The 72,089-nt window shown below is 42.8% G+C and overlaps 1 protein-coding gene across 1 annotated transcript; it reads left to right on the forward strand.

Moving 5' to 3' along the window:
* The first annotated feature begins 30,385 nt into the window (after positions 1-30,385).
* LOC147863397 (cytochrome P450 71AU50-like) lies at positions 30,386-32,254 on the forward strand. The gene is made up of 3 exons (XM_087320636.1): positions 30,386-30,859; positions 30,958-31,473; positions 31,565-32,254. The coding sequence occupies exons 1-3, from the start codon at positions 30,416-30,418 to the stop codon at positions 32,198-32,200; spliced, it is 1,596 nt and encodes a 531-aa protein (XP_087176762.1). The 5' UTR covers positions 30,386-30,415; the 3' UTR covers positions 32,201-32,254.
* The last annotated feature ends 39,835 nt before the right edge of the window (positions 32,255-72,089 follow it).

The raw sequence follows: 72,089 nt of genomic DNA on the forward strand, positions 1-72,089 counted from the left end.
AATGTGGCCCATGATTTCTTTGGCGAATGGGTCTGACACGGTTGCCGTGGCAATCTCGTTGAGCAAAGAATCATCATGTAACATGCAGGTGGCGAACATCTGAAGTTGATCGGGCCGCAACAAACAATGGGATTGTTTTGAATATGCATCATCAACTAGGCGCAATGCAAAATCAGGTCGTCGAGAGAGGGCATCATCTTTCCCATGTTGAACTCCAGGTCGAAACTAGATCTCAAAGTCGCAGTCGGCAAGAAAAGATGACCATCAGGCTTGCCTCCAATTCAATGTATGACTGGTGGTGAAGTAAATTAGATTTTTATGGTCGGTCAGCACTTGGATGCGATGTTGGGCCCCAGCCAAATAGGGTCGCCATTCGGTGAAGGCAGATATGATTGCTGCCAACTCCTTGTTGTAGACTGGATAATTGATTTCCGGGGTGGTAAACTTCCAAGAGTAGAAGGCAACAGGACGTAGTGTGCCCTCGTCGTTTGGTTGGGATAGGACAGTTCCAATGGCAAAGTCAGAGGCATCGGTTTTGACTTGGAAGGGCCTTGTGGGGTCAGGGTGAACCAACCTTGAGGGCATCAAAACCACGTTGCACCACAGAGGTCCAACGAAATGGAGTATGTTTTCTTGTAAGGATGATTAGAGGTTGTACTAAAGATGAAAAACGATTGATAAATCGTCAATAGAAATTTGCAAAACCAAGAAATGATTGTACCTCTTTCAACTGAGTAGGGACAGGCCAATCGGTGATTGCCGCTACCTTGCGTGTATCCATTGTGATCCCGGAGGGTGAAATCATGTAGCCGAGGAATTCGACAGAGGCCCGATCGAATTCACATTTCTCACTTTTGGCGTAAAGTCCATGTTCTAGAAGTTTGGATAGGACCAATCAAACGTGTTGGGTGAGCTCCTCAATGTTGGAAGGAAAAACTAAAATGTCGTCAAGGTAGATCACCACGAAGTGATCGAGATACTCCCGAAATATATTGTTCATCATGTGCTGAAAGACCGTAGGGGTATTGGTGAGACCAAAAGGCATCACCTTGTACTCGAAATGTCCATAGCATGTTCGAAAGGTCATTTTCCACTCGTCTCCTGGCTTACGATTACATAGTGTAATTTTGTTGAGACCCCGATAATCCACACATAGGCATAATGAGCCGTCCTTCTTGAAAAATAAGATTGGGGCTCCATCTGGTGATTTGGAGGGTTGAATGAAGCCCTTGGCGAGGTTTTCATCCAGATATGTGAGAAGGGCCTCAAGTTAGGGTTTAGATAGCCCATAGATGGGCCCAAATGGTGGGTGTGCGCCATCTTGGAGTTCGATTGGGCAATCATAGGGGCGATGTGATAGTAAGTATCGTTATACTTTTATTTAAATTGTTTATCTTGGCTTGCCCTAACCAAATTGATAATTGCATAAACCTCCTCGTTCCAAAATAATTGGAGACAGTAATGAAGGTATTCCAAGCTTGTTCATTACACATTTGGAACGAGAAAAGTATGAAAAAAGAATGACAAAACGAAAGGAGTTGGAAGTGCCTAAAGGTTCAGAGACAGTGAAAAGTTTCCTACACAGATCTGACCCTTTCTGACAACTACATTAAACACTGTTCAACGAGGAAGTGGGTAATATGCTAAACATATTACCCAAGAGGCACTATACTTTACTGATTGCTAACATTCCATATGGATTCCAGATCATGGGATCAATGTACGATAATGTGCCATACAAATATCCCCCATGTAAAGAAAATGGTGAAAGACATCGCCGAGTTGACCCTTGCACCTTTATGGAGACTCATAATATTCCATAGCATGGGCCAATTATTGCCTGTCACAACAGCTTTAAAGTCAAGATGTCACGCAACAGAACATATGCATTGGTAAGCAACAAGGTATTTTGATTTACTATTATAAATGTTGTTTTAATATGTTGCAAACTGTATTCTTAAAACAATCGTATGATGTTAATAGGCTTAAAACTAATATCACACATACTCTGGGTGATCGAGTGGTTAGTGGGGTTGAACATCTTTGTGTGGGGTGGTACGATGTAATTACGAAGAAGAAGGCTTGGGCACATGTCAATGAAAGAAATGTTGTAAACTACATCATGTGCCTAGTGGTAACAAAGAAGTTATGTCATGTATCTAGCGATATGAGCCTGGTGAACCAATATTAAACACCACAAAAACTAATGAACCGCCTAATCGAGCTGTTTTCAAACCCAAATGATTGGGTTTTAGATTTGTTTTTTGGCACATCAACTTAGATTAACGTATAGTCAATTCTTCAGTATGATGTCACATGTGCAATTTCATTCTACTGTCAAGTAGTACTACAACATGTGCCTTAAAGATGTTCAGGAACTCTGTTGCATTAGAGAAGAACCCTGCGCAGGTTAATTTCATCAAAATGAGGATCCAAGGTATCTAGCACTATCTTGATCAAGACTAAGAAGTTGGGGAAAACCATATCAATGAAACTGAGATGTTTCAAATGACTTCTAGAGAACCTATGGAACCTGTAGATGAAGAAGCAGGGGATCTTGTTGAATTAGAATACGTGTTAAAGTCTGAACATACTAACGATTCAACTGAGCGTACCAACGAACTAGCCAATGAGGACAATCCTGATGAAAGAGCTAATCTTGAAGAGGTAGCTTATGTGTTGGATTGAATGCATATGGCTTATTGTAAAATTTGAAAAATATGAATTGTTAACTTTTGACGTAATATATAAGTTGATCTTATTTATAATTTTTGTGTAACACACAATGAACTTAGAGATTAAATATAATTTGTATGTGTACATGTTGTCTAAAGTCTCCTTTATCGTATGGGGTATATGGGAGATAAAATTATAGTCTATCATTTACTCGTATGATTAGAATGATATTGTAGACTAGTTTATTATTGACGGTGTTATGTATCACATGTCAATGGAATTTTTCTCTCCACATAGTAGTATCTCTTAATTGCAAGGTTCACAATTTGCTTTAAGATATATTATATATAAATATACGCACATAATTAGAAGAAATCACTTATTTAATGGGTTATGCTTTTTCGAATATGCACAATGTGTTACTATTATACTTGCGTTGACGACTATACCCTTGTCAAATATTTGGACAAAAACATGGTAGATAGAATGTTTGTTGAATAATTTTGTTGTCGTGATATTAGTTAGTTCTATTTTTCGCTATGTTTTCATAAACCACATACGCATGCATCGTGCATTTTTTAAATTCTGCTTAAATAAGGCATGTTTTAACATCTCTCTAAGATATGAAAATAAAAGAATGTGACATATTACCTGTTTCAAATGACCCGGTGTTAACTATGTCTGTCCCTAAAGTAGCACCTCACTCACCTTGTCAACCAAGGTTCAATGGAAAGTGACTAACATGAAACTTCCATTTCACCATCTCATATAAACTCAGCAAGCAATTAACATGTAGTTTCAATGTCACAATCTAGTGCATATAGGTGAATACTCCGCTCTTTGTAATCTAGGAATTACTAAATATGTATTTACTATTTGTAGATTGAGAGAAAAAGAAAACGTCTTGAAAATGTGTTCAAATGTGGTTAAGAAATTAAAAAGAAGTTCTTGCAACAACAATATGGTGGAGGTTACCCATTTGCCTAAAAGTTATTGCCATAGCCTACACAGAAGGACAAGATAAACTTTCTAGCACACTAATACACAAAAGTCTTGGCCGGCTCTCTTGGAAGTCTTGCACCAATCCCTTCGCTCTAGAATCACAATTGGGAGGTGAGGAAGAAGTGGCCGAACAATTGTAATTCTTGTAGTAAAACTATAGACAACAAAGAAAAAGAAACAAAACAGAGACAACTCACAGAATCATTTAGTGGCATATCCAAAAAATTGATTTGGCCTTTTACACTATGTATCATACACAATCATGATTTGACTACTTTCGATATTCCATGGAAAACCATGTACTAACGTCTACATTAACTATAATTGTATTGTTGCCCTCTGAGTTATCCATACACATCTAAGTTGGTGTCACACCTCAAGGTACTAAACCTAACCCCCAAGAATTTAGTTGGATTATGGTCTTGTTGTAGCCTCTTATCAACTTATTTTCTTGGAGCTTTTCGTATGTTATTCTATGGTTTTATCTTGACTCGGATTGTACCCAAGTCTCTTGTGAGGTTTGTCATCCATGGTAGGCTCATATGTTGTAAATCCACTTGTGGGAGAATCCCTTTCATACATGATGTGTTTCAATATGCACGATGAAATGCATGTCATAAAAACTTAACTTTGCAAAACACCTTTTTTGCTGGCATAGATAGGAAGAGAAAACAATATACTAGTAACTACATAGAAAGTGAGAAAATTCAATGAAGAAGAAACTATGTTTCATAAATGGATTAAAGGCAATGGATACGAAGGAAAATTGCTCCTAAATGAATAAAAAGAGAGAGATAGTGATTTTCTTGAAAATGAACTTTACCAACACATATATTGTAGCTCATTGCACACGTAAAGAGCCGCACGCAACCTATAAAAGAGCAGGTAGGTAACATCCAAAAGAGCAGTTTACCTAACTGGATTCGTCTTCCAAAAGTATAAGGGTTCAACTGAAGCTCAAAGAAAATGTCAAGTGGACTTTAAGAAATGGTGGCGAGGGCTTCACTTATTTTCAGATATGCCATACCTTCTTTTTTATTGCATAGCTTGTAGATTGTGCTCCATTCATTTCTTATATGATATCATATGTTTGATCAGATGTTGATATCAGCTTTTTTATTACAATAGAGCTGAGATGAAATGTCTCCTTCTGTTTTCTATATGTACATTTCTCAAGTAATATACTAAGGCGTATATATCTTGGGGAAAAAAAATCCAAGATTGTGGAATATACATAGTGTACGAGGTGTAATTTTATGGTGGACATTGCCAAGAGATTGAGTTCTTCCCCGTCATCATTGATCATGCCTTCAGGTCTCTTGGCTTCACCACTCGGTGACCATAATTTGTTTCTTTCAATCAGAACATCTCTCATCTACTTCTTTGACAAACCAAAATTGGATCCGTCAAACTTGCGAATCTCAAGGTGGTGTTTTCTACTAATAGAGTGATTTCTTTAGGCACTAAAGGAACCACCACGTGAGGTATTCGAAACCTCAAACATTTTGAAGCCATTATATGGTAATGAGACTTAGTGAATTGCAGCCTTAAGCACCTAAGAATAGTTGGGATGCTTCTTGCTAGTTGATTTCAAGCACAACTTTCACCATGAGCAAAAATGATGTCTACACAACTATCAGCATGGGCCGAAAAAGGAACTCTGTATGTTCCTAGAGTAACACTTCACTCATATGTTAGCCAAGGATCATTGGAAAGTGACTAACACGAAACTTCCATTTCACAATCTCACATTAAGTCAATAACCATGTAACATGTAGTCTCTATGTCACAATCTAGTGCACATAGCCGAATACTCCTCTTTTTGTAATCTAGGAATCAGTAAATATGTATTTACTATTTGTAGATTGAGAGAAAAAAAAACTCTTGAAAATGTGTTGAAATGTGGCTGAGAAGTTAAAAATAAGTTCTTCCAACAACAAGAATGTGGTGGAGGTCACCTCACTTGCATAAAAGTTATTGCAACATCCTACACATAGAAGGAAAAGATACAATTTCTACCACCTTGATACACAGAAGTCTTGCACCAACCTCTGCCACCATTGTGGGGTGTTGAGGAGGAAGTGACCGAGCAGTTGTTATTCTTGCAATACAACAATAGACAACTGAGAACAAGAAACAAAACGGACATGACTCACAAAATCTTTTAGCGGGATACCCAAAAAACCGATTTGACCTTTCACATTGTATCATACACAATTATTGGAAATATAATATGATCAAAATCACGTATTATGAGCCTTCTCGGCTTAATTATAAAAGAAGATAATTTAATGCCAGAAGGGTAATAATTATGTAATATTGTTTCTTAGTGTAGTGGTTTCCAAAAACATGTCAAAAGTGGATTCCCATGTCTCTCTATGGAGAGTTTTTTGTGCAACTCTATCTCATGAGTTGACTACTTTGGACATTCCATTGAAAACCATGTACTAAGTTGGTTGTATTGTAGCCCTCTAGGTTGTGCATACACATCTAAGTTTGGCGCACATCTCAAGGTACTAAACGTAACCCGCAACTATTTAGTTGGATTATGGTCTTATTGTAGGCTCTTCTCATCTTATTTTCTTCTCTTACAGTAAGTTATTCTATGGTTTTATCGTGTCTCTTGCGAGGTTTGTCATCCATGATAGGTTTATATGTTGTAAATCCACTTGTGGGAGAATCCCTTTCATGCATGATTTGTTTATAAGCAAAACCTATTTTTTGTTGGCAGAAATAGTAAGAGAAAACAATATACATAATACTACATGAAAAGACACAAAGTCAAAGTAGAAGAAGAAATTATGTTCATAAATAGATCAAAGTAAATGGATAAGGAAAACTATTCCTAAATGAATGGAACAGAGAGAGATAATGATGGCAATATTCGAAATGAAGTTTGCCGATATATCAAGAGCCACACGCAACTTATAAAAGAGCAGGTATGAAGATAATCTATGTATCAATAGCCAGAGAGAGAGAGAGGGGAATGGAAGAGTGGTGGTCATTATGGGCACTCCTATTTCTGGGCATCCTGGGATGGGTGCTCGTATTGCAGTATGTCCACCAAACCAGCCGTCTAAACAGCATATGGAAGATGAAGAGGAGGAGCAGTCCTGAGCTCCTCCTTATACCTCCTCCTCTTCCATCACCTCCAGGGCGCTTACCTCTCCTAGGACATCTACACCACTTACTTTTGTCCGGAAAACCTCTACACCTATGGCTGCATCACCTGTCCACACAATATGGCCCCATCCTCTCCTTCCAAATGGGTTCTATCCCCTTCCTCCTAGTCTCGTCTCCCGACATGGCCCGCCTCGTCTTGCATACCCATGACCTTACATTCGCTTCGTGCCCCTATTCCAATTATGACACAATCCCCAATATCTCAGAAATAGAAAAACGATCTCCATCTCTTATTTTGGATCAACCTGTGTAAATTGTGCAAACACTGACTATCTAGGTGTCAAATAACACCGTGATAAGACTTACCAAAATTGAGAAATGTAACCCCAAATCTGACAAGCAATCAGACATTGTATATAAATCGATGAGTACTATCTTCCATTTGAACAATGCAAAAAAACCAATTACCCGTTGCTAATCCACGACGCTTTAGAGCTAATCCCAAAGACAATCCTCTAATCAAAACTCTCCAAATTAAGACCTTAGATGATCAAATTTGTAAGATTTGCCACCACCCATGATCAAATTTGTGTATTCTCTATTCTTCTTTAGCCTTAGATGATAATCATCCAAGAGACTAAACAAAGCAATGACACAAAAGATTAGTAGTCACTTGTAGCAACGACGCTTGACCCTTTAAACACCAATCAATCCACGGTTGTTCTCCTATTTGTAGAGGTAAGGGACCTTGCATCAATGGAATATTTTGTAGTTGTTGCCAAATAAACCGATAATTAGGTGGAATGCGTAATAATTATCACGCTTCAACAAACTCAAAAATTCTTTGAGATAAAGCCTCAACTATATCTCCCACCTCTTTGACCCCCAAACGATTAAATTGAGAGCGCAATCTCTCCTTTCCTAGCCAACATAATAATCGAGAAGACACAATCAACTCTTTTTGCAAAGAATTACAATGCACTCTACTAGATGATGGTTTAGGGTGATGCACAAGATGTACAAAGAGTCAAGGGTGATGAGCGAGGGTGGAATGTTATAATGTTGTTGATGCGTACGTGTAAATGTGTCTAAGTGTAATCGTGAGTGTGAGTACATACGTACGTGTGTGCATGTAGACAAATACGAAGAGGTGTGAGTGAGTGTTAGTGTGAATGGCTAAGGGGGCTTGCACCCTTGTGTATCTACCCTTTTGTAACTCTTTTACCCCTTATGGGGAATGAATGAAAATAAGGAATAGTTCTCTCTCAATCTTTCTCTTTTGTCATCTCTCTCTCTCTCTCTCTCTGTCTTCCTTCTCTCTCACGTTGAACCCCTTTGGGAGGGGGGTGGAGCCATTCTAGGCACCGCCCCCCACCCCACAATGCTTTTGAACATCTTCACCATCTCCATCCCCATAGCTACCCTATTATCATCATAATCGTTATCCCTAACCCTAAACCATTAAGAGGTTTCCACACACATAAGAAGAGTGCTTCTTGCCATGCGGTAACCAAGTGTTGAACACATGTAGAACCCGGAATCCTAAGTGAAATACATCCATTTAGTAATTGTCACCATGAAGCCTTAATCGTTGTCCTCCCATGTGTTAAACCCTTGTTCTCAATGAAATATTGAACAATAGATATACATGGTTGTGGGTTTGAACACATGTCTTGTAATAATGAAAATCTACGAGTCATCATATGTTTAGATAGCCTCAATATTCTAGTTCCCCCCAAGCGCTTAGGGGTTGCCAGATGATTCCACGCAACCCAAGTGATTCACATCTTATCCCTAGTCTTCCACAACAAATATTGAAGAGGTTGCAAAATAGAATGCAAAGCCTTCTTTGTCCATGGCAACAATGGCAAGTAATATAATATCATGGGTTCCATAATACATTGTACAACCTTCAAACGTACATGAAATGACCAATATTGTGCCATCAAATACATGAACTTATTCCTCAACTTGCTAGACATCCACTCAATCAATTGACCATTTGTAACATTCATTCCTAATGCATGTCCCAAGTGTCAAAAAATAGAGTCTTTCTTCACCACAAATACTTGCCATCCTAAACATTCCAAATCCTTTTCAATACATGATATGAGACTAGACTTCCTCCAATTAATATGTAATCCGGAAGCCAATGCAAATTGGTTCCATACAAGCATCCCCTTCTCAAGATTTGCTCACGAGGCTTGTAGAAACATGAAAGAATCATCAACCAAAGCTTGTGCTACAAGTTGCCCTCCAGACGGAAGGTTTAGACCCACAATGTCACCATTTGTTGCAAACCTTGATAACATCACTAACAAGGGATGAGTAACAACAACAAACAACAATGGACTAAGAGGGCATCCTTCATGAATGAATCTTGTGTGAAGGAAATATCTAATATAACTCCCCCATTAAGGATTACCGAGACACCGCATCTTGTCCTAATAAAAATATGAGGTGAGACATGAGGTCCAAAGCACATTGTATGCATTAAACTAGAAACAAAGGAACAATGAACATGATCATAAGCTTTCTCCATATCTAATTGCACAATAATCAATTCTTGATGATTGTTTTGAGCATAATCCATGGCCATTTGAACATTCAACACATTATGCAATATATTCCTCCCTGCAACAAAACCATATTGGGCAGGATGTATCAACTTTGGAAAATACTTTTGTAATCTATTTGCCAAGACCTTTGTATCAACTCCACCATCAAAGAAATAAGTCTCCATTAATGAAATGATTTGGGAGATGTCACCTTTGGAACTATTTTGATTAGACGAACCTTCCAAGCTTGAGGCATATGACGAGAATCCCAAGAATGTTGAAACATCAAAGTTAAGGACCCCTTAAAAATGTTGGAATATCGCTTAAAAAATTCATTTGTTAAGCCATCCCAACCAGGGCTCTTAACACTCAGAGGATGCCTTAAAACTATGTCCACGTCATCCTCAGTGAAATCCGCATCCAATTCATGGCTAATGAGGTCATGTAGAATGAATGTTCAATTCGGAGACGCCGAACCAACAAAAGCCCCAGTGGAAGAGGCGCAAACACCGCGACAACAAGGGTGTTGAGAAAGGCCGCAAGAGCAGACAAGCCGATAGGAAGAGTCGAGGTGCGCGGAATTGAACGGGTTGAGGAGCGCGAGCGAGGCGTGAAGCCAGGACAAGCTGGAATGAAAATCCAAAAGAGAAGGCGGAACCTCAAGTTGAGCTTGAGGGGGAGTGTTGAGATACAAGCTCAACATTGGGTGCATAAACTGGTGCGTAAACTGGGTGAGCAACGAGAGGCCGTAGCGGTGCTCAAACCGGGAGGCCATTGGATAGATATTCCGTGGAGGAATATATTCTTGGGACTTAGTGTAAGGGCTCATTGATGAGCATTGAAGTACGACGTGTCAGTACTTCTGTCAGTTTGTATGGACTTGTATAAAAGTGCTCTCTAAGCACATCCTATGTATAGAGTTTTTTAGAGTATTATTTTGGAATAGAGTTTTTTGTGTTCTGCTCTCTCTGTCTCTCCCGCGTACGTTGTGTTGATTAAGCTTTCCATTAGACTAGCACTTGATGACATGTAGATGTGGTAAGCTCAACTTGTGCAGAAAAAACTCTACTCACTGGACTCGATGAAATGGAACTAGGACTATGAACTAGCTCTATAGATCTAGGACAGTCCAACCAAATGGCTCCTATTTTGCCTGGACTTACTCGTTTAACACATCCTCTAATTGACTCAAGACATCGAATCTATTCTCATGTCATGGACTATTAGGCTTACTTATGTTATTAGAAGTAACAATGGAACTCGAATTAGGGATGTCATGTGCACTTACTTGGTATAATTGACGTCTAGCCTTATGTGGACAATTCACGACTATATGTCCTGGACTGCCACAATATAGGCAAAGGCGGTGTGCTCGACATTGTTGTTTCTTAGCATTTGATAAAGGCCCTCGACTTTGTGTTGACTCTATTTCCATCAGAGTTGGGCCATCTGTTGTAATGGATCTGGACACTTGTGGAGGCGTTGTGACTATAGAAGCATATGTTTGTTCTTGTTGGCGGCGTAATATTTGTGGGCGCTCAGAACTTCGCTCAAATAGGTGATTATCACATTGCACGACTCGACTAATGGCCTCATTAAGAGACTTCGAGTCTTCGTGGAAAGTAAGAAGAAGATCTTTGACATTATTACGCAAACCTTGACAGAATTGATCCATTAAGTCCACCTCATCCCAAGGATATCGCATGCCAAAAGATGAAAATCTGTTGCATAAGCTTACGTGAGACGATCTCTTTGTCGAAGACTTTGAATCTTGTTTATCACCGTCCTAGTGTTGTTGGTGTCTCCAAAACTAGCTTGAAAATCCTTAACAAATGCCTCAACATCCTTAAGCAACGGTGATTTCTTCTCTCGAAGTGGTGCAAACCATGCTAATGTCATACCACATAGCAATGCAATGTTCCCACTAATCCCACATGGGTAGCATCAGTTGGATACCGATTAGGATGTAACTGAATAACCAAACAGACTTGATTCAAAAGCCTCGAAATAAAGACCTCCTACCATCAAACTTGGTAGGGAGGCTAATCTTTGATTCTCGAGGGGAGTTTTGAGCCCCAACCGCTTGTTCTTGTAATGACAATATAGTAGCCTCGAGTTGGTGAACCCGTTGTCGTGCCTTTCGATGCCCGATCATTGCGCTCGGACACCGTCATCATGTTGTTAGCCTCTTGCTGATTCTCCATCTCCTTGCGACCCGTTTTCATGCCGGGTTCACCAAATGTGTCATGCCTTTCGGCGCTGGATAGTTGTGTGAGTCGGTGGGAATCGCTGGGATTTTCAACTAGGAGGAGGAAGAATTTGAAATGAGTCTAATTATGAATATATTGCAAGAAAGAGAGATAGGCAACTCGTGAATTCCACGAGTATAATATATTAATCAATACTTAGAAAAGGATATGAATTTAGATTGAAAGACATTAATAGATAGAAAACATCATGAATGCCCACGAATATAATATATTAATCAACCCTTATGAAGGAAAATCAAGCCCCTTACAATTCGCCCACGACCCCTATATAGTGATGGGAGAGACCAAGTATATAGTAATCCATGCTTTTCTTAACTATAGACCTCATGCTTTTTTCCTTCTAATAACAATGTTGATGCACGTGAGATACATGCATGAATTGCTTTTTCGATCATTCGTTTTCTTTTGATTAAAGTTTTATGCACTCTACGTGTAAAAGTAGCTTTTCCTAAAAATTATACATAAAATAATCTTTGTATGTGGGATATCTACTTGTCTAACACTCATGATGTGTTAGTATAATGGTAAAGCTATAGCTCATTAACATGGAGGTATAGGGTTTGAATCCTACCGTATGCATGTAACATACATTTTAATATTTTCTTCGGTTTCTTCATATTTATCCAATTAGTTATTGTATACGTTTTTCAGGTACTGTACAAATTACACTACGACACCATTGTGGTAACTCTTCATATTGTTCAGCTTTCTCGGTACTCATTTTTTGTAGGTCTACAAGTAGCCTTTGATTTTCATGCTCTAATGCCACAAATTTATTTGTGAGCATGTCGAGCTCAGAAAGAACACGCATACATTCTTGTTTGCTTAGGACTCCATAACTTACGAGGGAGGAGAAGAAGAAGAGAACTTGTTGAAGAGGGAGAAATGAAAACTTGGTTCAAACTGTCAAGACAGAGAGAGAGAGAGAGAGAGAGAATCGAAAACAAAATATTGTAGTGCACTTGTCATGATATAGCATGGTATGGCATTAAAAGGATTCAAACCCATTACCTAGTGTCACATGGGTTGAAGCCTACCATTCAGCTATACATTATAATACAAAAAATATTGGTTTCATTTATTATTTCACTATAGAAAATTGGTGTATATTCCAAATTTCTTTAGAACATTCTAGAAACTTCAGGTGTATGAAAAGAGGCACAAGGCATTATTTCGAATCAATTCGGTTCAACGCCAGTCTTAAGCCTCCTAGCTATTCTTGTACTTACCTCATATAATATATCACATGTTATCATCTCTCTCTCCCTCTCATTAGTCTTACACATTCCCTTCCTCTTAGTACTAATCCTTAGTACTTTCCTTCCCTAGTGCTAATTCGGAACATCAGTTCTAGATGCCAAGGACAAGATCAGAGCCCACCTACACCTCAGTTGTAGCAAAACCTTTTCGAAGGGAGTCATATAATGCGTCTCTAACAAATTCTCCTACAAATATAAACCAAATAGTTGCTAGTACTAATTGTACTAAACCCGACTCTATTTCAGTACGAATATCTAATAGTACTAATAGTACTAATAGCCCAAGTCTATTGAACAAATTTAATGTCCTTAGTAAGTTAGAAGAAGAGTTAAACAACTAGGCCCAGCCAAAATAGGAGTCGTTTGGTTGGACAGTCATAGATTGGTGCAGCCCATTAGTGGTTCCATTCTCTATAAGCAAGTTAGCAATAAGTTCTTAGCTGAAGTAACAGTTAGTACTAAAAGTACCACTCTAGTACATATCTTAGCACTCTTAGATTGTGGAGCTAATTCTTGCTTCTGTCATGAACACATGACCATTATGGCGTCACCTGGACTTGAACCTCGAACCTTGCAATTCATACTTGAAAACCTCAACCATTAAGATAGCTTATTGTTATATGAAACAATAAAAGCTACTTCTTATATTACATTGATTACTGTAAAAACTCTAGATTATTCTAGAATGTTCTAGAATGTCCTAGAGCATTCTAGGTCTAGAACATTCTAGAACATTCTAGAAATCTCTAAGCTATTCTATAGGAACCTATAAATAAGCGCATACATGTATTCTCAAATCAATTCGAATCAACACCAGTCTTTAGCTCTCATTACATATCTTGTATCCATTCTCTTTCTTTCTCTATCTTATACATCCATTCTTCTCTATCCTTCTTCCATCACTCTATCTTTTATCCTTGGTTCTGACAGTTTCATGGATAGGAATTTTGCGCAAGCTCATCAGATATCCCTAAGAAAACTTCCCTGCCCAACATCTGTAGTAGTCATTGATGATCGTCCCATTGCTTTTGGAAATATCATAGAAGAGTCAGAGCCAATAAGTATTGTCTTAGATAAATTGGCTGGTGTGGAATCGTTTAATATAATTAGTAGCTCAAAACATCCCATTGTTTTGGGGTTACAATGAGGAGATACGAAGATGGGGAAGTTGAGGAGATACGAAGATCGAGAAGTTGATGACAATGAGTAAAAATATCTATTCCATGTTTGGTGTTGATCTCCTTGATGTTAACAAGGGAGATCAACCCTTTTTATACATGTAGTGATGCATGATAAGCATGCTCATGCCAAGTCTTACATACTATAATATCAAGCATACTAATTCTTGCATGCCAAGTCTTACATACTATAATATCAAGCATACTAATTCTTGCATGCCAAGTCTTAGATACTCAGTCTTACATATTGGGTCTTACATACCAAGTCTTACATACTAGGTCTTACATACCACTCTTTATACAAAGGTTTGAAGTCTAAAGTTTTTCTAGGAGAAATATATATACAAGGGCCTAAAGTGCACATTCGATTCCATGGTCATGACATTATCCTCCCCTTACGTGCAGACTTCAAGAAGGTGTGGGTTTGTGAGGATATCAGAGATGAAAATCATGAACCACTTCTGAGGCATTTAGTAAATTTCTAGCAGGCTCCCATGTAGCCTCAGAGATGGGATATCCTTTCCACAATACCAGATACTGGAGCTTTCATCGGCTCTTGCACGAGTCCAGAATGGTCTCGACTTCATACTCCTCCCCAGTCGCCAAAGCCACAGGGGGAGGTGGCTCGATGCTTCTTCCTGGAATTGAGGATGGATGATGGAGCTCAAGAAGTGATGCTTGGAAGACATTGTGAATTCGGTAGTGTGATGGAAGAGCAAGACGGAAAGCCACACTGTTGACTTTATCAATGATGTAGAATGGCCCAAACTTTTTGTAAACAAGTTTGTGGCATGGGCAAGTTGTCGGAATATGCCGACGTAATAGCCATACCATGTCACCGACTTTAAAATCAGGTGCAACCTGTCGATGTTGATCAACCTTCTCTTTGTGTCATTCTTGAGCAATTGAGAGTTCTAGGGATAGGTCATGATGCACATCTTTCATCAGACGAGCTCGTTCTTCAGCAAATGGATTCACAGAAACAACAGGGATAACTATACTAAAGCGTGGGTGGAATCCATAATTTGCGAAGAAGAGTGTTACACTAGTTGATGTGTGGAGAGTATTGTTGTAGGCGAACACAACCATTGGAAGAAATTTGATCCAATCATCTTGTTGATAACTTATCATACATCGGAGATATTGCTCTAAGATCTTATTTACTCGTTTCGTTTGGCCGTCTATCTCAGGATGGAAGGCTGTCGAAAATTTTGTGGAAGTTCCAACAGTCTGGATGAGGCGCTTCCAGAAATGAGACATAAATTGGGGACCACGATCAAAGATAATGTCATCCGGTAAACCATGAACGTGCACAATATTTGTTAACAATAGATATGTTGTTTCCATCCCTGAAATTGCTTTAGAACATCGTATAAAATGTGCCATCTTTGTGAATCTATCCACTACGACTAATACTGAATTGAATCCCTCAATGTCGGAAAGCTCGGTAATAAAATCCGTCGAGATGGAGGCCCATGGCCTACTTGGAATTGGCAAAGGTTGAAGTAGACCCTAGGGACGATGATGTACTACTTTGGCGCGGGCACATGTATCACATGTTTTCACAAATTGTTTAACAAGTTTCCAAGGTTGTGGCCACCAATAAATTCTAGAGATTAACTCCAAAGTTTTTGCAACACCAAAATGTCCAACTAGGGAGTCATCATGACATTCCTACATGATACGGATACGACAAGGACCATCTGAGACATACATTAAGTTGTTCCGAAAAAGAAAACCATCTCGAAACATAAATTGTTCTTGACTATTCCGTACCTCCTTTATGGTTGATCTGTTGACTCGATTATCCATAATTTCTTTTGCAAATTTGTCGGTGTTAGTATCTGTGGCTACTGCATTGAGTAATGATTTCTCTGCACCAATAGAAGCCGCAAAGACTTGAATCTGATGTGGTTGTAGGAGACAACGTGATTGTTGATTGTAGGTGTGATCTCTTGGTCGAATTTTGAACTCCAAACGTCGAGATAGGGCATCGTCTTTACCATGTTGGCCAATGGGACGAAAAACAATTTGAAAGTCATAGTCAGCCAACAAGGTCGACCATTGCGCTTGCCTCCGGTTCAAAATGCAAGTAGTGGTGAAGTAGATGAGGTTCTTGTGATCGGTCACCACTTGGACACGGTGTTGGGCACCTGCTAAGTAAGGACGCCATTCTTCAAAGGCTGCAATAATGGCAGAGAGTTCTCTGTCATAATTTGGGTAGTTGATCTCAGGAGGTGTGAACTTCCGAGAAAAAAAGGCAACAGGATGAAGAATCCCATTGTTATCTGATCGAGAGAGAATGGCACAGATGGCGAAGTCAGAGCCATCAATTTCGATCGTAAATGGTTTGGTCAGATCTGGGTGTAGAAGTACCGGAGCCGAGGTAAAAGCTCTTTTTAGTGTCTCAAATGCTAGTTGGGTTGTGGGAGTCCAACGAAAAGGGAAATCCTTTCGAGTGAGTGCTATAGGTGGTTGCGCCAATGTAGAGAATCCTTGAATGAATCGACGATAGAAGTTGGCAAAACCCAAAAATGATTGCACATACTTGACCCTGGTGGGGACATCCCACTGTTGAACCGTTTCGACTTTCTTCTCACCCATAGTGATACCATAAGATGAAATGACATACCCGATGAATTCAACTGAGGTTCGATCAAACTCACACTTTTCGGGTTTCGCATAAAGTCCATGTTCCCGAAGTTTGGTCAAGATAAGTCGAACGTGCTTGGTGTGCTCTATGTAGTCCTGTGAGAAGATAAGTATGTCGTTGAGATAGATGACCACAAATTGGTCCAGAAATTCTCGGAAGATGCATTTGTTGGGATTACGGTCCCTTCTGATGGGATGGTCGGATGTCGGATGATGAAGACCCCGGTTACGGAGCCGGATGATGAAGACCCCGGTTACGGAGCCGGATGCTGAAGAACCCGGTTACGGAGCCGGATGACGAAGACCCCGGTTACGGAGCCGGATGCTGAAGACCCCGGTTACGGAGCCGGATGACGGATGTACCCGGAGAGAGATCCGGATGCGGGGACATATTTGTGAATATGTTTGCTAAGAGCCCTTGAGGCTATATTTGTAAATAGCCCGAAAGTCATATGTGTATAAATATGACTTAGGGCAAACAATTTATGTTGTTGCTCATTTTTCTGTTTTCACTTAGAGGGAGTGAAGAGAGCAGCCAGAGAGAGAGGGAGAGAGAGAGAGACGAAGAGGTCGTTGCCTCTGTGTATTGCCGCCGCCTGTGGCGAAGACAGTGAGCACAAGGTTGTTGCCTTGTAGCTTCACCATTGTACATCCCTGTTCATAGTGATCGTTGGAGTCTGAGAACTCCCGTGGTTTTTTCCCATTTAGGGTTTTTCCACGTAAAATACTCTGTGTACTCTCTCTTTCTATTGTCTCGTGCATTCTGTATTTCCTGTTTTCCAAGTGTTGATCCTATTCCTCGGTTGTGGCCGAGCACTGTGTTTTTCATCAAGTGGTATCAGAGCGACGGTAACACAGAAAATGGAAGGCGGCGGTGGTGGGCCTCCGGGCATGATGGTGTTGAACTCACAGAACACTACGCCGACTGGAAGATAAAGATGGAAGACCTTCTCATCGTCCGAGACCTGTACGAACCGATCGACAATGCCGAGATACCCAAGGGGGTAATAGAGTCGGAATGGAAGCTCCTGAACCGGAAAGCCGTAGCGACGATCCGGCAATATGTCGATGTAAGCGTTCTACAACATGTGGCGAATGACACCAACGCATATGAGATGTGGAAGAAGCTGTCGGGCCTCTACGAGAGGAAGAATGCGTTGAACCGGACCTCCCTGAAGAGGAAGATAGTGAACCTCAAGTACCGGGACGGCGAAAGTATGGTGGAACACGTAAGCACGTTCATGGGATTCGTGAACCAGCTTGCGGCGATCAAGTTCCCGTTGGAGGATGCAATGCAAGCCATCATCCTGATGTGTACATTGCCGGAAAGCTGGGAGAACTTGGTGGTGACTCTCAGCACCTCCTGCACGGAAGATAACTTGTCCCTACAAACGGTAAAGACAAGTATTTTGAACGAAGAAGCGCGTCGGAGAGATAAAGAACCGGCCTCCGACTCGAAGGCGCTGCTTACCGAATCGGAACGGGGAAGACAATGGAACCGGAGTCCGCAAAGACGGGAGAAGTCGGGGACCCGGTCGCAGTCAAGAGGAAGACCCACATGCTTCCACTGTGGGAAGCCGGGGCACTTCCGGAAGAATTGTCGGCATTACCGAAAAGACAACGGAGCCGACGACACCGATTCGAAGAAGTCACCGGAGAGAAACGGTGCATACTGGGGAGCCACGGACCGGAGAGGTCCGGATCGGCGAGGGCAGGACCGGAAAGGAACGACGGCACTCGCGGCAAGTGAGGAAGAAATCATGCTCATCACCGAAGAAGGTGAACTAAACATTGCCGGCGATGAGACGACCTGGGTGGTCGATTCCGGAGCGTCGTTCCACCTGACCCCGGAAAGAAGATACTTCTCATCCTACACAGCCGGTGAGCATGGCTGTGTTCGGATGGGAAATGAAGGTACGTGCCGGATTGCCGGCATAGGAGACGTGTGGTTGACAACCTCGACCGGATGCAAAATGCTGCTGAAGGATGTTCGACACGTTCCGGAGGTTCGATTGAACCTGATTTCGGCCGGGAGGCTAGACGATGAAGGCTACGCGGGTAGCATCCGGAACGGTGTCATGAAGTTCAGCAAAGGGAGCCTGATAGTGGCTCGGGCCCGGAAGATCAACACACTGTACCTGATGAATTCCCGGCTATGTCCGGAGGAGCTGAACGTGGCAGCTGACACTGCCGGTGAGCTGTGGCACAAAAGACTGTGCCACATGAGTGAGAAGGGGATGAAGAGGCTTGCAGAAGACAACCTTATTCTAGTGAAGCATGTGCACCTGGAGAAGTGCACCGATTGCCTGGCCGGTAAGCAGAACCGAACCTCCTTCCACTCAAGGCCACCGACGAGACGTAGCGCACCATTGGAGTTGGTGCATACTGATGTGTGTCAGGTAGAAACGAAGTCACATGGCGGAGCCCAGTACTTCGTAACATTCATTGATGATCACAGCCGGAAGCTGTGGTCGGCACCGTTGAAGACAAAGGACCAAGTGTTGTGCGTCTTCAAAGAACTCCACGCGAGAGTTGAAAGGGAATCCGGCAAGCAGCTGAAAGCGATACGAGCGGATAACGGAGGGGAATACCGGGGGCAGTTCCAGGAGTACTGTCGCTCGAAGGGAATCCGGCTCGAGTTTACTGTGCCGAAGACGCCGGAACTGAATGGGCTGGCCGAGAGGATGAACCGGACCATAATGGAGAGGGTCCGGAGTATGCTGGCGCATGCGAAATTACCCAAGGGGTTTTGGGCTGAGGCAATGTCGACGGCGACATACGTGATAAACAGATCACCCTCAGTACCTTTGGACGGAGACACGCCGCAGAAAGTGTGGACCGGTAAGGAAGTGTCCTACCGGCATCTGAAGGTGTTCGGGTGTCTCGCATACGTGCATGTGGCAAAGGACCGGAGAGGAAAGCTAGATCCAAAGACCCGGCCATGCATATTCCTCGGTTACGGCGATGACGAGTTCGGCTACCGAGTATGGGACCCGGTCGACAAGAAGATATTCCGGAGTCGTGATATCATCTTCATGGAGAACAAGACACTCGCCGACTGGGAGTCGGAGAAGAAGATGAAGAGCCCCAAGTCGACCGGTGAGGATCAACCCTACGAGGAGCAGTCCCGACCGGCAAGGGACCGGTTAGCACTCGAGCATCCGGCCGAAGACGGTGAAGAAACAGAACTGGCCGAAGAAGATGAAAATAATACCGGAACCGGCCCCGATCCCGAAATGGATTCGGATGAAGAGGAAACGGAGCAGCCGGTTACCGAAGCTCCGGAACGGAGATACCCTCTAAGAGAGAGAAGGGCCCCCCGGAGATTTCCGGAACCAGAGCACGTGCTGCTAACCGACGAGGGGGAGCCGGAGAGCTTTGAAGAAGCAAAGCATGACACCCAGAGCCGCAGGTGGTTGAGTGCCATGCAGGACGAGATGGATTCCCTGCATGAGAACCACACATATGAACTTGTGGAGTTGCCGAAAGGAAAGCGGGCACTTCGAAACAAGTGGGTGTTCAAGCTGAAACCGGGAGATGCCGGAAACCCCCCGAGATACAAAGCCAGGATCGTGGTGAAGGGGTTTCAGCAAAAGAAGCGCGTCGACTTCGACGAGATATTTGCCCCGGTAGTGAAGATGACCTCCATCCGGACGGTGCTGAGCATAGCGGCAAGCATGGACCTCGAGGTAGAACAGATGGACGTGAAGACGGCATTCCTTCACGGGGACCTCGAAGAAGAGATCTACATGCAGCAACCAGAAGGATTCGAGAAGAAAGGGAAGGAGCACCTGGTATGCCGGTTGAAGAAGAGCCTTTACGGATTGAAGCAGGCTCCCCGGCAATGGTACCGAAAGTTCGACTCCTTCATGACAGACGAAGGGTACCACAAAACGCAGTCCGATCACTGTGTGTTTGTGAAGAAGTTCGAAGGAGGAGACTTTCTAATACTCCTCCTGTACGTGGACGACATGTTGATCGTCGGACGAGACCAGGTCAAAATACGGATGCTGGAGAAGGCTCTTCACCGAACCTTCTCAATGAAGGACTTGGGTCCGGCGAGACAAATACTAGGGATGCACATCATCCGGGACCGGAGCAAGAAGCAGTTGTGGCTGTCACAGGAGAAGTACGTGACAAAGGTGCTTAAACGGTTCAACATGTCGGAAGCAAGACCGGTCGGATCGACCCTCCCGGCAAACTGCAAGTTGTCCAGCAAGCAAAGCCCCAAGACAAAGGCTGAGAAGGAGGACATGATGAAAGTACCATATGCCTCTGCCGTCGGAGGCTTGATGTACGCAATGGTGTGTACAAGACCGGACATAGGATATGCAGTTGGAGTGGTGAGCTGGTACATGAGCAAACCCGGCAAAGAGCACTGGAACGCGGTCAAGTGGATACTCCGATACCTGAAGGGCACGGCAAACGTGTGCCTCCGATTCGGCTCCGGTAAGCCCGAACTCGACGGCTTTACCGATTCGGATATGTCGGCTGATGCAGATACCAGCCGGTCCACATCAGGGTATGTGATGACGTATGCAGGGGGAGCTGTTTCGTGGCAGTCGAGGCTGCAGAAGACGGTTGCGTTGTCAACCACGGAGGCGGAGTACATGGCGGCTGTTGAAGCCGGCAAGGAAATGATATGGATGAAGGACTTCATTAGAGAGCTCGGTATCCGGCAGGAGGAGTACCGACTCTACTGTGACAGTCAGAGTGCAATCCACCTTGCGAAGAACGCGGCCTATCACTCTCGGACGAAGCACATCCAGCGAAGATATCACTGGATCCGGGAAAGGATAGAAGACAAGGAGTTCATGCTGACGAAGATCCACACGGACGAGAACGGGTCGGATATGCTGACCAAGGTGCTCACACCCGACAAGCTGGAAGCGTGCCGGAAGAGGATCGGATTGGAGAGACATCCCATGCCGAAGTGAAGGGGGAGTTTGTTGGGATTACGGTCCCTTCTGATGGGATGGTCGGATGTCGGATGATGAAGACCCCGGTTACGGAGCCGGATGATGAAGACCCCGGTTACGGAGCCGGATGCTGAAGACCCCGGTTACGGAGCCAGATGACGAAGACCCCGGTTACGGAGCCGGATGACGAAGACCCCGGTTACGGAGCCGGATGACGGATGTACCCGGAGAGAGATCCGGATGCGGGGACATATTTGTGAATATGTTTGCTAAGAGCCCTTGAGGCTATATTTGTAAATAGCCCGAAAGTCATATGTGTATAAATATGACTTAGGGCAAACAATTTATGTTGTTGCTCATTTTTCTGTTTTCACTTAGAGGGAGTGAAGAGAGCAGCCAGAGAGAGAGGGAGAGAGAGAGAGACGAAGAGGTCGTTGCCTCTGTGTATTGCCGCCGCCTGTGGCGAAGACAGTGAGCACAAGGTTGTTGCCTTGTAGCTTCACCATTGTACATCCCTGTTCATAGTGATCGTTGGAGTCTGAGAACTCCCGTGGTTTTTTCCCATTTAGGGTTTTTCCACGTAAAATACTCTGTGTACTCTCTCTTTCTATTGTCTCGTGCATTCTGTATTTCCTGTTTTCCAAGTGTTGATCCTATTCCTCGGTTGTGGCCGAGCACTGTGTTTTTCATCAAGTGGTATCAGAGCGACGGTAACACAGAAAATGGAAGGCGGCGGTGGTGGGCCTCCGGGCATGATGGCGGTAGTGGATAGCGGTTTCGAACCGTTACTCAATTGAGCCCGCAATAGTCGATACATAGGCGCAACATTCCATCTTTCTTTTTGACAAATAGAATACGAGACCCAACTCGAGATTTTGAGTGGCGAATGAATCCATTTGCGAGATTCTCTTCAATTTATATTTTGAGGGTCTTGAGTTCAGGTTCACATAACCTATAGATAGGGCCAAATGGAGGACAAGCACCATCTTTCAAGTCAACTAGACAATCATATGGGCGATGTCCGGGCAGACGATCAACATTTTTCTTCTCAAGTACATCAGAGAAATCATTGTATTTTGATGGAAAAGAGCTAGTACATAGGGTAGTATTTGGAGTGGACATGACCGCCATGTCCTTAGAATTAGAAATGGATGCAATCAACATTGTATCGCTTACCTGAGCAAGAGTTAGAACTGTTTTCAAGGAAGATACGGGACTAACTATCGATGTTGTTTCTATTGGAGCAACTGCTGACATGGTTCTCATTGAACAGGAAATGGGAGCGACCGATAACCTGGTCCTCACCGGAGCAGAAATGGGGTTGCCCCCGAAATATGGGTGGGAGCGACTATTGACGCAGTCCTCACTGGAGCAGAAACTGGAATCGGAGCAACCATTGATGTGGTTCTCACTAGAGCCAAAACGCGAGTTGTCCCCACAAGCCATTGTACTTGGAGCTTGCAATTCCACATTCCACTAGATGTCGTGAAGTGAAAGACGAAAAGAGATGTATTATCGGACCTTGCTACGAAAAAGCTAAGATGTATGCAAATGAAGTGGAGAACCATTTGTTAAATTTTTCTCTAAGCAACGATGTTAAAGAAAATTGGCAACATTTGAAGGACATAATCCTTAAGGTTGGATATCAATGCTTTAAGAGACATGTGGGTGGGCATAAGGTGTGTAGTTTTCCATGTAATTCTTGGTTCGACGATGAATGTAAGATGTATCTCAAATGGTTTAAGTCCATAGAAGAGGGCAGTTAAAAGATTGTTGCATGGCACATATACAAGAAAGTAGTGAGGAGAAAGAAAAGAAGATATTTCCAAATGCAAGAGATGAAAAAGAAAAACTTGTTTAAGCTCAAACCAAAATTAGCATGGGGACAACTCAAGGGTAAGAAAGAAGATGTGAAAGGTCACTTTACAAATGAAGAGATGCTAGACTATGTACAAAGGTTATATATGCATGAAGGTGTGGCTCCTATGGTTGAGAAAATTGAAACTCCATGCACTACATGTATCGATATTGATGATATCAATAAGGGACTAAAGAAGATGGCAAGTGGGAAAGCAGCAGATTCAACCTACGTCTAAAGTGAGGTTTTAAAATGGACAATGCCACACACTCGTCATTGGATAATGACAATTTTAGAGCAAGTTAAAACACAAGGATTTCCAAATGATTGGCTTATGAATTGGATTAAACCAATATTTAAAGGCGGAGATAAGAATCAAGTAGCAAATTATCATACAATAATGGTGAGGTCAACTATTGCTAAATTATATAGTACTATTATGGAGCAAAAGATAAGCACATGGAGATTACAAGCAAAAGAGCACTTGGGCAAGTTGGATTTAGACCAAAACACTCCACCGTGGATCATTTGGTCACATTAAGAGTAATCATGGAAGAGAGTCGACTTCAAGGAAAAACACTTTATTGTTGTTTTGTTGATTTCAAGAAAGCTTTTGATACCGTACCACGAAGTGAGCTTTGGAATAGAACGGTAGATATTGACATGCCATTAGAGTACCGAGTTGTGGTTGCACGCTGTCTTGTGGCACATGACAGATGTGCCAAACGTCATGATGTGCACGTCACAAGCGTGGACAAGCACCGGGTCTCTATCCGCTAGTGGTTATGGAGGATTGATGATTGGATCGTTCAAGATAACGGAAACGCGGAAGAACTAGTGCAAGCGAGAAGTATTAATGATAGATATGGACGAGAATCCCAACTCCCGGTTTGAACTTTTCACTTCAAAGTTGAGATACAAGACACATTGCCAAGGAGATAACTAGGATTTATTATCTACCTTAAAATTATCCTTCCCAAACACACTCACAACACCAACATTATCGTTATACATATCCCAAACCATCATAGCATTTTCTAGATTATCCTCAATATTATCAACCTTAATCCCATCCTTCCCACACATGCTCACAACATCAACATCATCATTATACACATCCCAGATAACATTTCCTAGATTTTCCTTGCTTATACCCATGTGATCATTATTTAACCCCACATCCACATGGACATATTTTTGCAGAACATCCTCATCATCACAAGTACCTATTCTATTTTCATAATGGATATCCTCATGAATGTCACCATTTGATCTAGTGAAACTCTTATAAAATCTATCACAAAAAAAACCAAGGCAACCTAAAACACATGATTCCTCTTCGTCACTCTCACTCTCATTACCCTTACCATAACCATATCCACAGAAAGTGCACAGCTTTCTATCATCATAACCCTCATTCTTCTCATGGCACTCACTCTCCCCATCAATAATGCATTCTCCCTTACTATCATCAAGCCCTAAATCGTGTGTTTCATTTCTATTATCACCGTCATCACATTTAAACGTAAAGTTTTCGTCTTTTTCTAACTCCTTCTCTTGTTTGTGGCTCTTATTAAACCTATCATACTTGTCATCAAAATTTAAACCATGAGAGTTTCGATCCCAACCTTTCTCACCATCATGGCTTCCGTCGAGTGCTTTTTCATTAGCACAACCATGAAGAGCTCAACATTGATTTCTCCTCTTGTGTTTATAGTAATCTTTGTCACGATCATAACTTTGTAGATCTCGAGCACTCTTTGTGAGTTTGTAATTATCTTTGTCTTTGTCATAATCGTGTAGATCTTGATCTTTCTCTTCAAGCCCACGTTCTTGGTCTGATGTCTCTTCACGATTGCATCCCCGAGTATCTTGGTCTTTCCCCTTGAGACCACGTTCTTCATCACATGTCTCTTCACGACTGCATCCTTGAGTATCTTGGTCTTTCCCCTCGAATGTATGTTCTTCGTTCCATGTCTCTTCGTGATCACATCCTTGTTCAGTGCATATCTCTCTTCTCTTGCGTTTGCAATGATTTTCATGATGACAATCATAATCTCTCCCTTCAAGATCGTGTTCTTTGTCACATGTTTCTCCTTTGTCGAGTTTGCAATGATCCTCGTAACGACCATAGTCATGTCGATCTCGATCTCTCTCTTCGAAACCTTCTTTTTCATGGAATGCCTCTTCACGATCACTGTGAACATATCCATGTCTCTTGTCAAGCCCATATTCTTCGTCGTGTCTCTCTTCACAACCACATCCTTGAATATCTTGATCTTTTCTTACAAGCCCATATTCTTCATTGAATGTCTCTTCATGATAGTAATCACAAATATCTCGATCATCTTCATCTTCATCATTGTTGAGAAGCCTATGAAAAGGTTGAGGTCCGAATCTAGAAGTCATAATTGCTTCATACCAATCCGTAAATTCTAGATATAATCTTTCGGCTTGCCTTGCCAACTTGAGATAATCCTCGCTCTATCCTTATCATCCTGCAACATCATTTCAATGGCCTTCCTTATAAATGGAAGCATTATCAGTCTCAGCCCACCTTCTCTTCTTATAGACTCTTCTAAGTCATAAGCATCCAAGACCGCATCCATCATTCGTGATGCCTCCATTACCACCTTGTATTTTCACGTTAGGTTCACCAAATAGATGTCGTGTGGCGCATGACACACGTGCCAAACGTCATGATGTGCGCATCACAAGCGCGGACAAGCACCGGGCCTTTATCCGCTAGTGGTTATGGAGAATTGATGATGGGATCGTTCAAGATACTGGAACCGCGGAAGGAGTAGCGCAAGCAACGAAACGGCGAATGGACTAGCGCAATCGAGAAGTATTAAAGATAGATATGGACGAGAATCCCAACTCCCAGTTTGAACTTTTAACTTCAAAGTTGAGATACAAGACACATTGTCAAGGAGATAACTAGGATTTAATAGTTATTATTGATTGCATACATTCCTTCCCCTTTCTTTCTCTTTCTCTCGTTCTTATATAGATGCCCCCATGCATATGTGGATGTGAGGGTGTAGTACATACATACAATGCTTTGATCGCCATTTGGCACTCATGCATCACATGTGATGCATGATGACCATGTACCTTATCTAACCTCTCATGTACAAACAATTTTGTGTGAAATGTACAATGAAGAAAATAAGTTTTAAAGGAAATAACGTAGTCTAATGGTATGTCAATTACCTCTTATCTTAGAGGTGTAAGGTTCAAACCCTTACTTGTACCTCAATGTATGCATTAGGCTTATTATATATATTTGTGTAATGAACACCTAAACACACATTACATGTGCACATTCATGTCTTTAACATACACATCTAAACATCACTCCTTTCATACGTGTGCATATTGCATCTTCTTGATTTCCCTCGTTCCACGCGATTTTCACACTGTTGCCGAAAATCTTCACGACAACGCCTATATGAACAAGTTAAATGCCAACTAAAATTGGATAATGGATTCTCAAAGAGCTTTTTAAGTAATATGGGGGTCAAGCAAGGATGTCCACTATCACTCACACTCTTTGGCTTATGTATTGATAAATTAGAAAACTTGTGAATAAGGTTGTAAGAGAAGGATGGAATGACCCCAATTTGATTGCAACATGTTATCTTATTGCTTTTATATGCAGATGATGTGGTACTCTTCTCATATGATGTTGATAGTATGCAACATTTACTTGGGGTATTAGAAGAATTCTGCCATAGTAGTGGACTACCAGTGAATGTGGAGAAAACAAAAATGATGGTAGTGCAAAGCATCCAACCTCATCATTACCCTATGCTCACATATAAAGGTGAACATATAGAATTTGATAAAAGCTTTAAATATCTTAGTATTGATGTACCCGCCACAAAAAAATGGAGTGCATGCTTTGATTCTAGACTCCAAGCCGGTTGGAAATCATATTACCTTTTGGAAAACCAATGCAACCAAAGTGATACTTGTGGATGGAAAGTAAAATTAATGTTGTTCAATGCCATGGTAACTCAAGTATTGCTTTATGGAGTAGAAGTATGGGGTGGCACCATCTCTCTTAATGCATGGAACAAGATTGAGAAAATTCAAAAGATGTTTTTAAGGAGGCAATTAAGAGTTAAATGCACTACCTCTTACCAGGTTATGCTCTTGGAAACGGGTGTTCGACCCATAGAACTATTGGCACTCCAAAGAGTATATAAATACATTACAAAAGTCAAGAATATGCCGAATCATTAATTACCACATCTTTCTTGGAATGTTGGATGTAAGCGACAAAAGAATCATAAAAGTAATATTCTCTCATCTGGTTGGGTTGTTGACATAAAGAAATGGTTTAGAAAATGGGGTGTGGATGATCTTTTAGAGCTTTCAGGCAATGCTATGCAATATGTAATGATTGAGGAAAGGTTGGTGGAATCATTAAGGATGAACTGGGAGGATGCTAAGAGGACAAAGCTAGAATACTACATTGCAAATGTCAACCCTGAATGTTGGTCTCAATATAAAGCAAGAATGTCTATTGATCGAATCCAACCTTATCTCATTACCAATATGAGTAGCAATGTGCGTAGAGCCCTTACACTACTTCACACTTGATCTCACAAGTTAGGTATTGAAGTTGCATCATGGTATCAAAATGTAACGAATTTGAAGACATGTAAAGTATGTAATGAAGGCATGGTAGAGGATGAATGTCACTTGCTCTTCACATGCTCGACATATAGTGCAATTAGTTCAAGATATGTTGACATACTAAGAGGGAGTGATAACTTAAGATCCATACTTATGACACCACCTAGAAGGTTGAGCTCATATGTGTATGCTTTATTAACACATAGAGACTTTGTGCTTCAACATATAAATACCCCTTCTTAGGAAGGAGACATATATCAAGAACACATGTATATTCTGGTTCCATAGGTCAAAATTGGCCTCTTTATGGACGATAAAAATTCTAATTCTAATTCTAATTCTCTTGTCTATGCTCTCTCTCTCTCTCTCTCTCTCTCTCTCTCTTTCCATTTCTTAGTTCCTACATGGTATCAAAGCGGTGAAGGAGTCCAACCCCACCAAGATTTTTGTCGCGGTGTTAATAATGAGTGTGTGAATTAAAGAAATGTGGTGGAAAATTCCGCCCAGGTATTGTCTCGCACTTATCACATGGAAAAATTGAATGGTAAAAACTATCAACCATGGTGTATGACCATGGAAATTATATTAGAACAATATAACTTGTAAAATATCGTCGATGGAACGCAGGAGTTCAAAGACGATAATATAATCTATCTATCTATCTCTTTCCATTTCTTAATTCCTACAATAAAGGAGTTGCTAGGTTACTTTTTCACTTTATTTTCATTTAATAGATTATATCTTATGTCATTGTGGATATCAGGGAATTCTAGCTTTTGTAGTATTTCAAAGGAAAGAATCCTAATTGCCCTATGTCTAAAGTGACTAAATGCTATTATGGAATTCACCAAGAAAGGAGTGGCGCGTATCTCTTTATTTATAACTACATGAATTAATTGTTTGAAGACACAAGTTTCCTACATTTAAAGGTTATAAATTTATTTCGCAATAGCCTATCCACCACAAAAATTATGAGTAGGAGGATGGAGATAAGAGAAATTTATCTTCTTTGGAGATCAAGATTATCATTATCTATTAAACATTTATGCATTGGTATTTATGTAAATTTAATTAAACATAATTTAATTAAATATGGTTCGACTTACCTGACACAATTTTTTGTATTTCTTGATCAAGAGAGCATACAAAGATAGATTGAGAGACTAGACCATCCTTTTACATAACTAATTGATAAAGAATGGAAAATAAGCAAAAGTTTTTGGTGGCAACTAATAGGATGTTTCTGGGGAGAATCAAAATCCTATTTTCATGAGGTAAAGAATGACGGTTTTGTGATAAGGATACGAAGAATATCCTCAAGTATTTCATAAATCCACCGTTGAACGAGTCAAAGAGAGAAAATATGCTAGAGTTCTACAATCATCTCTCTCTATGGAGTGTCTATGTGCAACACTATCATCTGATTTGCCTAGTTTCTATATTCTATAGAAAACCATGCACTAGCTTCTACACGAGATATTGTATTGTCATCATGTAGGTTTTTCATACTCATACATTGGTCTCACACCTCAAGGTAGTAAACCTAAGCCCCAATGATTTAGTTGGGCCATGGTTTCATTCTAGCCTCTTCTCATTTATTTTTTCTATTATGCTATGTTATTCTATTGTTTCATCTAGTCTGGGATTGTAGTTAAATCTCTTCCAAAGACCCTATAGGGATTTGTACACAATAATCTCATTTGTAAAATTTTATAACTAATGGAAGGAGTGTCTTTTGGGAAAAGAAAACTCTTCCAAAGGCTTGTTGTCCATGATACGTTTATATGTTGTAAATCCACTTGTGGGTGAACCTACTCCATACATGATTTATTTATATATGCACAATTCATGTAATCAAAATGTAAGTTTGCAAAACACATTGTTTGTTGGGACCGACCTATATACATATATTATATATACATAGAGAGAGAGAGAGAGAGAGAGAGATATGACATACGTTTCTGTAGTTTAGCACGTGAAAAAAATTTCGAACAATAATATGAAGACACATAGAGAGAGAGAGAGAGAGAGAGAGAGAGAGAGAGATGACACACGTTTTATAGTTTAGCACATGAAAAAAAAATCGAACAATAATATGGAGACATATAGAGAGAGAGAGATGCCAGTCGTGTTTGTTTTCATTCAATGTGAAGACATAATGTACGTCACTCCACATATAAAGAGCCACACACAACCTATAAAAGAGCATGCATGAATGATGAAACGACCATAACCAAAGAGAGAGAGAGAGAGAGATAGAGAGAGAGGGGGGGATGGAAGAGTGGTGGTCATTATGGGCACTCCTATTTCTGGGCATCCTGGGATGGGTGCTCATATTGCAGTATGTCCACCAAACCAGCCTTCTAAGCAGCATATGGAAGATGAAGAGGAGGACCAGTCCTGAGCTCCTCCATATACCTCCTCTTCCATCACCTCCAGGGCGCTTACCTCTCCTAGGACATCTACACCACTTACTTTTGTCCGGAAAACATCTACACCTATGGCTCCATCACCTGTCCACACAATATGGCCCCATCCTCTCCCTCCAATTGGGCTCTATCCCCTTCCTCCTAGTCTCGTCTCCCGACATGGCCCGCCTCGTCTTGCATACCCATGACCTTACATTCGCCTCACGCCCCTATTCTTCGACATCGGCCCGATTTACCTACAACTGCAGTAGCCTTGCCCACACGCCATATGGCCCGTATTGGCGCAAGGTAAACGTAAAAAATTCACATTAGTATAAGATCTTGATCTCTTTTTTAGATACTCACTACACAGAAAATTGGACAATTTGTTTCCAATCTCATTGCAGGTTAAGGAGTTGTACATGACTAAGCTTTTCAATATGCAAAGATTGCAATACTTCAAGGCGAATAGAAGTGAGGAGATGGTGGGTCTTATTCGGTCCGTGTGGCTGGATGTCGCGAATGCTCAAAACATGCGCACAAAGTTACAAGTGTGGGCCTGCAACCTAATCACGAGAATGACAATAGGGAAGAACCTCAATGACATTTCTATGATCACAAAAGTGCATGGCTCAGTGCTTCTCGAGGCTATTTGCGAATCAATGGTCCTCATAGGCAGCCCTAATTTGAGTGAGTTTCTGCCGTTTTTAAGGTTTTTAGACATACAACATCTCGAACGACGGACCAATGAATCATTTGAAAAGATCGACACCATATTTCAAAGAGTAATTGACGATCGTCGAGATTCTTCCACGAATATCAGCCATCATAGTTCTCAAAATGATTTTCTCGACACTCTACTGTCCTATGAAGGAGATAAGGAGATTAGTTCGGAAGATGATATAATCAAAGCCATATTATGGGTAACTAACTATGTATATGGATTTCCTTTATTTCTTGTGTTTTCGTCATTTCAATTCATGGAATTCTGATGGTAATATATCTAAATGGTAGGACATGTTTGCCGGAGGAATGGAAACATCCAGTGTAGTTGTGGAGTGGGGATTAGCGGAACTAATGCGACACAAAGAAGTAACAAGGAGATTACAAGACGAGCTGGATCGTGTCATTGGAAAGGATAGGCTGATGAGTGAAGAAGACATATCCAATCTTCCATACCTCCAAGCAACTGTGAAGGAGATAATGAGGGTGCATCCTGTAGGACCATTGTTAATCCCCCATGAATCAACACAGGCATGTGAAGTTGCTGGATTCTATGTGCCAGAGAAGACCAGATTACTTGTGAACATTTGGTCTCTCTCAATGGACCCCAGCTCTTGGGAGGAGCCGCAGGAGTTTCGGCCCCAACGATTTCTGAATTCGGACATAGATGTGAAAGGTCACCATTTCCAACTGTTGCCATTTGGGGCGGGCCGGCGAGCCTGCCCTGCCATGAATCTTGGCCTCCTCAATGTCCACCTCATCTTAGGTTCCTTGGTTCATTCCTTCGAATGGACATTACCCGTGGGAATCCAAGAAGTAGATATCAGCGAAGAATTTGGCTTGTCACTCCATAAATCTAATCCTTTGGTTTTGGTGGCATCACCAAGGTTATCTAAGGATGCATATGTATCCCCAACAAATCTTTAGACGCCATGTCTATGTATATGTATCAAAATGTGTTCTAGTTAGAGGACTTAGATTCGAGGGTGTAGACGAAAGTGAAACTACCGAACAACATGTTATTGTGAAGCTTTATTACAATTCTTGTGTCTCTAGTAAATCGTCACACATACAATGTTAGATTACAACTTACAAGGTACTTCTAAAGAAGATAATCCACGCCTAGGAGGGTGCTTCTCTTTGTTTCGAATTATTGTCTAGTTAATAAAAAATGGTATAGCTTTAGCACACTACTACATAAAGTACTTGAAAAGTAATGTTGTAGTTTTATCAAATAACGTGTAAGTGATTCTAAACATTGCAAAACTTGCGCGATGATAAGTTTAAAAGCCTTGATCATATGACAACATATACCACATGCATATCCTAATTTGAAGCTCTTCTTGTGTAGTATTTTCCATCTTGGACTCATTGAAATAATTGCTTTATAATCTCCTTTTTTGGATCTCTCTGTACCTTGATATTGAGAAGACTTTTCAACTCTTGATGTAGGTGTATGCGAAATTATCCATCAATCATCATGCCACCTTGTTATAAGAATGAACACAAAAGTGCACATTGCTAAATTAACCTATATAATACATCTCATATGACCTTGTCGTTATCAGTAGGAGAAGAAAAAGTGTACATGTGGTGTTAGTCTTTGGAGAGATATAAGGAGTAGCTAATGTGGTTCCATTGATGCTTCATTCAAAGTTAGTAGGTTGAATTATCTAGATCTCTTTCGGGTACGCATATCCAATACAACCAAGCTTCTTACAAAAGGCAAAGAGAGCTTGTGCTTTGATGAGCTAATCTTCCTTCTCTTACAAAAATCAAAATCTCTAGCAAATTGGAACCTTCTTAATAGTGGTGATCAAGCTTTTATTACCTCTTCCAAGTCGAAAAGGTCCACGAGGAGAAAAAACAAAAAACATTCTACCTAAGGGAAATGATGCATCAACCACCCATGATGAGAAGAACAAGAAAAGGTACAATTATTGTCATAAACAAGGACATGACATTAGTTAATATTGAAAGAGAAAAGCTAATGGAGAGCTCGGTCTTAGTGTCACCACCACCACTTGTAAGAAGAAAGAAGCACACATTGCTCAACATGAAAAGACCTTCCCCGTATACATGATGTATAACACGTTCGCGTTCACAAGTGGAAGGATCGCGCATAAATGGAAGGATAAGGGAAATTTTAGGGCTTTTTCAATGATTTTACAAAACACATTGATACCAGTATCATACATGTTCAAACATACTATGAAAAAGGTTAAAAATCCACTATTTTCGTGATTTAGAAGTAACTAAAAAAAGACGAATTTCAAAAAGATACATTCTCAATTTATATCACAAACTTTACAACCAATGTTATTTTATAAGAAACGATTTTTTAGAAATCATAAGAATTCAAAACACATACTTTTATATTACTCGATTTGTTACAAGCGGAATGTAGTTACACTTAATAGCCAAATATACATTCATGATCACTCCTTTACGGAGAATCACTACTATAACTAATATACAATGACGATTCCTCCTCATCATCCTCGGATGTACCAATCAGTGCATTATCTTTGTCATGAACCAAATGGTTTGACTCTAGATTATATGTAGCAGATCTCGTTTGCCTTTGACTCGAGCCACCTTGTAGACCTGGTAATTTTTCTTTTATTATATCTATTGTTGACTTCCTTAATCATCCGGCTTTTGTAAGTGTGAAGTCGTACACGATGATATCCACATCAGAGTTATCAAGGGTCGAGGTGTTACGAATGTTTCGCTTCCTCTTCCTACCTCCCCTTCTTGTTGGGCATTCAATCATCTCCAATGTATACTTACCTGTAAAAGCATTTGCACTTCTAGTGTTGTACCAATGAACATTTATAGACTTGATCGTGTTTTCTATTTCATGCATTAGCACTTCTAGAATTTTACCAACCCAAAATTGGTGGCCATGTGAGTTCGCATCAGCCGGCGTTGCAATCAACATCCCCGCGGTGAGCTCTTGCAAATTGCCTTCCCATCTAGCTTCGGCTGCTTTGGTCATCCTTGGTCCCACATAAATGTCTCTTTGTTGTGGATGGACTAAGTTGTCATTAATCGCATTTACTAGTTGCTCCGGAGTTCTATTTACGTGATCATGTTGCAGTGACCATGTGAATGGCGTTTCCAAATTCCAATTATCAACAGATACACAATTGTCTATAATTTCTTTCTGATCACTATAAAATACATCCCACCATGACGTGTCTTGTTGTGCGGCATATTTCTTGGCGGCCTCAATATGCTTTCTTTTTTCTTCTAAGGCTTGGAGCCATGACCGTTTTTGTTCTGATACCAAGTCGCTCTGCAACTGTCTTTTCTTCTCAATTGGCATTTGCTTAGCTCCATGGACAATTGTACTTGGCATACAAAGTAATAACTGGCAACCACCTTCAGGTTCCCATGTTGTAGAAGATGAATATTGTTTAGCATACAAAAGTGTAGAACCACTTATTCCATTTTTCTTTATCATAAAAATGTGATTGAAACTTATATTGTTTAACTGAGCAAGGACTTTAACATTCCCACCACCCCCATCTAATATATATCTCTTAAAGTCATATACCTCCTTCAAGTGTAACACTTCTGGGCGTGGTGTATATGCATCACAAATGACATCAAATAGTTTAGGTAAAGTGAAAGCATCATGCCGAGACAACTGTCTAGAGAATGTGCTAAACATCTGATCTATATGGTCATGTGTGTGGCCAACCAAAAGGAAATTGACTTTCACTTTCCTAAACAATTCTAGGTTGACCAACATACTTAGATAGCCAAATACAGTTGAATTTTTTTTCTCTCTAGCAGTATTGTCCAATTGAATATATAGAACAGGGGGGAAAGGTTGGCCCCAAGACATCAAAACTCGGTGAATCACTGTAACTGTTAGGTTAGGGTCATTGTGAACATTGGGGTAAGTAATGAAGACGTGAGGTCAAACAGACCTATTATAAGCCAAGCATCCCACCAAGTGCATTTGAACAAGGCACTCATCATTGACATCTTTGGGGAGCCTCTGCATATGCGGCAAGCATGTCTTCTTCTGTTCCATGCCATCTATCATTAAGCACATGTATTGTTCGGGCCTCTTCAAACACTTCTCTCTATGATGCATCGCCTTCTTTCGTGGGCCTCTGATGTCACCAAGCTAAATCTAGCCAGACGAATTCTTCGTGGGATTCTTCTAATATGCATAGGGCTCCCAGATTTCTCTTCCTGCATAGAGGTTGGTGTAACCTTTTACAATCTAATTCTCTGTTGTGACCATCGCCAATGTTATTCAATGTTTCCTGGGCACTACCTTCATTCTCTGTATCTTTATTAATATCGTATTCTTCAATAGAGAACTCTTCACATGTGTCATTATTTACATTCCCTGTAGATGAGCTCAGACAATATTCTTCGATAGAATATGGTGAGTCGGTCGACAGACAATATTCTTCAATCGAATATGGTGACTCTGTTGACAAACAATACTCTTCAGTAGAAAACGACGAGTCTGATGACAAACAATATTCTTCAATCGAGAACAGTGAATCTTCACTCATGGCTTAAGGTCTAGATAAGGCTCTGTAAGTTATGTGCTTAGGGTAAGGAAAAAAACTAATAAGCTCCTCTCTAAACATAAACTTCTCTCTAAACAAAAGCCAAATCAATAGAATGTCTATATTATGTAATATTCTATTAATACAATACATAAAAAATTTATTTTTAATAAAGTAATTGTACTTAAAATATCAATTATTATATAAACTACATCTATATGAAGTTAAATCAAGTATAATATAAATCTAATCATTAACAAGCCATGAATATGTTGGATTAATGTTAAAATCATTGGCTAATTAATGGCACCCATTTTGATATAGAACCTCTCACTCATTGGTTCTTTAATGCTCACCATTTTAAATATTAGACTTATCAATCATTGGTTAATTCATGCCAACATCTTTAATACACAGCATTTGAGAGTCATAAAAATTGTTGCTTTTAGTAATCAATCATTGGTACATTCATGAACCTCTATCATTGTCTCCTTCATAACCTTTGAAGTCATTGCAGGTTGTTATGACTATAAAAGATTGATCAATATGTTAGTTTGACTTTGTAATTATTAATGCAATCATAAGTTACTATAGTTAATGTGACTGTGGTTACCAACTAACTATCCTCAAACTTACCAACCTTGGTTAAGGTGACTATGGTTACTTTAACCAATGTGGTCAATCCCTATAAATAGGAAGACCTCGTCATATTTCACTCACAAGAGCGTACAGAGCGTACAAAGCACACAGAACGTACAGAGCACACAGAGCACACAAAGCACACAAAGCACAAAGCACCAAAGCGCGATCTCCGCCTCCACTGCCACATGATCAACCATGTCTTCAAAGAGAATCGAGCGCGAGGACTCCAGGTAGGCCTCTGATACGGCATATCGAGTTCATAATTTGTTTTTGCTTTTTAAACAGGAACTCGATATGGCGTATCGAGTTCATGTTTGATTATCTAATTACGCACAGGAACTCGATACGCCGTATCGAGTTCTGTAGAAAGTAGCGTGTGGAAGCAAGTATGAAGACAGAACAGAGGAAGGAAACTCGGGTTCAATGGAGAGCTTAGGCTTACACGGTATACGCGGGAGAGACAGAGAGAGAAACACAACAAATACTATATTCAATAATAGTGCTCAGTCTGTACATAAGACGTGCTCAGTGAACACTTTTATACAAGTCCTGGAAGGACTGACCGAAGTACTGACAGTACTTCAATGCTCATTAAGAGCTCCTACACTAACTCCCAAATATATTCCTCACGGAATATCTTTCCTAACGACCTCCCGGTTTACGCACTCGGCCTAACTGATCGGTCCCAGCCGATCCAGTCCTCGACTTCTTTAGCCGATCTGGCCGATGTTGAGCTTGTCTCTCAACACTCCCCCTCAAGCTCAACTTGAGGCTCTTCGGGATCTTCACAGCACCGGTTCCTCCTGGCTTCTCGCCTCGCTCGCGCTCCTCGACCTGTTCGACTCCGCGCGCTTTGACCCTTCCGGTTGGCTTGTCTCCTCATGTGGCCCTCATCAGCTCTTCTGTTGTTGCGGTGTTGACGCTTCTTCTGCTGCCTTTTCTTCCGCTTGGGCCTCGGTTGATTCAGCCTGTCTGAATCAAACATCTGAACCGACTCGACTACCTCCGATCGGTTTTCGCTCTCGTCCGAGTTGGCTGTCTCCAACTCGTCTTCGGTTTTCTCGCCCTCAATGGCGTCATCTCCCCTATCCGTGGTTGGCTTCGACTCTCTCCTTCGGCTGCTCCCCTTCTGTCCTCTTCCGAACTTTTCCGCGGGTCCGCCCTCGGCTTCTTCAACCGATCCGAAGTCGCCCTCGGCTTCTTCAGCCGATCCGTCTTCAACCGAGTCAACAAACGAGTCAACCGACTCGGTGTCATGGTCACCGCTCCTTTCCTGCTGCCTTGCTTGGTCGTTCGGGACTGTTCTCCCCCTCAAGTTCGGCACGTCAAGGTGACGCAACCCGAGCGCACCCGAGAATTGCCGCAACTTGTCCAGACCAAGAGGCTTGGTGAAGATGTCGGCAGATTGCCGATCCATCGGAACGTACTGAAGTTCGACTTCACCGGAAAGGACACGCTCACGGACGAAGTGGTAGTGCACCTCAATGTGCTTGGTTCATGCATGGAAAACGGGGTTTTTCGCAAGTTGGATGTTGCTGAGGTTGTCGCAGTAGATCGTCGTCGGATCTGACACCTCCTCTTGCAAGTCCTTAAGTAGTCGCTTCAACCATATGGCTTCGCATGTCGCGACAGCCGCTCCTCGGTACTCAGCTTCGGTGCTTGACAGTGCAACTGTCCGCTGCTTCTTACTGCTCCACGCGATCGCGGCACTCCCGAGGGAGAACGCGTATCCAGATGTGGATCGGCGATCTGCGGCATTGCCAGCCCAATCAGCATCGGTGTAGCCGACTAATTGCGCGGCTGCACCGGTCCAATATAGCAGTCCTCGGTCCTTAGTGCCACTTACGTACCGCAGTATGCGTTGCGCACACTGAAGGTGCTCCTCGGTAGGTCGCGCCATGAACTGACTGATCACCCCAACCGGATAACTGAGGTCGGGTCGGGTGATGGTCAAGTATATGAGGCTTCGGACAATTTGTCAGAATCTCGTCGGGTCGCATACCTTTCCCGTATCGGGACGAAGCTTGATGGTTCTGTCCAGAGGAGTCAGACGGACTTACAGTCGGCCTTCCCGAATTTGAAGAGCATACTCAGCACGTAATGACGTTGGCTGATCAATATGCCTTCGGGGGTATAGATCACTTCGATCCCGAGGAAGTAATGAAGGTCCCCCAGATCCTTCATGTCGAACGATGCCGCAAGCTGGAGCTTCACGCGGTCGATTTCACCTAGGTCGGCGCCGGTGATGACCAAGTCATCAACATACAGTAAAATACTAACCGGTCCGAGTCGACCTTTCCGGATGAACAGGGAAGAGTCCGATTTTGACGTGACGAAGCCCAACCGACGCAGTTGTTGCGTGATCTTCGCGTTCCAGGCACAAGGGGCTTGCTTCAGTCCGTAAAGGGACTTCTTCAGTTGGCATACTGCCGAGGACTGAAATCCGGGGGGCTGTACCATGTACACCTGTTCCTCAAGGTCACCTTGCAGGAACGCATTCTTTACATCCATCTGATGTAAATGCCACCCCTTCGCCGCAGCTACTGCGAGCAAAACACGGACGGTCGTCATTTTCGCGACCGGCGCAAACGTCTCATCGTAGTCGATGCCGTGCTTCTGCGCGTAGCCCTTTGCCACTAGCCGAGCCTTGTACCGGTTGACCGAGCCATCGGTGTTGTACTTGACTTTGTACACCCATCTACACCCGATCGGCTTCACACCCTTCGGTGCGTCAACCAGGTCCCAGGTATCGTTCTCCGCCAATGCGTGCATCGCTTCCTCCATCGCGGCACGCCAATTTGCGTCTTCCGTCGCGTCTGCGTAGATCTCCGGCTCACGCACTTCCGCTACACGGGTGATGTATGCATAATGATGCGCCATGTACTCGTTGTATCCGAACCGCACAACTGGGTTCTTTTGGCGGGTAGATCGGCGTAATCTCACATTAGCTGATGTCGAGGCTTTAAAGACCCGTCACCGATTTCCTCGGAGTCGGACTCACGTCGGTTTGACTCGTTCCTTTCCGTGCCGGAATCCGACACCTTCTCTTCCCTTTCTCTTTGCGCGTAAGCCGTCTCCTCGGCTTCCTACGCGGGGAATGCACGGCCGAGTCTCCACTACTCGCCAGCTCTTCATCGGACTGGTCGTACCGACTCAGTCATCCAATCGGTCCACTTAACCGGAGTGAAATCGGAGTTTCTTCGCGGGTCTCGATTTCGGGCTCATCCAGAGGCATCTCGGCCTCGCTGACCTCATCGTCAGGTCTCGTATTGGAGTCGGGGTTCCGAGGCGAGGGCAGGTACCAGGACGCGGACTCGTCAAACACAACGTCGCGGCTGACACGCGCTTGTTTGGTGCGAGGGTTATAGCACTTATAACCCTTCTGCTCGTCCGAGTAACCGACCAAGATGCACTTCTCGGCCTTTGCATCCAGCTTCCTCCTTTTCTCCTTCGGTACATGCATGTACGCAATGCTACCGAACACCCTCAAGTGTCGCAAGTTCGGCTTCGTTCCGAAATATAGCTCATGCGCCGACACTTTGTCTCCAATCCGGTTCTGGATGTATACCGTGGTCCTTACCGCCTCGGCCCAGTAGAACTTGGGCAAGCTCTTCTCCTCCAGCATTGCCCGTGCCGCTTCCACAATCGACCGATTCTTCCTCTCGGCCACACCGTTCTGCTCTGGCGTGTATCTACAACTGAATTCGCATCGAATTCCCATTTGTTGTAGATAACCGTTGAATTGACCGGAAAAGTATTCTTTCCCGCCATCCGACCGCAAGCACTTGATCTTTCGTCCCGTTTCGGCTTCCACGAACCCTTTGAGGTCCCGGCACACGTGGATCTACCTCTCAATGAGGTAGATCCACGTGTGCCGCGTGTGGTCGTCGATGAAGGAGACGAAATATCGGCTCCCGCCAAGACTAACGTTTTGTGCCGGCCCCCATACATCGGAGTGTATAAGGTCGAGCTTGTTCCGGCTCCGGTTTCGCTCGTTGGGGAAGGGAAGTCGGTGTTGCTTCCCGAGCTGGCAAGCTTCACAAATTTGTGCCTTTTGGCCACTAAATTTGGGCAAACCGAACAATACTTGTTTCGTTTGCAGATCTTGAAGCCGTTGGTGGTTGACGTGGCCTATCCGCTTGTGCCACAAGTCGATGTCCGACTCGGTCTTTTGTCCCTTCACGAACATTGCGGTGCCGCCGTCAGTGGAGTCGAGGATGAACATCCTCCCGTCTGTACGCCCTTGCGCAATCACATGGCCTTCTTCCTCAATGAAGCACCCGAGGTGTGTAAACCGAACCTCCATCCCTTCGTCGACGATTTGTCCGACCGAGACCAAGTTCTTCGTGATTGTCGGAACGTGCAGCACGTTCTTGAGTTTCCCTTTCTTCCCGACATGTCTAAGGGGAACTTCTCCGACATTCGCGATCGGATGCGGAGTGTCGTCTCCTATTGCGACTACTCCCGATTGTATCGGTTTTTCCAGGTACGAGAACCACTCCTTATGGCTCGTCATATGGTTTGACGCGCCGGAGTCTACGTACCACACCTCGTCCGATCTCGGGGTGCTCTGTTTCATTGAGTTTGCTTCGTGTCTCGTCACGAAGACAGACCCTTCTCCGGCTCTCCCGGAGTCTTCGGCGTAGTGCGATCACTGCCGATTTCCCTTGTCGGTATGTCTGGAGCCGTTCCCGGAACCAGTTCTCTTCGAATCGGCGCGCTTCTTCCAGCACTCACTTTCCCTATGGCCTTTCTTGCCACAGTACCAACACTCCGCGATGGACTTCCCTTGCGGTTCTCATCGCTTCGACTCCCCCTGTTTCCGGAGGGTCCGGAGTTGCTGTTGGCATCACTTCGGTGCCTTCATTCTTGATCTCGTCGGCCGCCTCCATTGCGTGCTAACTCGCCTCGTCCGCCATGACCACGGGGCCTTTCTCCCTCCGTGTACAACATTCTGCTGTCGGTGTGCATGCTTATAGACGCACCCGGGTGGTTCTCCTCTACCAGGAGCATCGACTGTAAGTCGAAAAAGGACGGCGTATTCTCCCGGGTACCCACGTGTTGGGAAACAGGTCCCTCCGGTTGGGAAACCGTATGAGGAGGACCCGGCTACGGAGAGCCGGATGGTGCAGGCCCGGTATGAACCGGATGAGGAGTACCCGGCTACGGAGAGCCGGATGGTGCAGGCCCGGTATGAACCGGATGAGGAGTACCCGGCTACGGAGAGCCGAATGGTGCAGGCCTGGTATGAACCGGATGAGGAGTACCCGGCTACGGAGAACCGGATGAAGAGACATATTTGTAAATATGTTTCTGAGAGCCCATCGAGGCTACATTTGTAAATAGCCGAAAAGTCATATTAGTATAAATATGACTTAGGGCAAACTTTTAGTTGTTGTTGTCATTCTTCCTTGTTGGTGCAAGAAGAAACGAGAGTGCGTAACGTTGTACAGATAGAGAGAGAGAGAAAGAGGTCGTTGCCTCTATTGTAACCGCTGCTTGTGGCGAAGAGCGTGAGTCCGAGGTCGTTGCCCCTGTGAACTCACTCTCTTGTACATTCATACATAGTGACAGTTTGCAGCCTGTGGGCTGCCGTGGTTTTTCCCCTAGTTTGGGGTTTTCCACGTAAACCTCCTGTGTACCATTTCTCTTCTCTGTGTCGCGTTTCATTACCTGTTTTCTGTGTATGAAAAGAATCTCGGTTGTGGCCGAGTCTTGCGCATAAGGAACGTCAAGTTCCTGTCAAGTGGTATCAGAGCAAAATCGACACAGAAAATGGACGAATCATTTGGCGGCATGTTCAAGCTCACCGGCTCCAACTATTCAGTATGGAAGTCGAAGATGAGGGACATGCTCGTTGTTAAAGACCCCTGGCTGCCGGTTCAGTTCGGGGACAAGAGACCGGACAAAATCGACGCCGCGATATGGGAGGTGATGCACATGAAGAGAACGGCGTACATACGGTGCTTCATCGACATGAGCCTGTACAACAACTTCAATGAAGAAAGCAAGGCTCATGAGCTCTGGGAGAAGATCGGCATAATGTTTCAAAACAAAAATGTTGTTAATCAGGTTTCGGTATTCCGGAAGCTAGTAAGACTCCGGTACCAAGATGGCTCCAGCATGGCGGAGCATATGAATGCCTTCCAGGGGCTGATAGACCAGGCAACGTCATTGGAAGTACCTCTTGCCGATGAGGTACTAGCGCTACTCCTGCTCGGTTCCCTCCCGGATAGCTGGGAGACGTTGGTTGTCACTTTGGGCAACGCCGGGCCGGAAGGAAAACGGTTATCCCTAGCAAGAGTAAAGTCGAGCTTGCTAGATGAGGAGCCGCGTCGGAAGGATAAAGATACGAGCTCCGACTCCAAAGCGCTCCTTACCGAATCGGAACGCGGAAGACATAGAAACCGTAGTCCCCAGAACCGGGAGAAGTCGGGGACACGGTCAAAGTCAAGGGGGAGTCCCACTTGCTTCTATTGCGGCAAGCCGGGTCACTTCCAAAAGAACTGTCGGCATTTCCGTAAAGACAAGGAAACCGACGGTACCGATTCAAAGCAAACCCCGGACCGGAACGGTAAAGACCAAAACGGTAAAGACCGGAGGGGGCCAGACCGGAAGGGAACGACGGCAATCGCGGCAAGCGAAGAAGAGTTGATGCTCATCACCAAGGAGAGTGAGATAAACCTTGCCGGCGACGAGATGACCTGGGTGGTAGACCCCAGAGCGTCATTCCACCTTACCCCGGACCGGAAATGCTTCTCATCCTACTCAGTCGGTGACCACGGCTGTGTCCGGATGGGGAATGAAGGTACATGCCGAATTGTCGGCATAGGAGACGTGTGGCTGTCAACACCAACCGGATGCAAGTTGCTGCTGAAGGATGTCCGACACGTTCCGGAAGTTCGTCTGAACCTGATATCGGCCGGTCGGCTAGATGATGAAGGCTACACGGGTAGCATCCGGAACGGTGTCATGAAGTTCAGCAAAGGGAGCCTGATTGTGGCTCGGGCCCGGAAGGTAAACACGTTGTACCTGATGAATGCCCGGTTATGTCTTGAAGAAGTGAACGTGGCATCCGACACTGCTGGTGAGCTGTGGCACAAGAGGCTGTGTGATATGAGCGAGAAGGGGATGAAGAGGCTTGCAAACGACAACCTCATTCCAGTGAAGAACGTGCACTTAGAGAAGTGCACTGATTGTCTGGCCGGTAAGCAGAACCGAACCTCCTTCCGACCAAGGTCACTGATGAGACGTAATGCACCACTGGAGTTGGTGCATACGGATGTGTGTCAAGTAGACACGGAGTCACATGCCGGAGTGCAGTACTTCGTGACGTTCATAGATGACCACACCCGGATGCTGTGGGCCACACCGCTGAAGACGAAGGATCAGGTGTTATCCGTCTTCAAAGAGCTCCACGCGAGAGTGGAAAGAGAAACCGGCCGGAAGCTGAAGGCGGTTCGAGCAGATAACGGAGGAGAATACCGGGGGTAGTTCGAGGAGTACTGCCGCTCGAAGGGAATCCGGCTCGAATTTACCGTGCCGAAGACGCTGGAACTAAACGGACTGGCCGAGAGGATGAACCGGACCATAATGGAGAGGGTCCGGAGTATGCTAGCGCATGCAAAACTACCCAAGAAGTTTTGGGCTGAGGCACTGTCGATGGCGACATACGTGATAAATAGATCACCCTCAGTACCCTTGGACGGAGACACGCCATAGAGAGTATGGACCGGTAAGGAAGTGTCCTACCGGCATCTGAGGGTGTTCGGGTGTCTCGGGTACGTGCATGTAGCTAAGGACCCGAGAGGAAAGCTAGATCCAAAGACCCGGCCATGCATATTCCTCGGTTACGGTGACGATGAGTTCGGCTACCGAGTGTGGGACCTGGTCGACAAGAAGGTATTCCGGAGTCGAGATATTATCTTCATGGAGGACAAGACGCTCGCCGACTGGGAGTCGGAGAAGAAGATAATGAACTCCGAGTCGACCGGTAAGGATAGACTCTACGATGAGCAAAGCCAACTGGCAAGAGACCGGTTAGCACTCGAGGAACCAGCTGGTTACGGTGAGGATACCGAACCGACAGAAGAAGAGGTAGAGGAAGCTGAGAACGGAACCGGCCTAGACCCCGAATCGGATTCGGATGAAGAGCAAATAGAGGAGCCGGCTACCGAAGCCCAAAGACGGAGATATCCTCTAAAAGAGAGAAGGGCCCCCTGGAGATTTCTGGATGCAGAGCATGTTCTGCTGACCGATGAGGGGGAGCCAAAAAGCTTTGAAGAAGCGAAGGAAGACACCCACAACCGAAAATGGTTAAGGGCCATGCAAGACGAGATGGATTCCCTGCATGAGAACCATACGTATGAATTGGTGGAGTTGCCGAAAGGAAAGCGGGCACTCCGAAACAAGCGGGTGTACAAGTTGAAACCAGGAGATGCCGGCAACCCCCCGAGATACAAAGCTAGGATCGTGGTGAAGGGGTTCCAGCAGAAGAAGGGCGTGGACTTCGACGAGATATTTGCCCCGGTAGTAAAGATGACCTCCATCCGGACGGTGCTGAGTATAGCAGCAAGCATGAACCTTGAGGTAGAGGAGCTGGACGTGAAGACGGCATTCCGTCACGGCGACCTCGAAGAGGAGATCTACATGTAGCAACTGGAAGGATTTGTGGAGAAAGGGAAGGAGCACCTGGTATGCCGGTTGAAGAAGAGCCTGTACGGATTGAACCAGGCTCCCCGACAATGGTACCGGAAGTTCGACTCCTTCATGACCGATCAAGGGTACCACAAGACGCTGGCCGATCACTGCGTGTTTGTGAAGAGGTTCGAAGGAGATGACTTCTTGATACTCCTTCTGTACGTGGATGACATGTTGATCGTCGGACGTGACCAAGTCAAAATACGGATGCTGAAGAAGGCCCTCAACCGAACCTTCTCAATGAAAGACTTGGGTCCGGCAAGACAGATGCTGGGGATGCACATCATCCGTAACCGAAAAGCGAAGCAATTATGGCTGTCACAGGAGAAGTATGTGACAAAGGTGCTTCACCGGTTCAACATGTCAGATGCAAAACCGGTCGGATCGACACTTCCGGCAAACTGCAAGCTATCTGGTAAGCAAAGCCCGAAGACGAAAGCAGAGAAGGCGGATATGACGAAGATCCCATATGTCTCTGCTGTCGGGAGCTTGATGTACGCAATGGTTTGTACCCGACCGGATATTGGATACGCAGTTGGAGTGGTGAGCCGGTTCATGAGTAATCCCGGCAAGGAGCACTGGAACGTAATCAAATGGATACTTCAGTATTTGAAGGGCACTTCAAATATGTGTCTCCGATTCGGCTCCGGAAAACCTCAACTGGACGGTTTCACCGACTCGGACATGTCGGCTGATGTGGATACCAGCCGGTCTACATCCGGATATGTGATGACATATGCAGGGGGAGCTGTTTCGTGGCAGTCGAGGCTGCAGAAGACGGTTGCATTGTCAACCACAGAGGCAGAGTACATGGCAGCTATGGAAGCCGGCAAGGAAATATTATGGATGAAGGACTTCATCGGAGAGCTCGGTATCCGGCAAGAGGAATACCGACTCTATTGCGACAGTCAAAGTGCCATCCACCTTGCTAAGAATGCAGCCTACCATTCTCGGACGTAGCATATCCAACGAAGATATCACTGGATCCAGGAAAGAGTAGATGACCAGGAGTTCGCACTGACGAAGATCCACACGGCCGAGAACGGGTCAGATATGCTGACCAAAGTGCTGACACCCGACAAGCTGGACGCATGCTGGAAGCGGATCGGACTGGTAAGACACCCCATGCCGGAGTGAAGGGGGAGTTTGTTGGGAAACAGGTCCCTCCGGATGGGAAGGAAGAAGTACAGTGCCAATGAACAAACCGTATGAGGAGGCCTGGTATGAACCAGATGAGGAGTACCCGGCTACGGAGAGCCGGATGGTGCAGGCCCGGTATGAACCAGATGAGGAGTACCCGACTACGGAGAACCGGATGGTACAGACCCAGTGAGAACCGGATGAAGAGACATATTTGTAAATATGTTTCTGAGAGCCCATCGAGGGTACATTTGTAAATAGCCGAAAAGTCATATGAGTATAAATATGACTTAGGGAAAACTTTTAGTTGTTGTTGTCATTCTTCCTTGTTGGTGCAAGAAGAAACGAGAGTGCGTAACGTTGTACAGATAGAGAGAGAGAGAGAAAGAGGTCGTTGCCTCTGTTGTAACCGCCGCCTGTGGCGAAGAGCGTGAGTCCGAGGTCGTTGCCTCTGTGAACTCACTCTCTTGTACATTCATACATAGTGACAGTTTGCAGCCTGTGGGCTACCGTGGTTTTTCCCCTAGTTTGGGGTTTTCCACGTAAACCTCCTGTGTACCATTTCTTTTCTCTGTGTCGCGTTTCATTACTTGTTTTCTGTGTATGAAAAGAATCTCGGTTGTGGCCGAGTCTTGCGCATAAGGAACGTCAAGTTCCCGTCAACGGCCATTCGGAACGCTCCGAACTTCGACGCCAAACCTCTGAGACAGATCTGGACCATCTCGCTCTCCTCGATGTTCACCTCTATGGAGGCGAGGGAGTCGCAGATATCCTTGATCTTCGAGGTATAGTCTGCCACCAACAAGTCGCGTTGTCGTAGGTTGCTCAACTCCTGTCGGAGCTGAAGCTTCCTGGCTGTGGTGCTCGCTGCGAAAATCTTCTTCAGATTTTCCGATGCACCCTTCGGCGTCTTTGCATCCCGAACATAGCTCAATAGTTGTTCGCCCACACACGACGCGAAGCAGTATAGTACCCTGCTCGCCGATTGCTCCCACGACGGGAAGTCTCTGTGTGTCGATTCGGGTGCCGCGTCATTAGCTCCTTCGACATAACTCTAGTAGCCATGCCCGAGCAGGTACTGGTGCATCTTGTAGGACCAAGACGCGTAGTTGGTTCTGTCGAGCTTCTCTGTTGGAAGCGAGCTCGCCATGCCTCTATCCATCGTTCTGCTTGTTCTTCTTCGTCAAGCTGTGTTGGCTGCAGAGAGGTTCTCAACCCTCGCGCTCTGATACCATGTAGAAAGTAGTGTGCGGAAGCAAGTATGAAGACAGAACAGAGGAAGGAAACTTAGGTTCAATGGAGAGCTTAGGCTTACACGGTATACGCGGGAGAGACAGAGAGAGAAACACAAAAAATACTATATTCAATAATAGTGCTCAGTCTGTACATAAGACGTGCTCAGTGAACACTTTTATACAAGTCCTGCAAGGACTGACCGAAGTACTGACAGTACTTCAATGCTCATTAAGAGCTCCTACACTAACTCCCAAATATATTCCTCACGGAATATCTTTCCTAACGACCTCCCGGTTTACGCACTCGGCCTAACCGATCGGTCCCAGCCGATCCAGTCCTCGGATTCTTCAGCCGATCTGGTCGATGTTGAGCTTGTCTCTCAACAAGTTCCCGTTTAAAGTTTAGGATTTAAACAGGAACTCGATACGCCGTATCGAGTTCCTGTATAAAAGAAGGCTCTGAGAGAGAAAAATTGTGTTTTTGGGGTAACAATTAATTATTGTGTGGAAAAGATATCAAATTGTCTGTCAAAATTAGTCTTTTTTATGTTGACTTGCCTTACTTTAAAAAAAAAAACATGCCCTAATTATAGGTGTTTTATGACCTACTTTAGCTGAAAATAGTAGAAAATGATCCACAAATTGCCTTTACGATAGCAAATTCTCCTCAATATAGGTTTGGAATCTATATAAGTCATACCTACTCTTTAAAAGAATATATAACCCTGTTTACTTATTACGATATATATTTTCTAGTTTGAATAGCCCTGCCTAGAATAGATTTTTGAATATAAGACTACCATGTACTCTGAATGCATGATTGATATTTTCACTTCACCACTAATCGCTGCTAGTGAGAACTGTTCTTCATCTTAATATTTATATTTTAATATACAACCTTAATCTACGTGACCACCTAACTTATGTTTTTGCATATACTTTCTTAAATAGGTCGTTTGAGAACTTGTCGGACCAACCCGTGAAGAAAATAAAGCTTCACATACAGGGTTCTCCAATCGAAGCCCATACCAAGGTAGATCCTGAGACCATGAAGAGAGGAAAAAAGCTTCTCTTCAATGAAGAGACAAAATCTCAGCCACATATTGATGTTAGCCAAAAGAAACTTGTCGCCCGCTACTGGAGGTGAAGACCTTCCTGACCGTGATCTAACGGACAAGGAATGGTGTATGCAATATGTCGACTCAAAGAAAAAAGTCATATTGTATACAACAAAGAAGAAGGGGGAGGGGCAACTTGGAAAGGAAACACCATTTATGTATGGCCGTATTCTACGATTTGACTACGAAGATGCAGATTCGGCCAACATACTGGTAATGATAGAGTGCTCCAAGGGGGTACGTAAAGTGTTCCTTTCAGAAGACCTTTTAGTAAAGGAATCTTGTGGGCTAGAAGCGTTCAAAAAAGATCTTGAAAGGTCACAAAACCTTATTGTTACCTTGAGGCCTTATATACAAGGCCATGTAACTCTAAGAGATGAAGTGCCCTCCCCATTGAAGGCCACAAAAAGGGTATCCAAAGTCCAGTCAAGACCACCAAAGAAGAAGACAACCAAAATGTCGGACACCGATTCAACAAGTGAAAACGAAGAGGAGGATAATAAGGGGACGCCAGGAGCTGAGCTGGCATCGGGTGTTTTGTCATCCGAGCAGAATAAGATAAGGAGAGAGTTAATGCAACGGAAACTAGTCAGGAAAGGGCAAGTGTTTAATTTGCCTATAACACACATCCATCGGCCCCCTATTGATGAAAAAACAGGTCGACGACCACTTGAGATTAGAGAGCCACACCGCATGCATGTTCAAAATCTCAAGAAAAAAATGAAAATTAATCCTCATGCCACTATGGTGCCTTTTATTGTTATGGTAGATCCTGAAGAATGTGAAACCATTGAAGATTTTGATATTAGAAAGCATGATCAATATAATTATTTTGTCATTGGTGGATCCCATTCAGCAGAGGCACGTCGGCAACTTGTGAGAGAACATCCAACGACTTTCTTCTTCAAGTATGCCGAGTGCAAAATTTATGTTGGCCTCACAACCGAAGAGGCTAAGCTGTTGGCATGGGACCATAATAATGATAATGACTATAGGCAGAAAATGTCGTTCATTGAGCGTATACGGTTCTTCCACCACGAGTATTTAAACGTGAAACAAAAGTTTGGTGTGAAGTTACATCTAGGCCTACGACGTCAATGTCTGCATGAAGTCGGCATTGTGGTAGATGATAATGTTAAGTACGATGGTCTTCGAAAGTATGAGTCTTGGTTTCAATTGGCGTTTAGAGATGGAGAAGTATGGGACCTACAAGATCAAATCTTCTCAATGTGGGAGAATGAGGTAAAGGGTCAACAACAAAAGAAATGTAAGGTTGACCCTCAACTAGAGTTAAAGTCACAAGCCGCCAAGAAAATTGACTTGACAATTGAAGAAGTGGCAGACGACATGAAGTTGTCTCTGTGGAGAGCGACGCAAGGTATTAAGGACGAGCAGCTTCTTGTGTCTGTTTTGTCAAGGGTTGTGGCGAAAGATTTAAGCCTTGAAGAAATGGTCACTAAGTTCAATAAGTAAGTCTTTCAAATACTGAAATTGTAGTCTATCTGGTGTAATTCAAAGTTCTAATCTTGATTTCTAATTTTACAGTCATAAGGTGTACATGAAGATCCAAGAAGTTATGATGAAACAACTTGGATGTATAACTTGGGAACAAGTGACCGAGGATTATCCTCTAACGTCTTCATATAAGGCGTTATCAGAGTATTTTATTGCATTCAAGGATTGGGTTAGTATTGATGGTTTTTCATTACCCTTTCATCATATGTAGAGCTTGTATAATAATACCTGATGTCCTATTGCTTCTATTAGAAACCGTGTTGAGGCAAGAAACAAGGAGAAGTTAAGGATATACACGATTTCCCTACATCCTTCCTTGCACATCTCGAGCGAGCCAGAAAAGAAAAGGATCGTCGCTTAGTCAAGGCGTACGAAATGGAGGAAGATGGCTCCTTTAAAAAATTTAGCCACAAAAAAGATATTACGAGAGATCTTTACTACAATGTGGTTTGCGGTGATGTCGTCGACTTGATCCAAAAGGTGCCAAAGAAGGAATATACGCTAATGATTGCGGATATTCCTTACGGATTTCGAATGGTTGGGTCATCATACGATGATGAACCGTTTAGGTTTAAACAATTGGAGAAGATGGTCAAGGATTTCGCTGAGCTAACGACTGCATCCTTGTAGCGAATAGTTGTCTTTCATAGTATGGACCAAGGGTACTTAGTAGCTCAAGCTTTGAGATCTCGTTGCCATGGTATCGAGAACCTTGCATGGTAAGGATTATTTATAGGTGTCTTTCACTATATTGCATTTCTTAAGGTTGTTCAATCTATTCTTAACTCGATGTATTATTTTCTATAGGATCAAGAACAATGTAAATAGAGGGCCAACTTTTCGGTTCGTTAATGCCATTGAATACATAACGGTTGGCTACTTCAATGAAATTAAGAAACAGAGAATCAAGGAGCATTCTAATGAAGTGGGAGGTTCAAATCTGTTGGTATATCCAGCAGTGACACGGAAATTGCGACATGTCACCACGACAGAACGGGGACTTGTCAACCCATACCAAAAACCTCAACGACTTATGATGCGCTTGATCGAGATGTTTTCTGTCGAAGGAGACTGGATATTAGATCTCTTTTCTGGCACACGTATTCCTCGAACTAGGGTAACGATCTTGAGATAACCAATCCCTTTTTTTTTCGTTTGACAACTAAATCTTCTTGTTACTTACATCACAGGAACTATGTCTGCATGTGCATTGAAGCTTTTTAGAAATACAGTTGCATTGGAGAAGGACGAGGACCAAGTTATATTTATTAATATGCGGATTAAGGCTTTGTGGGAGTGCCCAGACCAGGATGAGGAGGTCGGTGCAAAGAACCTCGCTAATACAGAAAGGTTTCAACCTGCTTCGCGAGAGCCTATTCCTCCGTTAGCCGGCGAACCGGGGGAGCTAATAGAGCTTGATGATGAGCTTATAGAAGATATTTCGTTGGCTCGGCTAACAGAGGAAACCAATGCACGTATAGCCGAAGAGAGTTCTACACAAGATGATGAAGAAAATGACGTTGATGAATTGATTGCTATGTAATAGACTCTATGAAGAAAATGACACTGACGATTTGTTAGGATTTCACATTATTAATACAAATTTTGGGTTTTACTAGTGGATTCTATTCTTTATAATCTTCTATATGTTTCAATTTTATTTTTATATACTTGGTTAGTAGATTTATGACATTGGTTTCACCGCGTGCATAGCTGACTACCAAATTTATGGAGAAACATGAATTAGTTTAAATTGAGGTTGATTTTGGTCCAAGCTAACCTTAACAGAACATGGCCCTATAATTGTTGCCATGACTGTCCATGTTGTTATTATGGATCTTTGTCTTCTATTGTTAAAACTATTATGTTTCTATTCCATTGTTGCTTAGATTGTGTAGTGTGTTGATAATGGTTCCAGTTGCGTTATCGTTCGGAGTTTGATCCTGTGTGAATCACCTAAGCAATAGAGTAGATCAATTTTAAATAAAGGTATGAAAGCCTAATAGGTTTGTTATTTCCACGACATTATCCTAAAGTTCACTGCCTTACATTGTCCACAATTATATACATATGGTTTGATCCCATATGAACAAACTGAGGAATAGATTAGATTAACTTTAAATACAAGTATTGAATACTTTAATAAGTTAGTTATTCCAATCACTTATCCTAATGTGCACTATCCTACATTTTCCACAATTACATACATGCACGTATGGGTCAAAGTATAAATTATAACTCATTTTATTAGTATGGATACAAGTACACCTGATATTTTTGTAAAACTTACCTAATTAATATAAGTCTTTAAGTTAGTGTTTCCCTTGTCGCACAGTAGTGACATATTGAGCCATAGTTGAACTTTATTATGCCTACATTAACTTATCAACGTGTCTAAACTTGCATGATTTCTAATGATCTCCACTCGTAGATCTATCATGTATTTTTATATTTGCAAATTCTCATCAAGTTGAGGAACATGTGATACTAGTGCATCCAATTTTTGTAGAGAGGGTGTATTTGCTTCGTTTTAAGAAGATTCTACAAGTGGAATGCGCAATCCTTCCACTTGTGAACGCGAACGTGTTGTATGATCTCTCAAAGGATGACACATGTTTATTAGTAAGTGACTGAGATGAGGATGCTTGGTATTTTGAGAGTAGTGTTCCTAGGCACAAAACCTCTTTCAAAATTTTCCTTGTCACACTTCAAAATTATGCTTCTTACATCATCAAACGAATGGTCAAGTTCATATTATAATAGCCAAATGGGACGTGATCCCCTTGAACAATGTTCGTCATAACCATTGCATTAAGAAAAACCTTCTTTGAGTTTCAACGATTGGTATCCATGGATACTCCTTCTATTTTTTCTATTATAAATACACAGTACATTATTCTCTTGACATGTAATTTATTCAACAAGCTTTACAAGCTTGTAATATATCGAAATTTGATGACGAAAATACAAAGTACTTCAAAGCTAAGGCATGCTCTATTTGTCCATTTAGACGTCAACAACCTTACATAAGTTAGTAAGCATGATATTGTATGCAATATTCCTTTCATTAATGTACCATCTAATCATGTTTCTCATGTTTTATTCTAGGAAAGATGCATAGATTTTGGTCTCCACAAGATGCACATGTTTTCGCAATACTAAAGCTATAAATTGTACATAGTGACGAATGTGGTCCAATGCAAACACCATCAATTGCATGTTACCTTTATTTTCTTACATTCATCAATTATGTTACTTGACCCATTTGGGTATGTCCTTTGGAAGAGAAACCCAATGGTTTTCATGCTTCAATGATTTGCTACACATGATTGACAATCTCAATGGTCACAAACTCACTACTCTTCACACCAATAGAGTTGTAAGTACATTTCTCAAGAGCTTAATGCTTTCGTGAAGAATTGATGTATTATCGATAAGTACATAATGACATATACACCTCAACAAAACGATTTGGTTGAGAGAAAGAATAGATCTCTCATGGAGGTGGCAAGATGCATGTTCAATGGTAAGACCGTACCTCAAAAGCTTTTGTTGGAAGTTGTAATGTGCGCAATCTATGTTTTAAATAGATGCCCCTCAAAAGTGCTTAAAATTATCACTCTATATGAGGTTAGAATGACCACATGAGAATAAACTTAAATAAAAAACAACAAAATGCATTTTTGATGTCCTCAACAAAGATTCAGTTGTTTCAACCCACTATCAAAATATCATCATTCGTCAGAATGTAATATTTCCTCTAAGCAAGCAAGGAAAGTCCATAAATGACTTATTAATGTAGTTATGGTTAACAAAATCATATTTCCTCTACAAGATAAAACTTGGTTAGCCAACCAACAAGCTAAATTGCATTGTGTGCATCATGTTTTTATCGTTGAAATTTCTAATGTGGAGCCACTCTCTCTCGGCAATGCATTAGCGCATGACCATTGGGTTGAAGCCATGAAATCAAACCTTGAGTTCGTCAACAACAAGAACACTTGGAATTTATGTGATCTACCTCAAGGTAGGAAAGCACTTACCACCAAGTGGATTTACAATGTCAACAATAATGTGGAAGGTAGCCTTGATCATTTGAAAGGAATACTTCTAGCAAAATGTTGCTCCCCAAAAGAGGGGATAGAATTTTATTAAAGCTTTTCCCCTCTTCAAGGATTACCACATTCAAAGTTATAATTGTTACAACCGCAAATAAAGGATGGAAAGTCCACCAATTGGACATTAAAAACACCTTAAATCAAGATTAAGAAGAAGAATTTTGTGTAACTAAACCTTATGGAAGGTGTTGAAATTAAATTTACATGATACTTTAATGTTTGTATGGATTGAAACAAGCACCTTGAGTGGGAAATGCACAGATAAATGCTCATCTTCTTCAACTTGTTTTGAACAAGTAAACCAAAAGCACTACCTATGTCTGAAAGGATGGACAAAAAATATTAATTGTTGAGTGTTATATTGATGAATAGGAATTATTGATTTCAAAGTTGATGTTAGTAAGAGATTTGAACTTGCAAATCATGATCATCTAAACTACTACCTCAATATTCAATTCATTATCATTGAGGGGGGAATTTTCTTAAGTCAAGGAAAGTACATTGAGAAGCTCCTACGTTGATTCAAGTTTGAAGAGTGCAATCCAATGTCCATTTCTATAGGATAGGTTTCAAATTATGATATCCAGACCAAGAAGAACAAAACGATGTAGTCCTATACCAACAACTTGTACGTTGTGTGCTATTTTTGTGCAAAAATGTGATCAATCATTTAATATGTAATTTTGCAATTAAGAAAGTTTATGCACAACCCCAGAACAAATCATTGTCAAGCAACCAAGTGGGTTTTCTATTACCTCAAAGGCACTATGGATTTCAACTTCTTCTATAGACAAGGAGATTCATCAATTCTAACAACATTCCCTAATAGTGATTGAGCTAGTTGTGACAACAGTGGTGTCTCAAATAGTGCCAATTGTTTCGTGAATGGGAATTCCTATGTTTATGAGTTCAGCAAGAAGCAACCAACAGGGATGGTGTCTGAGTTGAAGAATCTAAATTTGTATACAACATAAAGGAATATAATTAGTAGAAAACTTAGTTCCCTGACTAATTCTAAGAGTATTGTGAAAGGTGGAAAAACATGTTCTAGAATGTCAGGGTTGTTGGACAAAGCAAACTTGGCTCATTCTCTTTAACTTGTGGATTTAAATGTGCCATTTTCATATCTACAAGAGTTATGCACATTCTAATTTATCAAGATGGATTTTATTTATGGATTTGTACAATTACATTTTATATTTAGGTTCTTTTTCATATCAAATAGATGGCCTCTTTAGTTCATCTATGCATGGACATGTTTCACGCAAGGAAGAGGCTATAAAAAGGGGTTCCTAGTTTACTTTTTCACTTTATTTTCTTGGAATAGATTATATCTTATGTGATTGTGGACGTCGGGGAATTCTAGCGCTTCTAGTGTTTTAAAGGAAAGAATCCTCATTGCCCTATGTCCACTAAAGTGACTCATTGCTCTTGTGGAATACACCAAGGAAGGTTTAGGAGTGGAGGAGAGGAGAACAGCTCCACTCCATTGTTGATTGTGAGGGAGTGAAGCTTGTATCTCTTTATTTATAACTGCATAAACTATTTGTTTGATGACACACAGTTTATGGTGGGGTTCCTACAATAGTAATTTCTTGAGAGACATTGAACGAGCACGAGAGAGAAAGCGTCATGGATTGAGAGAGACAAATTTGGTTTGGAAGTTAGAGAACGAACAAGAAAGTGACAAACAATTGAGAGCATAAGAGGTAGAGAGACTTAATGAAAGCAAATGATTGACCAAATCTATTGTGAGATCGTTATTGGCCACAATTGATACTCGTTTGTATATTCAAGTGTAGCAAAACAAGCAAGATGGTACTCAGACAAGAAAACGAAGAACAGAAGACTGAAAAAAATGAGAAGACACAGAGACACACGATTTTTCTTGGAAAATCCGAAAGGGAAAAACCATAGGGGTCCACAAACCCCAAGAAACAAATCACTATGAGGTACTGAGAGGAGTACAAGGAGACTCGGACGCAACAACCTTGAGCTTCTCTTCTTCTAACAAACGACGGCTAAGTTACAACTCACACACTCTCTCTCTCACTAGTTATAGAGGCAACTAACTTCAGTGTAACTTTACAAAAAGAACTCATCCACACATAATGATTTCCCTAGGTGTATATATACTAGTATACAATATGGGCTATTTACAACTATGGCCCACTAAGGGCATATTTAGACTATTTACACATATAGTCTCTTGAGTCGGCGACATAATCGATTTTGATTTCCGTTTCGGACTCGGCCGAATTACTCATCAACTCGGCTCTTCTCTTCCCATCCGGAGGGACCTATTTCCTAACAAACTCCCCCTTCACTCCGGCATGGGGTGCTCTATCAATTTGACTCTCTATCAACACGCATTTAGCTTCTTGGTTGACAACACTTTCGTCAGCATGTCCGATCCATTCTCAATCGTGTGGATCTTTATCAAAGCAAAGTCTTTCTCTTCTACCCGTTCTCGGAGCCAATGGTATCTCCTCTAGATGTGCTTGGTCCTCGAGTGGTAGGTGGCATTCTTGGTAAGGTGGATGGCACTCTAGTTATTGCAATGGAGTCGGAATTCCTCTTGCCGAATTCCCAACTCTCCGATGAACTCCCTCATCCAAATTATTTCCTTGTTGGCTTGCACTATGGCCATATACTCAACTTCCGTGGTTGACAACACCACGGCTTTCTACAGCCTCGATTCCCACAAGAGAGCTCCCCCTATATACATCATTACGTATCTGGATGTGGGTCAGCTGGTATCTCCAACAACCGACATGTCCGAATGCGTGTAACCTTCTAATGTGGGGTAACTTGAGCCAAATCGAAGACACACGCTCGAGGAGCCTCTCAGGTACCGAAGTATCCAATTCACAACAGCCCAATGCTCTCTTCCAAGATTGCTCATATATCAGCTGACCACCACGACTGCGTATAACATGTTCGCGTTCACAAGTGGAAAGATCATGTAAAACTGGAAGGATAAGGAATATTCCGTTTGATTTTGGGGTTTATATACCCATTTCACAAAACACAATGATACTAGTATCAGACGTTCTCAAAAATTCGTTGGAAAAGCTTAAAAATCCACAATTTCATAAAGTTGGAAAGTCATAAAATTTAGGCCCTGATCCAATAGTTACAATGTGTATGTCCTCAAAAAAACAACAAGTAATGTTTTTTTTAACAAAAAATCTTCATACGAAGCTACAGATTTCAAAACATAACCTTTATGTCATTCGAGTATTACAAACGGAATTTTATGACAATTTGATGCCAAAATTGCATTCAAGAGTTTAGGGTTTACTCAAATCACTACTATAACTAATATACAAGGCTGATTGTTCGTCGTCATCTTCAAATGTACCTATTAAAGCATAGTCTTCATCTGAAACCTGTGGCATGATTCTAAATTATGTGTTGATAACTTTACAGACTGCATTTGATTTTGGTTATCATGTGTCAGCCGCCTAAGTCAGCCAAGTGGGAAAAGGCAGAAGAAAGGGAAGACGTAGGGGCAGAAGGAGTGGTAGCATAATTATGAAGTCGTAGGTATAAAATGAAGCATTTTTTAATGCCCGTAACAGTTCACACTCCAAGCGTAACCGACCATGACCCTGTATCTATAAAGGGCATGCGAAACTTGTAAAATCTAGGGTAGTTTTTGGTAATCTCTGAAATATAGTAGTGTTGTTCCGAATCATTGTGTTCTGTGTTTTCTTCATTAGAGTATTCTCTGTGCGAGATAAATCATCTAAGCGTGTCTGTGTAAAGGTTACACATTGAGTGAAGGAGGTCGGTTGTAGCCGTCTCCCTAATTCCCTTTCCCCTAATCTTACACCACGCTATGTATTACCCGCACAACCATCCGTGGTAGCCGACATAGCTCTCCATTTCCTACACCCCAATCATCTTGAGCCATACCTAGAAGGACTGAGGGTAGGCCGTGTTTACACTAGTCGGTAACATCATGCATCACCACATCGAAAACCTTACCAATCCAAAATTGGTGCCCTAGCTCATTATCATCAACAGGTGTAGCAATTAACATTCCCACCTTGTGTTCTTGCAAGTTTCCTTGCCACCTAGCTTCAACGACTTTTGTCATCAGTGATCCAACATAAATGTCTCATTGTTGTGGATGGAGCAAGCTGTCATTAATCGCATTAGGTGTAGGAAGACGAGTTTGAGAATCATGAGAGTGTTGTATACATCACATAAACGGGATTTGCATGGTTCAGATATCGACAATACAATTATCAACAATTTCTTCTTGATCATTAAAGAACACATTCGAACATGAGGTATCTTGTTCTCCAACATTACTGCACATGCTAAATTAACCTATTAATTAGTAATAAGTAAAAAATAAAACTAACTATAGTTATGCTTAACTAACCTTATTTAACTAACCTATTAATTAGTAACAAGTAAAAAAGAAAACTAAACCTGTCGAGCAAACAGGCATCTTAGACCGACTCCAGGTAAACCTAAACCCTAAAATGTACGGACATTTTGTTTCTAAACCCTAAACTATATCGAGTAATTGCAAGGCAAGGCAATAACTTGATACAATGTATCAAGTTGAAAAATCAACTAGATACATTGTATTGAGTTTAAAGCCCCATGATCCTCAACTTGATAAATATATCAAGTTGGAAAGTCAGCTCGATACAATGTATCTAGTTGACCTTTCAACTCGATACATTTTCCCCCGTTGGAAAGTCAACTAGATACATTGTATCTAATTGACCTTCTAACTCAATACATTTTATCCCGTTTGAAGGTCAACTCGATACAATGTATAAAGTTGACCTTCCACCTCTATAAAATGTATCGACTTGGAAGTCAACTCGATAGAATGTATCGAGTTAACCTTCCAACTTGATACATTGTATCAAATAGAGGCTCTTGGTACTTCAACTCGATACATTGTATCGAGTTGGTGCACCTAGGAGCCTTAACTCGATACAATGTATCGAGTTAGGTCTCCTATGAGCCTCAACTCGATACATTGTATCGGGTTGGAGTTCAAACACGATATATTGCATCAAGTTGGAAGGTGAACTCGATACATTGTATCGAGTTGGTGCACCTAGGAGCCCTAACTTGATACGATGTATCGAGTTGACTTTCCAACTCAATACAATGTACCGAGTTGGAGTCCTAACTCAATACAATGTGGTGAGTAGGAGTCCCAACTCACTACATTGTATCGAGTTGAGGCTGATGGGACTTGAACTCAATACAATGAATTGAATTGTAGTCCTAACTCCATACGTTGTAATGAGTTGAGGCTCCTCGGTGCACCAACTCGGTACCATGTATCAAGTTTCCATTGCATATGAGCTACTTTTTATATATAATGTATGGAAGTGAGTTATTCATGGACAAAACCAAGGGTTTTGTAGTCGTTAGTTGTATTTAACTACCAAAAAACGTGCAAAACGCTGAAATTAGTCTCAACAAGCTAATTTAAATAGAAACTTTAGAACTCAAAATGAGACATTTTAGATAGGTTTGTGATTCACAGATGATGCTGAAGTATAGCTTTTATGGACGAGAGACCGATTAAAAAAATTTGAATCAAATATCAAAGCTCACCCATTAAGAGCACCCAAATCCCTATCATCACCTATTCCCAAAAAGGAAAAAAACTATTATTTGACGATGTTATTGTTGGGCAGCCTTTTGACAAGGTTAGTCAGAAGAAAATTGTGGCTACAGTAGGAGGGAAACTCTTGTAGATAGAGATATGAATGACTATGAGTGGGCCATGACTATGAGTGGGATTTGTCAATCCCTATTCGAAGTCTCAACGTCTGAAGACAGACCTAGTGGAAATGTTCGCTAATGAAGATGATTGGATATTAGATTTGTTTTCAATTCATTGTCCCAATTGCTTGATGAAACAAATTGCATTCTTGAACTGTTATGTGAATCATTCCTATTTTTTAATAGATGGTGAGTATTACATCTATGTGCGTGTTGGAACTTTTCTGCAATTCTATTGCATTGGAGAAGGATGAGGAGCAGGTGATCTTCATAAATATGAATCTTAGAGCACTATGGGAATGCCCCAATCAAGACGAGGAGGTAGGGACGAAACATGTAGCAAATACAAAATGTTTTTAGCCTGCCACCCATGAGCCCATTCGTCCACTAGTTGGTGAACCGGGGGAGCTTATAGACCTTGAAGATGAGCTATTAGAGAACCCCACGGTTGCCAGTCTATCTAGAGTGGATATGAGTGCACACAATATCAAGGATAGTTCACCCAAGGAAGACGAAGACAATGACGTAGATACCCTCATCGCTATGTACACCATTTTTATCTTGATACAATTGATGTAGTTGTCACAAATGTGTTGCTTTTAATTAAATATTTACTATTTTTTAAGGTTCTATCTTATCAATGTGGTCCTATAGATGTTTGTTGTAATGTTTGAATTATTTGTATTATATGGTGTTTAATGTTTGAATTATTCGGTTGATGTGATTTTTTTTGTTGCATAATCTTATTATTAATTGTAGATTATGTTTTGGTTTATATTCATTCTTTATAGCATTAGTCAATCTACATCCATTGAAACATTTATTTATTTGTAGAGTGTATAATGTTCGAATTATATGTATATGTGCTTTATCTTTGTCACACAATCTGATTATTATTTGCACATGAGTGTATATTCATTCATTACAGCATAAATCTATATGCATTTGCTAAAAATTTATTCCATATTCATCAATGAAACATTGCGTCATATTTATCCACCAATCGGGTGCATAATCCCTAAACACGTTTCATTTACTATCATTCACATTTTGAATTAAAGCGTACTTTTATAAACAATTAAAATGTTACAATTTTATTTTCTCTCTTATTTTGAAATATTGCAAGTAGTTGGATTTGAATATAGATTAATAGCCATGTGTCCATTTAGGGTTTCCAATTAACAATCCATGGTTGTAGGTGTTCTCATTCCTTGGTATGTATAGCTATTTATGGGTGTTCTCCAAATATCATGAGTACTCCTTTGTATGTTTGGGTGTGTCCTCTTGCTTTGGGGTTTATGGGTGTCTCTTCCTATACACATTTCTTATTTACCGTTGACAATTGAATGTCGTCTCTAGTTTGGCTCCCAATTATTTAGCATGTTTATGGCTGAATAGGTGTCATACATGTTTGATTGTATCTATTTTATGATAAACACTACCAAAATGAATATTTCTCAATACTTATATGGATAATTTGCTTGGGTTCTCACAAACATATACCTTCGGTATTATATCCTACAAGATCCCTTAAGGATAAATTTGAATCAATTGTAATCACTAATGTATAGATATCACTTCCTCCTCTAGCATATACACCTATATGGGATAGATAAACTCGCATAAGAACTTTCGGATCCCAGCTTACAAAAAACCAAAATCTAGTTAAATAATATTGCTCCAATCATTAACTAGTGTCAGATGAGACCCCGCCATTGTGATATTCTTAAAATTAAATGCATTGTGGAAGTGGCAATCATCGACTTTAAATATTTAGAGACTTGTTACAGATTAATAATTTAGCAAATTCTATATAGGTCGTTGATCATGTGATACTGGTGCACCCAATATTTCACAATAGTCGAAATTTGTATTATTACATCTAAAAGTAGAATGCGCGATCCTTCCACTTGTGAAAGCGAACGTGTTGTATCCAATGTCCGGCCTGGTACATACCATTGTGTACATCAGGTTTCCGACCGTTGAGGCATAAGGGACTTTTGACATCTCGGCGTTCTTGGTTTTCGATTTTGGACATTAAGCTTTGCTTAGCTTGCAATTCGTCGGTAGTGTCAAGCCGACTGATTTCGCGCTTTCCATGCCGAATCTCTAGAGCACTTTTGCCATGTATGTTGTCGGGAACTCAACGCTCCTTATGCACAACGCTCGGCCACAACCGAGCTTAGAATCATACACAGAAAACAGGAAACGGAAAACACGCGACACAAAAGGAGAGAAGAGGTACACAGGATATTTACGTGGAAAACCCAAACTAAGGGAAAAAACCACGGCAGCCCATAGGCTGCAAACTATCACTATGTTGGAATGTACAAATAGTGATTTCACGGAGACAACGACCTCGTGCTCACGATCTTCGCCACAGGCGGCGGTTACAACAGAGGCAGCAACCTCTTTCTCTCTCTCTCTCTCTATACACTGTTGTGCGCACTGATGTCACGCAGACAAGAAATAATAACAACAGCTACTAAAAGTTTGCCCTAAGTCATATTTATACTAACATGAATTTTCGGCTATTTACAAATATAGCCTCGATGGACTCTCAGAAACATATTTACGAATATGTCTCTTCATCCGGTTCTCACCGGGTCTGCACCATCCGGCTCTCCGTAGCCGGGTACTCCTCATCCGGATCTCACCAAGTCTGCACCATCCGGCTCTCCGTAGCCGGGTACTCCTCATCCGGTTCTCACCGGGCCTGCACCATCCGGCTCTCCGTAGCCAGGTACTCCTCATCCGGTTCTCACCAGGTCTGCACCATCCGGCTCTCCGTAGCCGGGTACTCCTCATCCGGTCCTCACCGGATCTGCACCATCCGGCTCTCCGTAGCCGGGTACTCCTCATCCGGTCCTCATCGGATCTGCACCATCCGGCTCTCCATAGCCGGGTACTCCTCATCCGGTCCTCACCGGGTTTGCACCATCCGGCTCTCCGTAGCCGGGTACTCCTCATCCGGTCCTCACCGGGTCTGCATCATCCGGCTCTCCATAGCCGGGTACTCCTCATACGGTTTCGGCCTCGGCTTATCGGCCTCGGCCGAGTTTGCTTATCAGCATTGTTCTTCTCCCTTCCCATCCAGAGGGACCTGTCTCCCAACATATGTCTCCTTTGACAGACATAACAATTTCTTCGTTCAATCCTAAACGATGTGCATCCTTAGGATTTCCTTTGCCGGACGCATATCCTTCATTGAGAATGACCTACTGAAGGCCTTCCTCACTATTCGGATCTTCAAATGGTCTCGTCTGACAATCAACATGTTGTCCATGTACAACATGAGGATGAGGAGATCTCCTCCGTCGAACTTTTTCACAAACATGTAGTGGTTGGCCTGAGTTTTGTGGTACCTGTTGTCGGTCTTGAAGGATTCAAAATTTCCATACCATTGCTGAGGTGCCTCCTTCATCCCGTTGTCGCGTTGTTACGCGCGTGCGTGGAGAACGAGGCGGGACCACGGGGGCCTTGGACCGAGAAATAACCGAATGAGAAGACGGGAAGGAAGCTACCGATGTACTTCACACGCGCACAGACACACAGATTTACAGGAGTTGCAACTAACTCTGGACAATGGAGAGAGAACAAATTGTTGCAAAACGGTGCTCGGCCACAACCGAGGAATAGGATCAACACTTTGAAAACAGGAAATACAGAATGTACGAGACAATAGAAAGAGAGAGTACACAGTATGTTTTACGTGGAAAACCCTAAATGGGAAAAACCACGGGAGTTCTCAAACTCCAACTATCACTATGAACAGGGATGTACACTGGTGAAGCTACAAGGCAACAACCTTGAGCTCACTGTCTTCGCCACAGGCGGCGGTAATACACAGAGGCAACGACCTCTTTGTCTCTCTCTCCCTCTCTCTCGCTCTCTCGGCTGCTCTCACTTCGCTTCCTCTCAGTGGAAAACAGAAAATGAGCAACAACTTTTACAACTGTTTGCCCTAAGTCATATTTATACACATATGACTTTCGGGCTATTTACAAATATAGCCTCAAAGGGCCCTTGGCAAACATATTCACAAATATGTCCCCGCATCCGGATCTCTCTCCGGGTACATACGTCATCCGGCTCCGTAACCGGGGTCTTCAGCATCCGGCTCCGTAACCGGGGTCTTCATCATCCGGCTCCGTAACCGGGGTCTTCAGCATCCGGCTCCGTAACCGGGGTCTTCATCATCCGGCTCCGCAGCCGGGTACTCTTCATCCGGCTTCATGCCGGGTACTCTTCATCATACGGTTCCGTAACAGCCTCCGGGCTTGCCGTCATTCATCTCCGGACATCCCATCCGGAGGGACCGAAATCCCAACACAAATGTATATGTATATATAAATCAAGGAGTTACAACTGGCAAGCCGGTGAGTGATAGGCTCCGACGCCTGCACACACACGCACAGAACGCGAGATGGAGACTCTACCAGAAGCACTCGGGCGTTCCATGGAGCAGAGTCACCCTCCCGAAAACCTGCACAGAACGACTATGGAGAAGACAGAGGAGAAGAGCTCGGTTCCAGTCCGGCAGCACTTCGTCCTCCACAAAAAAAACGTGATCTATTTACAATACCTCTCCCTCTCTTTTATAGCCCAAGGAGGGAGGCCATTACCACCCGTTACATCATGTTTATTCCCTGTCCTTTCAGATAGGGGTACGCCTCGATTTTCTCCCTAATGAATGCGTGCTACCTAGGATTTCACCTCAGCCGACTTGTACCTATCTACGTACTATACAACAGAACTTGTGCCCACGTGTAAGGGCCGGTTTACGCACGGTATACCCGGTTTTCGCCTAGGGACAGTTTTCTCCACGACACCGTACAAGCTTTCTCTCAATTGGCATACTAGGTTCTCTTTACCTTTCTTCACAAATCCTTTCGGCTGGTGCATATAGATCTTGTAAAAGAATACGTGTGTGAAAACTTGTGCGAAAGACACCGAATACATGGTTCAGTAGTTCAGAACTTCAATAGTTCGGTAAACACAGAGAATGTAAGAGAGAGAGAGAGAGAGAGAGAGAGAGAGAGAGAGAGTATCTAGACAACAACTTCTATTACGAATAATGAACACTCTGTATATACAATGTGCTCAGTGAAAACTTTTTATACAAGCCCCTGATGACTGGGTTGGCACAAGTACTGACAAGTGCTTGAATGCTTGTAAATGAGTTTGACACTAATTATGCCTATAATATTCATGTTTAGTATAATAGGAATATAGGCTTCTAACGGCATACCGAAATCTTACTCTTTTTGATTCGGCTCTCATCCCTCGGCCCTCAGCTTCTTCTACGATTCGGGTCTCCTCGACTGGTCTTCAACCGATTCGACTCTCAGCCCTCGACTTCTTCTACCGATTCAGGTCTCCTCGATCGGTTTTCAAGCGATTCGGCTATTGGCTTCTTCAGCCGATCGACCCGAATTGAGCTTCCTCGCTCAATGCTCCCCCTCAAGCTCAGCTTGAGGTCCCGTCGTAGCAGCTTAGGGTGGTTTGGCACTCTAGCCTCCTCTCCTGATGTCCTGACGCCTCGTTCGCACTCCTCGTCTGCTTCGTCCTTGCGTTCTACGACCCCTATGGTTCAATGCTCCTTGGCTCATTTGGTACCGCACTCCTGAACCCCTATGGTTTGGCCCATGCCAGCTCCCTTGTTGTTGCGGTATTGGCTCCTCTGAATCGAACATTTAGATTGAATCGGGTGCTTCCGACTCACTTCGATTCTGGAACGAATCGGTTGTCTCCGATTCGTTCTCCGTCGATATTTGACGACATCCACCCATGTCTTGGTCCTGGCCTTCACTTGGTCGGCTTTGTCCTTCACGACTCTGCCGCCCCGCTTGCCCTTCTCGGCTCTTACTCCCCCTTGTTCAGATGGCTTTGACTTTGTCTTAGTCTTTTGACCGCTCCCCCTGCATTTGGCTATCCCTCGATTAGCCAATCTTCTTCCATTTGTTCATGCGTCCTTGGCATCTTCACCCGACCTGGACATTTTGACTTCTTCAATCGGGCCGAAATAAAAAACTTCATCCGATTCGGCTTTGCAGACTTCATCTCTCTCATTTTCGGCTTCACTCTTCCCTCTTCCAACTCTCCCCCTCAAGCTCGGCATGTCGAGATGTTGTACAAGCATACTCGAAAAATGCCATAACTTGTCTTGTCCATGATGAAGATATCGACCACTTGCGCATCAGTAGAAACATGCAGAAGTTTGACTTCTCCGGAGACGACTTGCTCGCGGACGAAATGATAGTGCACCTCAATGTGCTTAGTCCGGGCATGGAAGATGGGGTTCTTCGCAAGTTGGATATTGCTAAGGTTGTCAAAGTATATCACTGACAATTCGGACACCTTCACATGTCGATCCTTCAATAGCCTTTTCAGCCAAATGGCTTCGCATGTATTGACAGCCACCCCTCGATACTTGGCCTCAATGCTGGACAGTGCCATTGTCAACAACTTTGTGCTGCACCAGGCGATCGTGGCGCTTCCCAGTGAAAACACGAACCCAGATGTTGACCTACGATTGCGAGCATTTCCGGCCCAATCGACATTCAAGTAGCCAACAAGTTGTTTGGCTACTCCTGTCTGATACATCAACGCCCTATCCTTAGTACCGCACACATACCACAATATTCTTTGTGTGCACTGAAGGTGTTCAGTCTTGGGCTATGACATGAATTGACTAATCAAGCTGACTGGGTAGCTGAGATCCAGCCGAATGATCGTCAAGTAGATGAGGCTTCCGACAATATGTCGGAACCGTGTCGGGTTGCACAACTTTCATGAACCTTGGCGAAACTTAACATTTCTATCAAGAGGGGTTGAGACGGTTTTACAATCCGCCATCCCAAATGGTGTTCGCGGATTAATATGCCTTCGATCAGTTTGATCGCAAGGAAATAATGAAGGTCCCCCATATCCTTCATCTCGAATGATACCACAAGGTGAGACTTAACTCGGCCAATTTCTCTGAGGTTGGCATTGGCGACGACTAAATCGTCGACATATAGCAAGATGCTAATCGGTCCGGTCCGACTCTACCGAATGAACAATGAAGAGTCTGATTTTGATGGAGCAAACCCCATCCTACGCAATCTCTGCGTGATGTTCGCATTCCAAGCATGCGAGGCTTGCTTCAATCCGTAGAATGACTTCTTCAATTGGCAAAATGCTTCAGTCCGTACCATGACTTCTGTTGTGTTCGCTTTTTTGTCAGCTACTCTGATACCATGTAAAAGAATACGTGTGCGAAAGACACCGAGTAGATAGTTCACTAGTTCGGAACTTCGACAGATAGGTAAACACAGAGAATGTAAGAGAGAGAGAGAGAGAAAGAAAGAGAGCGCAGACAACAATTTCTATTACGAATAATGAACACTCTGTACATACAATGTGCTCAGGAGAACTTTTTATACAAGCCCTGACGAGTGGGCTGACATAAGTACTTACAAGTACTTGAATGCTCATAAATGAGCTTGACACTGATTTTGCGTAAAATATTCCTATTTACTATAATAGGAATATAGGCTTCTAACGGCCTGCAAAAATCTAACGCTTTTTGATTCGGATCTCAACCCTCGGTTTCTTTTGCCAATTCGGGTCTCCTCGATCAGTCTTCAACCGATCCAATTTCCCCCTCTAGTCCTTTGCCACATGCACGTAGGCAAGATAACCGAACACCCTCAGATGTCGGTACGATACGTCTTTGCAACTCCACACGCTTTCTGAACTATCACCGTCCAAGGGTATTGAAGGTCATCGATTTATCACATATGTTATCCTCATCAACACCTCAACCCAGAACATCTTTGGCAACTTTGCATGTGCAAGAATACTTCAGACCCTCTCCATTACAGTCCGGTTCATTCTCTCGGCTAGCCCATTGAGCTTTGGCATCTTCAACACGGTATACTCGAGCCGGATTCCCTGCGCTCGGCAATATTCTTTGAACGGTCCGTGGTACACTCCGCCATTGTCCGCTTGGACTTCCTTCAGTTTTCGGCCGAATTTTCTCTCGACCCTCGCTTGGAACTCTTTGAAGATGGATAACATTTGAGTATTATGTATATATGTATGTCAATATATATGGCCGATTCTAATATGTATGTGGTATGTAATGCATGTATGTATGTGTATGTACATATTTACATATGGTAATATATATTTGTACATATATTTATGTTTAGTTAGTATGCATGTATAAATGGGTGTAATGTATGTATATACATATTCATGGATGTAATGTTTGAATGTAGGTATATATAGATGCATGCATGTATATGTATGTATGTATATATGCTACTCCAAATTTGAGTATTGTTTGCATAATATATTCTTTACTATCTCATTGAAATATCTAATATTTCATGGGCTTCTATGATTTATTTTTTCCAACATAATTGATAATACCCTTATGTAAATATATTTTCAAATCTTTAATACCCTTATATATATATTATGTATCTCACTGATTAATTAAAACCCCTTTTGGTGAACTCACGTCTTATCATACAAGTTTTGACACTGAAGCCCCCGAGGGTCTAACATGAATTGCTGAAGCTTGTCGGTTCCTAGGGCTTTGGTGAAGATGTCGGCTGTCTGAAGATTTGCGTTGATGTGTTGAAGGTCGACATCTCCAGCCTGAACGCGATCTTGAATGAAGTGATAGTGCACTTCGATATGCTTCGTGCGTGCGTGGAACACTGGGTTTCGAGCCAGATGAATATTGCTCATGTTGTCGCAGTAAAGGGGAATTGGATCTTTGATGGGAACACCTAGATCCTTTAATATCCTCTTGAGCCATACAACTTCACATGCAGCCATCGCCACACCCCTGTATTTAGCATCTGTGCTCGCAAGAGTGACGGTGGGTTGCTTCTTGCTACTCCAAGAGATGGTTCCACTTCTGAGGGAGAAGATGAAACCAAAGGTTGATCATCGATCGGCTTTGTAGCCAGCCCAGTTGGCATCTGTGTACCCTTTGAGTTGAATTGGTGTGACCAACATACAGAGAATGTCATAGTCCATCGTTTTAGCACTTGCTTACACAATCTGAATGGATATCTCATGGAGTTTGGATGAATTGGGTAAGGAGGCTGACTAGATAGCTTAGGTCGGGTCGAGTGATCGTGAGGTAGATGAGGCTCCCAATCAGTTGTCGATACTGAGTCAACTCACACTCTATGGTGCCAGAGTCGGCATCCAGATTGAGGTTTCGATCGAGAGGGGTTGCCATAGATTTGCACTTGGTCATCCCGAACTTGTATAACAAGTCAAGTATGTAGTGCCATTGAGAGATCATTACTCCGGTTGGAGTCCGTATTTCCTCGATGCCAAGGAAGTAATGGAGCTTTTTTATGTCCGTCATATCGAATTTGCTGGAGAGGAGGAACTTGACCTTGTTGATGTCGACTAAATTCTCATCTCCAATGACCAGATCATCCACGTATAGGATGATGACAATTGGACTTTCGGAATTGCTTCTTCAATAGAGAGAATTGTCAAATTTTGACATTCGGAAGCCGATTCAATGAAAATATTGTGTTATCTTCGAGTACCAAGCTTGTTGGATTCGAAGCTGAGTGGTTGTACCCTGTACACCTCCTCTTCTAATTCACCTTGAAGAAAGGCGTTCTTGACATCCATCTGGTGGAGGTGCCACCCTTTCGCTGTAGCAAGCGCTATTTCGGTCCGCATGGTTGTCATCTTTGCCACGGGGGCAAAGGTCTCTTCATAATTGACTCCTTGTGTTTGTGTGTAGCCCTTTGCTATGAGTTGAGCTTTGTAGCGGTTGATGGAACCGTCCATGTTATACTTCACTTTGTATATCCATTTGCAACCGATTGCCTTCTTGTGTGGTGAGTGAGGGACGAGATCCCATGTCTCGTTCTTCCTGAGAGCTTGCATCTCCTCGTTCATCGCTTCGACCCATCACGGATCTTTAACGGCTTCCGCATAGCTCTCTGGTTCTCGAACTGCTGTCACCTTCATCATAAAGACATAGTGATATGCCATATAGTCGTTGTAGCCGAATTGGCTAACCAAATTCTTCTCTCGGGTGGAGTAACGGAGTTTCTCATTTGCCTATGTGAGTGCTTTCTCAAATCTGGGTGGGCTCATAAGAGGCACATCAAAGCCATCGAACTCACTATTGAGTGAGTGAGTCGATTCGTTGTTGTAGAAGTGATCGTCTTCATATTCCGGCATTTTGGCCTTCCCTTTGTCCATCTTTGGACTTGACTGAGATATGCTTTGGTTGCTCGGAGGCTCTTGTGGTCCGCTCAATCTGGTTGAGATCAGACTCTCTTCGATTTTCGACCTTAGTTTATCGTCGTCTTCTGTGTTGTCGAGGTCGTTCGTAGATAGTTCGGGAGGAGTCGGCTAGGGTTTGTACCATGATGTCGATTCGTCAAAGACAACATCCCGACTTACACGAGATTTCTGAGTAGAGGGGTTGAAGCAATTGTATCCCTTTTGCTCTAGTGAGTACTCCACGAGAATGCACTTTGATTTTGGGTCAAGCCTCTGCCGCTTCTCACTGGGAATGTGCACGTATGCAATGGAGTCGAATATCCTTACATGGGATAGATCCGGCTTCTTCCCATAGTATTTCTCATGCGGGGTGACCTCGTGCAGTCCGGATGTTGTGCACCGGTTCATGAGGTAGACGGCGGTATTTGTAGCTTCTGCCCAATATGACTTGGGCATATGCTTCTTATTTAGCATGGCCCTTGCTACTTCAAGGATATGTCGATTCTTGAGTTTGGCTTCACCGTTCTGTTGCGGTGTTTGTCAGCAAGTGAATTCTCGCGAAATTCCTTCTTGTCGAAGGTATGCCGTGAACGCATCGGAGAAGTATTCCTTTCCTTCGTCCGACTGAAGACATCGTACATGGCAGCCAATTGTCTTTTCGACTTCGCTTTTGAATTTTTGGAAGTGTGGAAACACTTTGCTCTTCATCCTCATGGGAAAGATCCATGTGTATCTAGAGAAGTCGTCGATGAAGGTAACATAGTACCGACATCCTCCGAATGTGGCCGTTTGTGCCGGTCCCCACACATCCGAGTGGACTACGTTCAATGGGCCTTTGCTCACGTTCCTCTCCTTCGGGAATGGGTGTCGATGTTGCTTGCTGAATTGGCATGCTTCACATACTCCTTCAATCTCTTTCTCTTTGAAGTTCGGGAGCCCAATGAAGACTCCTTTCAATTGCATCGCCTTAAGTTTATAGAGATTGATATGGCCGACTCTTTTATGCCATAGATCTTTGTCGGTGTCAGGTTTGAGGCCTTTTGCAAACATGGACGATTTTACCTCATTCGCTTCGAGGATAAACATTCGGCCTTCCCCTTCGACCACGAGCAATTAGTTGGCCTTCCTTCTCGATGAAGCAACCACCTTAGTTGCATCAAATTTGCATCCCTTGCTCCACAATTTGGCCGACCGAGACCAAATTCTTCGTTATGGTGGGTACATGTAAGACATTTTTTATGCAAGTTTGTTCGGTGTCTTTCCCGAATGGGACATTGCCGACATGCCAAATCGGATGAGTGGTGTCGTCTCCGGTGTCGATATAATCGGGTCGATCCGGCTCTCATAAGTCTCGAAACTATTCTTGATGGGACGTCAAATGGTTCGAGGCACCGGAGTTGACGAACCATGCATTTTCTGGATTGGAGGCATTAGTCGAAGTAGAGGCCGACATAGAATTTGCTCTATGCCTCATCACGAACATTCTGCCATGGTCTTCATAATCCGAGTTGGTGGCATAATTTGAGTTCTCGGCTTGTGGAAGACAACTCGTGCTTCTTCTTCATGGTGGCCAATTTTTCCGCAATAACCGCATTCGATCGAGGTTTGTTTGCTCGGACTGGAATGGAAGCTCCCCCTTCTTCTGAAGGTTCCTCGATGGCTTCTGTCTTGTTGTCGAAATTGGGAATTGTTGTCGTAAGTCGGACCTCGTCCGCCTTGTCCTTGGCCGAATAGGCATCTTGCTCGGCCGCGTCCTCTTCCACCGTTCGAAT

Source organism: Azolla caroliniana, unplaced genomic scaffold, assembly GCF_043228905.1.
Source record: "Azolla caroliniana isolate FFs.n. ecotype wild unplaced genomic scaffold, voAzoCaro1.0.p SCAF_6, whole genome shotgun sequence".
Taxonomy (NCBI): Eukaryota; Viridiplantae; Streptophyta; class Polypodiopsida; order Salviniales; family Salviniaceae; genus Azolla; species Azolla caroliniana.

Coding starts and splice junctions, on each gene's coding strand:
- LOC147863397 (XM_087320636.1), top strand. CDS start 30,416: ATGGAAGAGTGGTGGTCATTATGGGCACTCCTATTTCTGGGCATCCTG. Junction 30,860..30,957: donor ATGGCCCGTATTGGCGCAAG/GTAAACGTAAAA, acceptor ATCTCATTGCAG/GTTAAGGAGTTGTACATGAC. Junction 31,474..31,564: donor TAATCAAAGCCATATTATGG/GTAACTAACTAT, acceptor TCTAAATGGTAG/GACATGTTTGCCGGAGGAAT.